Source organism: Mobula hypostoma, chromosome 10 (genome assembly GCF_963921235.1).
Source record: "Mobula hypostoma chromosome 10, sMobHyp1.1, whole genome shotgun sequence".
NCBI lineage: Eukaryota > Metazoa > Chordata > Chondrichthyes > Myliobatiformes > Myliobatidae > Mobula > Mobula hypostoma.
The window spans coordinates 9,883,416-9,937,524 of NC_086106.1; the positions used below are offsets into that span (position 1 = coordinate 9,883,416).

Here is a 54,109-nt window from a genome sequence, read left to right on the forward strand (position 1 = left end):
AGCTGTATCGCCACCCACAGCCCATTCTGCCAATTAAATTTGCTGACGACACTACATTGATCGGCCTTATCTCAAACAATAACGAGGTGGCCTACAGGTAAGAAGTCATCTCTCTGACACAGTGGTGTCAAGAGCTCCTTTGTTTTTGCGATATTGAGGGAGAGGTTGTTTTCTTGACACCACTGTGTCAGAGAGATGACTTCTTACCTGTAGACCACCTCGTTGAGAACTTCCCATGATTCAGGACATTTACAAGGACAGGTGTGTAAAAAGGGCCCGTAGGATCACTGGGGACCCGAGCCACCCCAACCACAATCTATTCCAGCTGCTACCATCCGGGAAGCGGTACCGCAGCATAAAATCCAGGACCAACAGACTCCGGGACAGCTTCTTCCACCAGGCCATCAGACTGATGAACTCACGTTGATTTGAGTGTACTCTATATTACATTGACTGTTGTATTTATTATACAGTATAAATTACTACGATTGCACATTCAGATGGAGACGTAACGTAAAGATGTATGAGAAGGATGTAAGAAATAAAGTCAATTCAATTCAAGAGAGCCTTTTTCGTTCCCCACGCGAAATCGGTGACAGACTGTTAGTCTGTTTAATAAAAGAGAGTTTGCGCTGTCAGACTCTCGGAATCGCAGGTTCCTACCCAGAAGTCCTTGCGCGTCGGCGGTGACGGGCCGGTCAAGTACGCATGTGCAGAGAGCCGGAGCCGCTGGCCGAACGGCGCGCATGCGTCCGGCGGATGAGAGGCTGCGGAAGGTCGGCGGCAGGTAGGAGCGGGGCTTTGGGTCGCGGTTTCATCAGCACCGGGCTCGCCTCTCGATCGGGGGAACCATTGCTACGAGCTCCGGCACGTCGTAGCCCAGTCCGCTGGGACGGTGCCCTCCGTCCCCTCTCCGTTGGTCCACGGTACATATCCGGGCCCCGGGAAGTTTTCCGTTGGTGGGCGAAGGCGCTGTCGCTGCCTTTGATAGACAGGTTTCTGAAACCTGTTGCCTTCTGGGTATCGAAGCAACCATGGTTGACCCTCCAGTGCTTTTCCACCCCGTCCGCAGAAAGTGCTCGGAATTGCAGTACGAGGGAATTGGAGCGGCTAGATCAACAGTTTTCCTGGAGACTGGCAAGCTCTAGCAATCACGTTTCTGCTGTGTACATAGATCTATTGATGCTTCTGGACAAATCTTCAGTGATGTTCCTGGAATCATCGGGTGTTTCGGGTCTTTCAACATCATACAACCTCCTCCAGGTGACCCAGCCGGGGCTGATCAGACCCCAGCTTGTGTCCAGATGGCTAGCTCACACCCCGTGCTTTTCCACCCCGACCGCAGAAAGTGCTCGGAATTGCAGTACGAGGGAATTGGAGCGGCTAGATCGCCGGATCTCCTAGAGACTGGCAAGCTCTAGCAATCGCGTTTAAAGGATTTGAAAAATGTAATGTGGATCTCGGATGAAGACATTTGAAGGCAGCTTTCAGGGAAATGAATTATGGATATTGTTCCCAGTTAAAACCCAAGGCCTAAAAGAAGCACCAGGCTCTTTGAACAAAAGGGGATAACTACACTCACTTGTCCATATATTGCGATTTTCCACAACCAATTATCTCACTTTAAGGACTTTTTATCTGTTATCTCAGTGTTGTTGTTATTTGTGGAGCAGTCTCAAATGGCCTGACTCTGCTGGTATATATTATTTATTTATATTTGCATTTGCAGAGTTTGTTGTCTTCTGTGCTCTGGTTGATCTTTCATTGATCCTGTTACAGTTACTATTCTATAGATTTGCTGAGTATGCCCACAGGAAAATGAATTTCAGGGTTGTATATGGTGACATATATGTACTTTGAAAATAAATTCACTTTGAATTTTGGAAAAGAAGGCACTGGGTCTACCTTCCAGTCAATTAAAATGTCAATTAGTGCTACATAGAAAATAAATCCTTGTTTCAGCTTTAGTATTTGTCTAGAAAATCACCTTTAGAACATAGAATAGTACAGCACATTACAGGCCCTTTGGCCCACAATGTCGTGCCGACCCTCAAACCCTGCCTCCCATATAACCCCCTTAAATTCCTCCATATACCTATCTTCAAGGTCTTCTGACATGTGAGAATGTTTTGCCCCATTAATTCCGTGTACAAAATGATATCAAACACATTATCCTGGGTAACAAGTGACCTATAGCTTTCACATCACAGAAGTGCCACAAGTTAACGATCTCCATCGAGAACACCTAATCACTTCTTCTAGGTGCTAACTGGCATCGGGCTCGGTGAGTTCACCCGGTGGTGGAGCGGGGGCGCCAGGGTCAGAGTCAGCCGTAAGTCTCCAGGAGCAGCCATGTAACATTATGTGCTCGTTGTAGCGCTGGGGGACATGTTGCAGGACTTGAAATCATCCTAATGGAGAGAGACAGACTGAGCGAAGTCATAGGTTAGGCCATTTCTGCCCATCATCAGTTTGATACAGACAGAAAGACAGCCAGAGAAGTTGGTGGTCAGTTGAGATGCCTCCACTGTGCCCAGTTAGAAGGTGAGGAGAGTTTCACCAACTAAAATTATCTTATCTAGAAGCCCTGTCGTTCACCCATTGATGTCTTTTATATTTTTTCTTTTACAGATTAGAAACGGCAATGGATTTTTGTGCAGGGATCTTGGACGCAACGGTGCGTCTCCAGAACTTGAATACCACGGACCTTTGAATGTGGAGGAGGAGATGCTTGAGAAGGAAGCATGCCATTCGCAGCATGGAGAGCCCCCAACGTGTACTGAGTGTAGGGGTGAGATTTGCATGAACCGACCTGAAGATTTACTGAAGGAGTGATCAGATATTTCCTATCTCCGTGACGCTTTGGACAGCAAACCTTGCGGTTTCTTTAACATTTTTACGAGGCCAACGCTCATCCCAGTACGGATAGAAAACCAGCAAGGAGCCGGCTGGATTCGAACCCAGGACCGCGTCCCTCGAAGTCCGGTGTGCATGCCTCTACACCACCAGCCAGCCTTTGTAACACCAGTATATCTGTTGTGGGTCATTGGAGATCTCATCCCAACTAACAAAACACCCCGTGTCTGAAATGAAGTGTTCCGTTTTAATTCAGTGAGACCCACTGGAACTGGGGTGCTGAGAACATTTGTCCGCCAGAGGTCGGGTTTTCAACGACACGTTGACTGTTCAAGAGATTCACGACGTCTAACTTCGAATCGTCAGAGAAGGGATAGCTGGGAGAAGTAATTCGCCTCCTCTCAGTGCGGGAGGGGATTCACTCACTCAGCTGACCCACAGATATACCGGTGAGTTCGCACTGCGGAGAGGCCCCTCACCTGCTGTCTGCGTGGGAGGGGGGGGCCCTTGATCGTTCCAGCTACTGACATAGAGGTGAGTTGACGCGGGAGAGAGCCCGGTCGACTGCTCCGTGTGCGGGAAGGGAGTCACTAATTCATCCCACTTGGCGGGACATCAGCGAAGGCTACTCACCTGCTGACACCGTGGGCGGGATTTATTGAATTACCTCACCCGCAGGCACAGCACGGAGGTTGCACAGGAGAGGGACGATTCACCTGTTCCGTGTGCCGGAAGGAATTCACTCTTATCACACGTGATGAGTCACCAGGCAGGTCACACTGTGGAGAGGCTGTTCACCTGCTCAGACTGCGGGAAGGCGTTTACTGATTCGTCCCACCTAAAGACACACCGGCGGCTTCACAGTGGGGAGAGGCCCTTTGTCTGCCCCATCTGCGGCAAGGGATTCGCTCAGTCATCTGGGCTGCTGACCCACGAGCGGATTCACACGGGGGAGAGACCGTTCGCCTGCCCCGTGTGCGGGAAGGGATTCGCTCACTCCTCCAACCTGATGATGCACCAGCGGGTTCACACCGGGGAGCGGCCGTTCACCTGCTCGGACTGCGGGATGGCGTTTGCACAGTCGACCCACCTGCAGAAGCACCAGCGAGTTCACACCGGGGAGAAGCCGTTTTTCTGCCCCGTGTGCGGGAAGAGGTTCACCCTCTCGAGCGGCCTGGTGAAACACCAGCACGTTCACACCGGGGAGAAGCCGTTCACCTGCTCTGAGTGTGGGAAGGGATTCATTGAGCTGTCCAAGCTGATGAGTCACCAGCGAGTTCACACCGGGGAGAGGCCGTTCACCTGCTCGGACTGTGGGAAGAAATTCAGTACCTCATCTACTGTACTGAGGCACCAGCGAGTTCACTCCGGGGAGAGGCCGTTCAACTGCTCTGACTGTGAGAAGCGGTTCACTGTGGCGTCCCACCTGCAGGAACACCAGCGAGTTCACAGTGGGGAGAGGCCGTTTATCTGCCCCGTCTGCGGGAAGGGATTCACCCAGTCGTCTGTTCTGCAGAGGCACCGGCGGGTTCACACCGGGGAGCGGCCGTTCACCTGCTCTGACTGCGGGAAGGGGTTCACCCAGTTATCTCACCTACGGACCCACCTGCGAGTGCACACCGGGGAGAGGCCGTTCACCTGCTCCAAATGCGGGAAGGGATTCACTCAGTCATCCAACCTTGTGAAACACCAGCAGGTTCACACGGGGGAAAAAGTTTAAATAAGCTGCATGCTGGATACTTAACCATCGCAGTTGCTGAATCCAGAGCCAATTTCGAAGTGACTGTTGGCGTCAGACTCTTATTGTCTGGTGTCAGACAATTATTGTTGCTACTCGTCATGCCCTGTTCCCCACCCTGGTCACTGGGCAAGGGGAGAGTTTCATCTACTGATCGTCACCTGTAACGGGACTGGATTTTAATTCTCAGCATCTGTGACCAATAAATAAATTCTATTTTAAACTCGCTCTCAAGTACAGGTGCACATTCCTTTATACGAAATTCTGAAATCCAAAACGCTCCGAAAACCAAAGATTTTTTTCCGCCGACAGCTGACATCACTCAGGTGTGACGTGGCAGTGCTAGCAGAGGCCGCCAGACGTCAGTTGTGGCTCAGCGCTCGTACTGGTTACACGTGCATTTGCTGTCTGCTGGTATTTTGTGTTCACTGTTGACTTTGTGTTTAATTTCGCTGTGCAAATGTCAAAAAGAGCTGCAGATACCCCTATGGGTAACAATGAGAAAAAGAGAAGGAAGCAGCTATCATTATCAATAACACAGAAAGTGGAGTTACTGCAGAAACTTGATCGTGGTGTGTCTGTGTGGCGTCTTACTGAAGAAAATAGTGTCGGAACGACCACTGTATATGATTTAAATAAACAGAAGGACAAGTTACTGAAGTTTTATAGTGACAGTGACGGTGACGTTCTACATTTATTCCAATAAGTCATTTACCATGTGTTTGATTTGGTTCGTTTGAAGCTGTAAATTATTCCCTAAACAATACAGTATAACAACTATTTACATAGCAGTTACATTGTATTAGGTATTATAAGTAATCTAGAGATGATTTAAAGTATACAGGAGGATGAGCGTAGGTTTGGTGCGCCGCCCGGTCCTAAAGTCCACCGCACTAAGACAGGTTAAATAAGGGACTGGAGCATATGTGTTTTTTGTATTGGCGGGGGGGGGGGGGAGGTGGTCTGAAATCCGAAAAATTCTGAATTCCGAAATGCAACTGTCCCCAAGGATTTCGGGTAAGGGATTGTGGACCTGTACTCAGTGAATCTACAAAGCACCCAGTGTACAGCAGGGAGTTGACCCAGCCCAGCTGGTTTCTGTGTCACGATAGCCCTTTTAAATCCATCCTCACTGTCCGCCTCTCACTCTCCCTGTGGCGATGGGTTCCAAATGGTCACCACTCTGCGGGTGAAGAGGTTTCCCTTGAATTTCCTGCAGACTGAGGAAGGTGAGTTCACTGCAGTTACAAACACAGCAACACGCAAAATGCTGGAGGAACTCAGCAGGTCAGGCAGCATCTATGGGGATGAATAAGCAGTCGACGTTTTGGGCTGAGACCCTTTATCAGGACATGTCTGACGAGTTCTTCGTCCCTCAGATCTCGAGCTGAGGAAGAATGACGTTGGTTACAACCCCCTTATTCCCTGCTCTTTTAAACATGTATAGTTAACTGTCACTGCTTTTAAAGGGCTGTGCTTCACACCGCGGAGTTGTTACAATACAACTCTAAAGTCTAAAAGGAAAGTTGGGGATGTTTAGTGGAACAAGGTCAGAAATTGGAGACGGGGCAGTACAGGATGGGATTTGCGGCTCTGGACAGTAATACAGCTAAAAGTGTATGATGCAGAGCAGGGGAGTGTGGGAATGAATTAAACAAAAGCAGCATTTAGAGATGATTGACAGAGAAAAAAACAACTTTTATTTTTGCAACTGCAAGTATGTTGACTTTGACTTTTTAACACCTGCAATGTCTGTTTATATTGAGTACATTGCTTGTGGAGCTCAAAGTAAATTTTATTCTCAAAGTACGTATATGTTACTACATACAGCCCTGAGGTTCATTTTCTTGCGAGCATAGCTGGCAAATCTGAAGAATAGTAAGTATGACAGGATTAATGAAAGATCAACCAGAGTGCAGAAGACAACAAATTGTGCAATTGTAGGTAAGTAGCAGTAAATAATGAGGAAATGAGATAAAGAGTCCTTAACATTAGTTGTGGGAACATTTCGATGGTGGGGGCAAGTGTCCCCTTTTGTTCAAGAGCCTGATGGTTGAGGGGTAGTAACTGCTCCTGAATCTGAGGTTCCTGCACCATCTACCTGAAGGCAGCAGCAAGGAAAGAGCACTGCCTGGGTGGCGGGGATTTCAGATGGCGGACGCTGCTTTCCTACGACAGCGTTTCATGTAGATGTGCTGAATGGTTGGGAGGGCTTTACCCGTGACGGACTGGGCCGAGTCCATTTTTCATGGGTGTTTCCAGACCAGGCCGTGATGCAGCCAGTCTATACACTCTCCACTACACATCGATAGAAGTTTGTCAGTGTCTTTGATGACATGCCGAATCTATGCAGACCCCTAAGGAAGCAGAGGCGCTGCTGTGCCTTCTTCACAGTTGCGTTTATGGGATGGGTCCAGGACAGGCCCTCTGAGATAATAACACCCGGGAATTTAAAGTTGCTGACCCTATCTACCTCTGATCCTCCCATGAGTACTGGCTCGTGGACCTCTGGTTTCCCTCTCCTGAAGTCAACAATCAGTTCCTTGGTCTTGCTGATACTGAGTGAGAGCTGGTTGTTATGACACCACTCAGCCAAGTTTTCAATCTCCCTCCTGTTACATAACAGGCCCCCACAGGTTTCTCCGTGAACAGGATCAGTTTCCTTTGGAGGAGGGAATGAGCACCTTCAGGTGTCTGCCCGAAATGTCGACCGTTTACTCCCATTCATGAATGCTGCCTGACCTGCTGAGCTCCTCCAGCACATTGTGTGGATTACTCTGGGTTTCCAGCATCTGCAATACCTCTTGTGTCCCCAGTAATAAACTTGCCAACCACTGAATTCGGGCTGACTGGCATATAAATTCCTGCCATTTGCCTTTCTCTCTTAAAGAATGCAGTGTCAAATGCAACTTCCCAGATCTCTGGAGCCATTTCAAAATCTCATGATTCATGAAAGATCACTTCATTTTTTAAAAATTTATTTTTTTTAAAATTGAATTTCATCATTAAACAAACATTCTTTGGAGCATAGAAGGTTGAGGGGAGACTTGATAGAGGTGTTTAAAATTATGAGGGGGATTGATAGAGTTGACGTGGTTAGACTTTTTTCCATTGAGAGTGGGGACGATTCAAACAAGAGGACATGAGTTGAGAGTTAAAGGGAAAAAGTTTAGGGGTAACATGAGGGGGAACTTCTTTACTCAGAGAGTGGTAGCTGTGTGGAGCGAGCTTCCAGCAGAAGTGGTTGAGGCAGGTTCGATGTTGTCGTTTAAAGTTAAATTGGATAGATATATGGACAGGAAAGGAATGGAGGGTTATGGGCTGAGTGCAGGTTGGTGGGAATACGATAGGGTAAGAGTTCGGCACGGACTAGAAGGGACGAGATGGCCTGTTTCCGTGCTGTAATTGTTATATGGTTATATCCATAAGATGTATCTGATCATATTTGTCGCAAATCTCCACATAATATTTATCTGAGGTATACACTTATAGAAAGGAGAGGAAAGAAAGAACGATCGAAAGAAGAAAAATATGTACAGAGTAGGGAGTGTTTTTTTTACAACATATTGAAAGATCACTTCTAATGTCTCCACAATGTAGGCAGCTACCGGTTTCTGAATGCAGGGGTGTAACCCATGTTGTCGAGGAGACTTCTGTGCCTTCAACCCTTTCAGCTTTCCAAGCACCTTCTCCTTAGTAATAGTGACTACTGTACACTCACTTCTGCCCCAACACTCTTGAATTTCTGATATGCTGCTGATGTCTTCCAGATGATGGCTGATGTAAATTGGTTCCTTCTGTTCATCTACCATTGCTGCTTTTCCAGGGTCGTTTTCCTGCATACCAATGTTCATTCTTGCCTATCTTTTACTCTTTACACCAGAAAAAACTTTGGATGCCCTCCTTTATATTATTGGTTAGCTTACCTTCAAATGTCACCTTATTTCTCCTTATTCCCTTCTTAGTTGTAATCTGTTGGTTTTGAAACGGTTCCCAAACCTCTTGGTTCCCACTGTTTCTGCTCTATTCTGCCTGCCCTCTTCTTTTACGCTGTCTAACTTCAATCGTCATCAATGGTTGTCTCAACTTCCCTTTAGAGTGCTTCATTGTCTTCGGGATGAACCGATCCCGGGTCTTCTCAATGATGCCCAGACACCCCACCCATTGCTGCTGTACCATCATCCCTGCTAGTGTCCCCTTCCAATCAATTTTGGTCAGCTTCTCTCTCATGCCCCCGTGGGCACCTTCACTCCACTGTAATATTAACGCATCTGATTTTGGCTTCTCACTTTCAAGCTGAAGGGTGAATAAGATCCTCACCATCAATCTCCAAGAACTTCTCAACACGCCTCCCCCATCATCCTATCCTTCACTTAACAGGGAGGTGTAGAAGGGAGCCTGACCCTGTCCCGGGGGGTTGGGGGGGGGGAGATTAAATATTTTCCATCTGGTTACAGGCAATGCCACTCCTGAAGCCTCCACCTCTGGATAGTCCACTGGAGGTCTCTCCCAGCTTAGAAAGGGTATGGGAGTGTGAGGTTTCTCCCAGCGTACAAGAGGTGTGGGACTGTGAGGTTCCTCCCAGCTTAGAAAGGGTGTGGGACTGTGAGGTTTCTCTCAGGGAGAAGGGGTGTGGGACTGTGAGGTTCCTCCCAGCTTAGAAAGGGTGTGGGACTGTGAGGTTTCTCTCAGGGAGAAGGGGTGTGGGACTGTGAGGTTCCTGCCAGGGAGAAGGGGTGTGGGACTGTGAGGTTTCTCTCAGGGAGAAGGGGTGTGGGACTGTGAGGTTCCTGCCAGGGAGAAGGGGTGTGGGACTGTGAGGTTCCTGCCAGGGAGAAGGGGTGTGGGACTGTGAAGTTTCTCTCAGGGAGAAGGGGTGTGGGACTGTGAAGTTTCTCTCAGGGAGAAGGGGTGTGGGACTGTGAAGTTTCTCTCAGGGAGAAGGGGTGTGGGACTGTGAGGTTCCTGCCAGGGAGAAGGGGTGTGGGACTGTGAGGTTTCTCTCAGGGAGAAGGGGTGTGGGACTGTGAGGTTTCTCTCAGGGAGAAGGGGTGTGGGACTGTGAGGTTTCTCCCAGGGAGAAGGGGTGTGGGACTGTGAGGTTCCTGCCAGGGAGAAGGGGTGTGGGACTGTGAGGTTTCTCTCAGGGAGAAGGGGTGTGGGACTGTGAGGTTTCTCTCAGGGAGAAGGGATGTGGGAGTGTGAGGTTTCTCCTAGAGTACAAGGGGTGTGGGACTGTGAGGTTTCTCCCAGGGAGAAGGGGTGTGGGAGTGTGAGGTTTCTCCTAGAGTACAAGGGGTGTGGGAGTGTGAGGTCTCTCCCAGCGTAGAAGGGGTGTGGGAGTGTGAGGTTTCTCCTAGAGTACAAGGGGTGTGGGAGTGTGAGGTTTCTCCTAGAGTACAAGGGGTGTGGGACTGTGAAGTTTCTCTCAGGGAGAAGGGGTGTGGGACTGTGAGGTTCCTGCCAGGGAGAAGGGGTGTGGGACTGTGAAGTTTCTCTCAGGGAGAAGGGGTGTGGGACTGTGAGGTTCCTGCCAGGGAGAAGGGGTGTGGGACTGTGAAGTTTCTCTCAGGGAGAAGGGGTGTGGGACTGTGAGGTTCCTGCCAGGGAGAAGGGGTGTGGGACTGTGAGGTTTCTCTCAGGGAGAAGGGGTGTGGGACTGTGAGGTTCCTGCCAGGGAGAAGGGGTGTGGGACTGTGAGGTTTCTCTCAGGGAGAAGGGGTGTGGGACTGTGAGGTTTCTCTCAGGAAGAAGGGATGTGGGAGTGTGAGGTTTCTCCTAGAGTACAAGGGGTGTGGGAGTGTGAGGTTTCTCCCAGAGTACAAGGGGTGTGGGAGTGTGAGGTCTCTCCCAGCGTAGAAGGGGTGTGGGAGTGTGAGGTTTCTCCTAGAGTACAAGGGGTGTGGGACTGAGGTTTCTCCCAGGGAGAAGGGGTGTGGGAGTGTGAGGTTTCTCCTAGAGTACAAGGGGTGTGGGAGTGTGAGGTTTCTGCTGCTTTTTCCACAAAGACATCCGGTGGTGGGGAGCATCATCCCTTCCCCTCCTCTCCTTCTGGGACTGGCTGATGGAGTCATTGTTTATGTAACTGTGCCATCTGCATTCTTCACCTCCTGTCCGACCTGCCTGCTAACTTTTCTGTTTCTGATTCTGACACTGGAACAACCAATCCATCCAAACCTCTGCTTTGCAGTTTGCCTCCAGTTAGATAGTCATCTGCTTTTTCTGTTTCAATATTTTTATTAGTTTCCACATAGAAGAATACAGAGTACATGAAGATATACACTATGAATCAAAAAAAATAGAATAGTACTGAATACATTATATTTAAGTCACACTGACAATTGCAGTACCCCATATTCATAATCAAACACGTAAATTGTAATATTGAAATGTGATTTTTTTATTATAGAGAAAATCTAAACCCCCTACCAAGATCGAAGCTGTTTGGTGAAGAAAGAAAGACGGAAAAAATCCTTTTCATATAGTGATTTATATTATTAGCCATCATCTGTACTTTAACACCAATCAAAGATTTTGAAAATAGTTCAGAAATGGTCCCCACAATATTTGAAAGTCTTGGTTAGAATCAGAAATTGAACAACGGATCTTCTCTAAATTTAAGCATGACATAACGTCGTGTAACCATTGAGCGCGAGTAGGCAGAGCAACATCCTTCCATTTAAGCAACACCGCCCTCCGAGCTATAAGAGAAATAAAAGCCAATATATGCAAATCACATGTCTCCAAAGTTATGCCTTTTTCTCCAACAATACCAAATAAGGCAGTCAAAGGGTTAGGCTTAAAATTTACTTTAAAAAGTACAGAAAAAGTTTGGAATACTTCCTTCCAGTATTTTTCAAGACTCGGACATGCCCAAAACATATGAATTAGTGAAGCCTCTCCATTGTTACATCTATCACAATAGGGAGATATGTCTGGATAAAAATGAGATAGCTTATCTTTGGACATGTGGGCCTTATGGACCACACTAAATTGTAGGAGGGAGTGGCGAGCACATAATGATGAAGTGTTAACCAAGTTAAAAATTTCATTCCAAGTCTCCTCAGAAATTGAAGTCTGTAAATCTTGTTCCCAGGCATTTTTAATTTTGTCTAAAGGAGCCTCTCTCATTCCCAACAACATGCCATAAATATTGGATATTGAACCATCATGAAAAGGTTTCAAATTAGAAATTACATCTATTAAGTTCTTATCAGGACTCATAGGAAGTGCATGTTATTGAGATCGCAGAAAATCTCTGATCTGTAGATATCGAAAAAAGTGGGTTTTTGGTAAGCTATATTTAGCTGATAATTGCTCAAATGAAGAGACTTCCTCCAACAAACAGATCCTGGAAGCATTTAATACCTAATCTATCCCATTCTCAAATCCGCTTTTTAAACTTCTCGCTGAATTGCTTGACACCACGTGTGTCCCAGGCTGCACTCCATTTGACAGCCTTTTGCCCAGTCACGCAACCGACCTGCATCTTGTGGAAGCACAAAGCCATCGTCAAATTCCTTTCCACTGTCATTAGCATACTTGGACATCTCACATCTCGATCCCTCCTCCGGGTCATTAAACATGAACAAGTCTGGCTGAGAACCAGTCCCTAGGCTACTCCAAAAGTTTATTTATTTAATAAGATACAGTGCAGAATAGGCCCTTCGAGCTGTGTCGCCCAGCAATCCCCAGATTTATTCCTAGCCTATTCACGGGACAACTTACAGTGACAAATTAACCTACCGACCGGTACGCCTGTGGAATGTGGGAGGAAACCAGAGGAAACCCACATGGTCATGGGGAGAACGTACAAACTCCTTACGGGTAGGGGCAGGAATTGAACCCAGGTCAACGGTACTCTAAAGCTTTGCGCTAACCACTACCCTACCGTTACCTCCTTCCGGCCACACGCTGAACCCTAGAGGAACTCAGCGCAGGTCAGGCAGCGCCTACGGAGAGAACTAGACAACTGAGGTTTCAGGTTGAAACCCCCCCCCCCATCTGAAGTGTCGGCCGTCCATTTCCCTCCATGGAGGCTGCCTGCCCTGCCGAGTTCCTCCAATATTTTGCACGTTGCTTCAGATTCCAGAACCTGTGCACTCCATGAATTCCCTCTGTTTTCGTGAAGCACCTGCTATTCAGACAATTCTGACAGACCCTCGCCAACATTGCGGGCTCCAGTTTCGAACCCTGTCAAAAGCCCTTTGAAAATCTAAGTAGCCATCGGCACAGTTTCACCTCGATCAGCCTTTCCTGTCGCATCGTCTTCATTCAGTTCCTTTAATATACAAAACCCAGTGGCCGAGCAACCTTCTCCCCCTCCTAAACTGAGATGAGGCACTAGATATTCACCTCCCTCTAGTGGGGAAAGAATTTCTTACCAGCTCCGCCCTGGCCGACCGACCTCTTACATTGAACAAAGCCGTCCCCTCATCAAAGGGAGCCATTTCACTCACTGAACACACGTCCCCCGTTTTCCGTCTAGCCTGTCGAACCCTGGGAAGTTTCTTGATAAAATCCATCTCTCCTAAACGCCAGAGAACTACAGACCAATCTGCTTAATTGCTGCTCACGGGGCAACTCAACCACCCTCCCAAGTTCCAGGAGCCAACCCGGTGAACATTCGCTGCGCTCCCGCTGTCACGTGTCTCCCAGTCCTTAGGACGGTCTGAACGGGACCTTGTGCAGTTGGAGCGAGGCGTCTTTTACAACCCCTTTCCTGTTCTAGTTTTCCACTTTAACTCCCTGCACATGGCTGTACAAAGTGTTGGGGCAAAAAGACACTGTGGGCAGGAAGAGTGCCCCTCCCCTCCCTCACTGAGAGTCTGGGCAGAGACCGACTCAGTCGGGAATACAGAAGAGTGCAGCCCAGAAATAGGCCGTTCGGCCCACCAAGCTGTGCCTAAACAGTAAATCAGAAACACCCAAACACTAAACCCTCCTACCCACACCGTGTCCATATCCCTGCATCTTCCTTACATCCGTGTGCCCATCCAAACGCCTCTCAAAGCCTCTCACACAAAATGCTGGTGGAACGCAGCAGACCAGGCAGCATCAATAGGAAGATGTACAGTCGACGCCTCGGGTCGAGACCCTTCGTCAGGACTTAAAGCCTCTAATATGTTTGCCCCTACCACCATTAAAAAAAACACATTCCAGGTATCCACGACTCTGAGTAAAAAATAACTTACCCGTCACATCCCCTTTGAACCTACCCCCTCTCACCTTCAATGCATGACCCCTGGTATTAGACACGTCAACCCTGGCAAACAGATACCACCCCCCCCCCCCCGCCGTCCACTCTATCTGTGCCTCTCATAATCTTGTAAACCTCTATCGGGTCTCCCCCCAGCTCCAGAGAAAACAACCCAAGTTTATCCAGCCTCTCGTTATAGCACATATAACCGTATAACAATTACAGCACGGAAACAGGCCATCTCGGCCCTTCTACTCCGCATCCTTTCCAAAGCCTCGACGTCCTCCGGTTAGTGGCACGACCGGAATTGTACACGGTAGACGGTGGGTTGTATCGGTCCGCTCCCCTCCTGTAAAGTCTCTCTGGCTGGAACCTCTCCTTCACCTGATCCAACCACGCGGTGGAGGGCGAGAGGTGCGGCGGGAGTAGACTGGACAGAACCAACTTACTCCATACTGATTCTCCCGCTCCCGTAAACTTTCCATCTGTAGTTAGTGAAGTTGTCTCTCTAACCTTATTATTTGACGCGTTGGTAGTAGACGCCATTGCCGGGCGAGTCCCGAGTGAAAGACGGTGCACCGGTTGCTGTGTACGGAGGCTATGCCTCTGCCTGCCGGCGGCATCCCAGCGCTCGCTTCCAGGGGCAAGTGTGCAGCCCATCGTGCGAGGGGGTATTACTCCTGAGCGAGTTTACTGCGTCCGTTGCGCCAGGTACCCGAAAACACTCCGCTGGGCGTTTGGATACGTTCCTGCGGTCAGCACAACGCTGTAAACACGGGTTCATTTCCTGCCGCTGCCTCTGTTCGTTTCCCTCCGACAGTCCAAAGACGAACTGCTTGGAAGGTTAATAAGTCGTTGTAAATTGTCCTGCGATTAGGCTAGGATTTAATCGGGATGGATGCGCGGCGTGAAGGTCGAGAACGGGCCTGTTCCGTGCTGTATCTCAATCAATAACCACCCCTGTTTGCACCCCGTTCCGTGTAAAAGTCGGGTATCCGCCCGGTGCTCTCTCCCTGGCTGTATTTTCCGTCTCCCGTTTTTCACGGAGGGCGATTCACCCGCGCAGGTCTTTGGGCGGCGGGAGGAAAGAGGAGCACCCGAGGGATCACAGGGAGAACGTGCAAACGCCACACACGCACACACAGAGCAGTGGAGGTCGGGATCGAACCCCGGTCGCTGGGGGCCGTGAGGCGGAGGCTCCGACCGCTGATTCACGGCGTCGCCGGTCAGACTCGGCGGACACCAGGGAGTCACGTGACCGCCGCTCGCCTTACCGGCTGGGGTTGCAATCGACCCGTAACGGAACGTTAAACATTTTGAACGGATGTTACTAAAGGTGTGGCAATGCTCCATCTGGCCTCCGGAGACCGAAAGAAACACAGATGGGCAGGGAGAGACAGACACACACACATTCACAAACACACGTCGAAATGGAGAGAAAGACAGACAAAGAGGGACACACACACACAGAAACAAACACAAGCAGGTACGGTGATTTAGACTGGAAAAACAGAAAGATGATAATCTACACCCTAGGAAGATGCTGGAAATCGGAGCAACACACACATAATGCAGGAGGGACTCAGCAGGTCAGGCAGCATCTATGGAAATGCCGGACGATGCTGAGGATGTTCTATGAGTCTGTGGTGGCCAGTGCGATCATGTTTGCTGTTGTGTGCTGGGGCAGCAGGCTGAGGGTAGCAGACACCAACAGAATCAACAAACTCATTCGTAAGGCCAGTGATGTTGTGGGGATGGAACTGGACTCTCTGACGGTGGTGTCTGAAAAGAGGATGCTGTCCAAGTTGCGTGCCATCTTGGACAATGTCTCCCATCCACTACATAATGTACTGGGTGGGCACAGGAGTACATTCAGCCAGAGACTCATTCCACCGAGATGCAGCACAGAGCGTCATAGGAAGTCATTCCTGCCTGTGGCCATCAAACTTTACAACTCCTCCCTTGGAGGGTCAGACACCCTGAGCCAACAGGCTGGTCATTTCCTGACATAATTTACAGATTACTATTTAATTATTTATGGTTTTATTACTATTTAATTATTTATGGTGCAACTGTAATGAAAACCAATTTCCCCCAGGATCAATAAAGTATGACTATGACTATGACTGGAAGAGTAAACAGGTTTAATCATCACCTGGCCTGCTGAGTTCCTCCAGCATTTTGTGTGTGTTACACACACACACACACACACACACACACACACACCAGAAAGGAGAGTCCTTGACTGATTTACAGACGTGCAAGTGTGTTTACTAGGAGAGAAACATTCACTAAGAGGCAAAGGAAAAGAGAGTAACACACACAAAGTGCTGGAGGAACTCAGCAGACTGGGCACCATCTATGGAAAACGAGCAAACAGTCGATGTTTCGGGGCGAGACCTGATGAAGGGTTTTGCATTTTGAGTGCATTGCTTTGATTTCCAGCATCTGCAGATTTCCTCTTGCTTGGGACAGGAACAGGGAGGTTCTGTTCAAGATCACAGACGTGCGCGTAGACATATTGACATTGTGAGAGAGTCACACATACAGGACGTCCCCAGGCACCCAACTTACCAAAGAGTTCCCATTAAATTCAAAAGTCTGACATGCATACATAGTCATAGTCATACTTTATTGATCCCGGGGGAAATTGGTTTTCATTACAGTTGCACCATACAGTAATGAAAAGCAATTTCCCCCGGATCAGTAAAGTACGACTATGACTATGTATGCATGTCAGACATACATAGGTAATTCCTGAATATGACAAATATTTTTGCCCCTCACTCTCACCACTTTTAGTAACTGTTCTTTCTTCTCGGTCTCCTGTGCTTTTCATGTCAGCCCTTCTAACACTGTGGCGGGAAAGCCACTGGATATATTGAAAATGGAGTTTGATTGGTCCTTGATTAGTCAGGTGTCAAAGGTTACAGAAAGAAGATAGTAGAATGGGGTTGAGAGGGAAAATACAGCAGCCGTGATTGATTGGTGGAGCAGACTTGATGGGCTGAATGGCCTAAAATATGCAAAAGGATATTTTATACTTTATTGTCACCAAACAATTGATACTAGAACGTACAATCATCACAGCGATATTTGATTCTGTGTTTCCTGCTCCCTGGATTACAAATCGATAGTAAATATTAAAAATTTAAATTATAAATCATAAATAGAAAATAGAAAAATGGGAAGTAAGGTAGTGCAAAAAAAAAACCGAGAGGCAGGTCCAGGTATTTGGAGGGTACGGCCCAGATCCGGGTCAGGATCCGTTCAGCAGTCTTATCACAGTTGGAAAGAAGCTGTTCCCAAATCTGGCCGTACAAGTCTTCAAGTTCCTGAGCCTTCTCCCGGAGGGAAGAGGGACGAAATTTGTGTTGGCTGGGTGGGTTGTGTCCTTGATTATCCTGGCAGCACTGCTCCGACAGCGTGCGGTGTAAAGTGAGTCCAAGGACGGAAGATTGGTTTGTGTGATGTGCTGCGCCGTGTTCACGATCTTCTGCAGCTTCTTCCGGTCTTGGACAGGACAACTTCCATACCAGGTTGTGATGCACCCTGGAAGAATGCTTTCTACGGTGCATCTATAAAAATTAGTGAGAGTTTTAGGGGACAGGCCAAATTTCTTTAGTTTTCTCAGGAAGTAAAGGCGCTGGTGGGCCTTCTTGGCAGTGAACTCTGCTTGGTTGGTCCAAGTCAGGTCATTTGTGATATTGACCCCGAGGAACTTAAAGCTTTTGACCTGTTCCACTTGCTCACCACCGATGTAAATGGGGTTGTGCGGTCCGCTACTCCTTCTGAAGTCAACAACCAATTCCTTCATCTTGCTGACGTTGAGGGATAGGTTATTGTCTTCGCACCATGCCACCAGGTTCTTAATTTCCTCTCTGTACTCAAACACATGATTACCCGAGATACGGCCTACAATTGTGTCATCGGCAAACTTATATATTGAGTTTGATGGAAACTTGGCTACACAATCATGGGTGTACAGTGAGTACAGCAGGGGGCTGAGTACACAGCCTTGTGGGGCACCGGTGCTCAGAGTGATTGTAGAGGAGAGCTTGTCCCCTATTTTTACAGCCTGGGTCCTGTCTGTGAGGAAGTTGAAGATCCAGTTGCAGATCTGAATGCTAAGGCCCAGGTTCCGGAGCTTAGAAATCAGTTTATCTGGCATAATGATGTTAAAGGCAGAGCTGTAGTCAATGAAAAGGAGCCTTATGTATGTGTCTTTATTCTCCAGGTGTTCTAAGGAGGAATGTAGGGCCAGAGAGATGGCATCTGCCGTTGACCTGTTGCTCCGGTAGGCAAACTGCAAAGCATCGAGGTTGACCGGTAGGCTGTGGTTGATGTGTGCCATAACTGATCGCTCGAAGCACCGATGATCTGGAGGATGCAAAACAGAGGAAGAGACATGCTGCATATTCACCGTCGGAGAATCACACGCGTTCACACGGACACACAACAGACAGCACACACACACACACACACACACACACACACACACACACGTGTACACTGTGCAAATAAAATGTGACACAGTGGTGAGAACTCCTGCCTCAGTGCTCCGGGGTGCGGTGAAATTCCCCGAAATGACCCTGTGATCTCGGTCTCGGAGGCTCGTGACGGAACATCTCTCAGGCAGGTGAGCCCTCGCAAGGCGGCAATGACAAACCTGATTCCGATTTTCATGCTGTTTATACCCCGGGTGCATTTGTTCTTTTGCGCGTGGCAGAAAACTCGAACTTTTAGAATTTCTTTAGCCAGAGGGTGATGTATCAACAAAATTCTTTGCCACAGGGAGCTGTGGCAGCCAAGTCGTTGGGTATATTTAAGGCAGAGGTTGATAGATTCTTGAACGAATATGGGGAGAAGGCGGGAGATTGAGGCTGAGGGAGATGGATCAGCCACGATGAAATGGCAGAGAGACACGATGGGCCACATGGCCTAATTCTGCTCCTATATCGCATGGTCTTATAACCCTCCTTTGCACTTCATTTCTTTTGTAAACTGTAGTCATTTTTAAGTCTTTGCACTGCGCACCTGCCTCGAAAGAACAAATCTCAAGCCACATGAGAAAGTGATATTACTTTGAACCGTACTCTGAGGTGAAGCAGTTATTTTGTGGTTATCGAATGACAGGGTGAAAATTAAGTAATACTAGAACTTTAAGAATGATCTGATATCCGCATTTTCTGAGATTACACTTAAAAAGAGACTGAAATTTAAAAGTACTGAACCTACCTCATAGCGAAATCAAATGTCGCTTTGCGCGGTGTGCAGAAAGAAACAAAAACATTTCATCACCTTCCCTCCTTTAGCAAAATCACCTTCATTCAATGTCTCTAGGAAGAGGTACAGTCAACGTTTCGGGCCGAGACCCTTCGTCAGGACTAACTGAAAGAAGAGCTAGTAAGACATTACTCTTACTCTCTCTTACTAGCTCTTCTTTCAGTTAGTCCTGACGAAGGGTCTCGGCCTGAAATGTCGACTGCACCTCTTCCCAGAGATGCTGCCTGGCCTGCTGCGTTCACCAGCAACTTTGATGTGTGTTGCTTGAAATTCCAGCATCTGCAGATTTCCTCGTGTTTGCATTTTCATTCAATGTCCTCTGGTTCTGACCTTCTGCCATTGTGACCAGGCTTTCCTTCGACTCTCTCTCTCTACATCACAACGTACTGGGTGACAAGAGACCAGTGGCATTCACACAGCTAAAGTCACACAGGGTGACAATCTGCTATGAGAAAGCCCCAGTCGCCTGCTCTTGAGGTTCAATGGCATTGCTGACACTGTGATTACCACTGTGAAATGGCAGGAGGGTCACAACAATCAGGAGGTTGTTCAAAGCAACCCTGTGAATGCCTTAGGCTTTTAGTACTGCAGATTGGTGGGACATGCCCAGAATTTGTGGCTATATTAATGGAGAGGGACAAAGTGAGCCAAATCACAGGGTGGTGAAGGAGAGAAATGACCCGTTCTGATCTAGACAGGAAGATAGAAACTTGATGTTGTGTGCGAATGTCTGAACTGTGCCCAGTTAGAAGACGATTGTGTTGAGCCTGATTGCCGCAGAGCAATAGCACGGGTTACGATGGAGACTCACATTTTCTCGGCTGGAATGTTGTCCTTCGCCCGCTGATGTCCTTTGTAAACATTTCACAGGGTAGAAAAGGCAAAGGATTTGTGTGTGGGAACCTCAAGCACAACAGCACGTCAGTTCTGCCGTGTCTATCGGTTCATGAGCACATGAATGTCACCATTTCTCGAATATGCAGGTGGAGAACTCACCACACCAAGGAATACCCGGAACCTGTGTTCGTTCTAGGTGTGAGATTTCGATGAAGCGGCCTGGAGACAGAAGTTGTAAATTGCCCTTAATTCATTGAGAGAGTTAGCAATTAGCTTGGTGTTAACGACACATTTGTTGACAATCCTTGGAACGGAAGTCAAATCTCTTCACAGATGGAAACGTGCACCAGGTTTGTGTCCGTAATGATGTTTCTGTTTTAACTTCTTATCGAAATCCAGTTGGACCAGGCCCCTGAGAAGATGCCGGCATACCGTCACTAGAGACCAGGCGCTCAACAGCTTTAAGTGTGGGTGGGGTTCTCTACGTCCGTGATATGGCCTGATGAATGGCCAGGGAGTTGATAGTATGGAGATGCCATTCACTGGGTCTCACTTTAGAAGGGATTCACTAGGTCATCTAAACCTTGAAAGGCATTTCACCTACTCTCTGTTTGGTAAAGGATGTACTGAGTTACGTAACTTGAAAATGCACTGCACAGAACCCATTCACTTATGCTGACAGTGATAAGGGATTCATTCAGTTGTCCCACCTGAGGACGCATCAGAAAATTTACACTGGAGAGTGGCTATTCACCTGTCCTGACTGTGGGAAGGACTTACCCAGTCACCCCAACTGTATTCACATCAGTGGGTTCACAATGGGAGATGCAATACAGCTGCTCGGTGTGGGAAGCGGTTCATTCAGGCAGTCCAGCTATGGAAACACCAGAGAACTCCCAATGGAGAGAGGGCCATTTATTTATTCCGAGTGTGGGAAGGTACTGAAATATCAGCGAGTTCCCACAGGGGAGTCACTCTATACTTGTTCTGAGCATGGGAAAGCATTCAGTTAACCCACCTTAATATGCTCCAGTGAGTTCACAATAAGTAGAAGCTTTACTTTTGTCCTGAGTGAGCAAAGAAATTTACATTAATCATCCCACTTGCTGAAACACCAGCTACTTCACATTAAGGAGGAAGTTCAAATATGCTGTATGTTAAATTTTTAACCATCCAGTTGCAAGTTGCAAGTCAAAACTTTCAGATTTTTATATATTTAAGTCTGTAATGTGACAAAATGGAACCTGTATAATCCCAGAGTGTTTTGCTATATGCTCAGTGTGTACATGACAGGAGGCATGTAATATTCTGGTCGTTGTTTCATGTGGAACTAAGGGAAGGTCGGTTCAGTGCATGGTCTTGAATACTGCAGCTCCTAAGTGGAAGAGATGACTCCTGGAACAGATAACAGTTGGAGAATAGTCTGAAAACTTTTATAAAAAATGAACTTTATAAGCTGTAAAGCAGAAGCTTCCTGATATCCATTGACGAGTGGAGGTGCTTCTCCTTGCACGTAATAAACATGTTCCTGAACAGATCCATTCTGTGGATGTTTACCTAGCAAAAGGTATGCGACAAAGTTCACAGGAAGGACATTGACTGTTCATTCCTTTTTATAGATGCTGTCTTATCTGATGTGTTCCTTCAGGATTTTGCAGAAATAAAATGTCATTTTCCAGTCAATCGGTTTCCAAATGTTGTTGATCTTTCATTTCTAGTCACATCCTCCTGGTCTGATTCCCTCTTCCCACTTTCTGGAGCCCTAAATCCTGCCTAGTGCTAGCCCCTCAGTGGTTTCTGGCCCTGCTCCATTGTGTGTGTGTGTGTGTGTGTGTGTTTCTCCTCCTCATTTCCAGCATCTGCAGAATGCCTTATGTTTTTGTTTTTATCTGCATTTATAAGCTGGTTGGACTTTGACTTTTGACATATGGAATGCCTGTTTGGATTGAGTACATTGTGTGTGGGAGCTTGATGCATTAAAGGAACTGTTGAGTTCTCCACATAAAAAATACTGACTGGTTTTGAGGCATGTTGGGCTTCTTCACACAGAGAGTGATGGGAGTGTGGAATGAGCTGCCAGATGAAGTGGTAAATGTGGGCTCACTTTTAACATTTAAGAAAAACTTGGACAGGTACATGGATGAGAGGTGTATGGAGGGATATGGTCCAGGTGCAGGTCAGTGGGACTCGGCAGCAAAATGGTTCGGCACAGCCAAGAAGGGCCAAAAGGCCTGTTTCTGTGCTGTAATGTTCTATGGTTCTATGTGGCAGAGGCTTCCACAAACTCTCAAACAAGATAAAAATCTGCAGATGCTGGAAATCCGAGCAACACGCACAAAATGCTGGAGGAACTCAGCAGGCCAGGCAGCATCTATGGAAAAAAAAGTACAGTCGATATAATCAGGCCGAAACCCTTTGGCAGAACTGGAGGGTAAAAAAAGCTGAGGAGTAGATTTAAAAGTCGGGGGGGGGGGAAGAAGAAATAAACACCCATTTTAATTCCACTTCCCATTCCCATTCCGAGAAGTCCATCCATGTCCTTCTCCACTGTCGTGACGAGGCCAGACATAGGTTGGAGAAGCACCACCTTATATTCCGTTTGGGTAGCTTCCAACCTGATAGCATGAGCATCGATTTCTGAAACTTCCGCTAATGCCTCCTACCCCCTCCCCACCTTCACTATTTCCCATCTCCTTGCCCGCCCGTCGCCTCCCTCTGGTGCTCCTCCCCCCCCCCCCCCCTTTCTCTTCCTTCCAAGGCCTTCTGTCTCTCACCAATCAACTTCCCATCTCTCCCCCACCAGGTTTCACCTATCACTTGGTGTTTCTCCAGTCCTGCCGAAGGGTTTTGGCCCGAAACGTGGACCGTACTCTTTTTTTGACGCTGCCTGGCCGGCTGAGTTCCTCCAGCATTTTGCGTGTGTCTGCCAGACACGCCGAATGGCAGCTTGCTTACCCAGAACTCCTCGGGTGTCAGAAATGCCCCCACCGATCAAATGCGCAGGCGTAAGGGTTGCGGCTGGTTCCGTATACGGCGCATGCGCCCAATGGACAAAAGACTCCGCAGTGTTGGCAGCAGGTAGGACCGGGAGTGGAGAGGGGGGCGGGTAAGGTGTCGGTCAGTTGAATTGATCGGCTCTCGCTTTGTCTTTTTTCGGATGACCTGGACTCCCGAGTGGGTCCCGGAGCCGTACACATGGCCGGGATCCGGCGGCGTTGGTCGGAGAATTAGGATTGGAACAAAGCCCGGGGTTGGGAATGGTTCTCACGCCGGAAGGCGGGACGGAGATGGCAGGAAGTGACGAAGGAGACGGAAGTGGCGAATTGGGTGCCAGGACTTGTATGGAGGAAGGGCGAATGGTAGGTTTCTGAGGAAAGGGAAAATAAGCGGCTAATTGAGGATTATAGTGGCTTATCATCCAGTGATGAAGGCAGGAGACAGGACTTAAATAAAAGAAGGAAGGAAGAGTTTAAGCAATGCATACAATGTGCTGGAGGAGCTCAGCAGGTCAGGCAGCATCTATGGGTGGTATAGAGGGGAGGAATGAGGTAGGTGAAACGGGGAGGGGTGAAGTAAAGAGTTGGGACGTTGATTGGTGGAAGAGATAAAGGGCTGGAGAAGGGGGAGTTTATAGGAGAGGACAGAAGACAAGATTTTTAGCTTCTCTTGAGTCTTTGAAAGAAGTGTTAGGAGCTATGGTGGGCTCAAAATCTGTAATAGATGGGCCACCCTGAGTGTCTTGTAAAGATAGTAAACGTTGTGAGAAAGCTTTGGGGTTAGATCTGTGGGAAGGAAGGGAAGTACCGCCAAGGAATTATATTGAATGACGGTGGCTTTGGGGAGTAATTGCTGGAGTAAAATAATAGTCCATTGCTAGATGGACCGAGTTAAAAATAATTTAATTGGGGGAAATGATGTGGATGCTAAACGTTGGAAAGGGCTTTGTGGTGGAGGAAGAACTGATAGCCTATTGGTATTAATTAAATTTAATGGGTAAGAAAGTTGCTGGGTAGAGCTAATTGTACAAGCTATACAGTTTGAGTCTATGTGCCCCTCCCACACAGATGTTTTTATTTACTAGTTTATTTATTTATTGTCATAACAATGTGTCCTGGCCCTTTGAGCCGAGCCACGCCACCCAGCAGCACCCAATTAACTCTAGCCTAATCACGGGACAATTTACAAAGACCAATTAACGTACTAACTGGTAGCTCTTTTGGACTGTGGGAGGAAACCGGAGTACCCGGAGGAAACCCACGCGGTCACGGGGAGAACGTACAAAGTCCTTACTGGCAGCGGCGGGAATTGAACCCAGGTCACCTGAACTGTAAAGCGTTTTCAGTGTCTGAAGTTTGGTCACGTAGCAACCATGTGTTCAGGTAAAATGTGCTGTGGTGGAGAACATGAGTAGGTAATTGTGGAGAAGGTGTTAGACTAAAATGTAGCAACTGCGAGGAGGAACATAGTTCTGCTTATGCAGGGAGCCCTGATTATAAGAAAGCTTTTCGGATGCCTCTTGGGTGCCTGAGACTTCTGCACAGTACTGTAGTGATTTTATGTACTGCACTGTACCACTGCCATAAAAAAAAACAAATTTCATGACATATGTGAGTGATGATAAACCTGATTCTGTTCTGGGTCTCTATTGTGGATTGTGGACTGAGAGTGGGAAGGGGGCCAGGGAGAGGGGAATCATGGTTGGGAAAAGGGGAAGGGAGAGGGAAGCATCAGAGGACATTCTGTAATGATCCGTAAACCAATTGTCTGGCATCAGGTGACATTGCCTGGTATCTCAGGGTTGGAGTGTGTCTGTACCCACACCAGGCACACAAAGATATCGTTAATTTTTTTTGTAAACTAAAGTGTGTCACTTTCATGACAAATGTGGTAGATTGTACAGCACAAAGTAAATGTAGGACAGATAAAATTATAACTATTTAAACTGCAAAAAAGTCTACAGATAAAAGACTTAACTTTAGAAGTTATAAATGATGCTTTACAGGGAGGAGTAAATAGTAGTCAGACTTCAGAGAGGGTTGTTAATCTTAGAATGGAATGATAGAAGTTTCCTATGGTGGGACTGTCTAAGACCAGAGGAGGCAGCCTCAAAATAGAGGGCATCCTTTAGGAACGGAGATGAGGAATTTCCTTAGCTAGAGAGTGGTGAATCTGGAATCTGTTGCCATAGGTGGTTCTGGAGGCCAAGTCATTGGGTGTATTTCAGACCGTAAGGTATGGGAGCAGAATTAGGCCATTTGGCCCATCGAGTCTGCTCCGCCATTTCATCATGGCCGATCCAATTTTCCTCTGAGCCCCAATCTCCTGCCTTCTCCCCGTATCCCTTCATGCCCTGATCAATCAAAGATCTATCAACCTCTACCTTAAATCTACATAAAGACTTGGCCTCCACAGCTGCCTGTAGCAAAGAATTCCACAGATTCACTACTCTCTGGCTAAGGAAATTTCTCCTCATCTCTTTTCTAGAGGACGCCCCTCTAGTCTGAGGCTGTCCCCTCTGGTCTTAGACTTCCCCCACCATGGGAAACATCCTCTCCACATCCAGTCTATCAAGGCCTTTCACCATTCGGTAGGGTTCAATGAGGTCACCCCTCATTCTTCTGAATTCCAGCGAATACATGCCCAGAGCCATCAAATGCTCTTCATATGACAAGCCATTCAATCCTGGAATCATTTTTGTGAACCTCCTTTAAACCCTGTCCAGTTTCAGCACATCCTTTCTAAGATAAGGGGCCCAAACCTGCTCACAATACTCACTAGTGCTTTATAAAGTCCCACCATTGCATCCTTGCTTTTATATTCTAGTCCTCTTGAAATAATGCTAACATCAAATATGCCTTTCTCACCACAGACTTAACCTGCAAGTTAACCTTCAAGGAATCCTGCATAAGGACTCCCAAGTACCTTTGCACCACAGTTTTTGTATTTTCTCTCCAGTTTGAAAATAGTCAACCTGTTCATTTCTTTCGCCAAAGTGCATGAGCATATGCCTCCTGGCACTCTATTCCATTTGCCATTTCTTTGCCCATTCTCCTAATCTGTCTAAGTCCTTCTCTAGCCTCTCTACTTTCTCAAAACTACTTGCTCCTCCACCTATCTTCACATCACCTGCAAACTTTGCAATGAAGCCATCAATTCCATCATCAAAATCATTGACATATAATGTAAAAAGAATCTGTCCCAACACATAGTCCTGTGGAACACTACTAGCCACCGGCAGCCAGTCAGAAAGGGTTCCCTTTATTCCCACTCTTTGCCTCCTGCCAATCAACCACTGCTTTATCCATGCTAGGGCTAGAATCTTTCCTATAATACCACGGGCTCGTAGCTTGTTAAGCAGCCTCATGTGTGGCACTTTGTCAAAGGCCTTCTGAAAATCCAAGTACACAACATCAACCTGCTTGTTATTTCTTCAAAGAATTCCCTTGAGGAAACTACGCTGACTATGACCTATTTTATCATGTGCCTCCAAGTACCCTGAGACCTCATCCTTAATAATCGACTCCAACATCTTCCCAACCACTGAGATCAGACCAACTGGCCTATAGTTTCCTTTCTTCTACCTCTCTCCCTTCTTGAAGAGTGGAGTGACATTTGCAATTTTCTAGTCTTCCGGAACCATTCCAGAATCTAGTGATTCTAGAAAGATCATTCCTAGTGCCTCCACAATCTCTTCAGCCACGTCTGTCTGAACTCTGGGCTGCACAATGCCTGGTCCAGGTGACTTCAGAGCTTTCAGTTTCCCAAGAACCTTCTCTCTGGTAATGGTAACTTCACACACATCATGACCTCCGACACCAGGAACTTCCACCATACTGCTAGTGTCTTCCACAGTGAAGACAAATGCAAAATACTTATTCAGTTTGTCCGCCATTCTGTTGCCCCTTCCCCACGTTACTATCTCTCCAGCATCGTTTTCCAATATCCACTCTCACCTCTCTTTTACACTTTATCTATCTGATGAAACTTTTGGTATTGTTTTTAATATTATTGGATAGTTTACTTTCATATACCATCTTTACCTTGTTAGTGACTTTTTTAGTGCCTTCTGTTGGTATTTGAAATCTTCCCAATCCTCTAACTTTCCAATAATTTCTGCTCTATTATCTGCCCTCTCTTTGGCTTTTATGATGCTTTGACTTCTCTTATTAGCCACAATTGTGTCATCTTTCCTTTAGGATACTTCCTCCTGTTTGGGATGTATATATCCTGTGCCTTCCGAGTTGCTTCCAGAAATTCCAGCCATTGCAGCTCTGCCATCATCCCTGCCAGTGTTCTTTTCCAATCAATTCTGGCCAACACCTGTCTCGTGCCTCTGTAATTCGCTTTACTCTACTGTAACACCGATTAATCTGACTTCAGCTTCTCCTCCTCAAATTTCAGGGTGAATTCAATCATGTAATGATCTCTTACCCCAACGGTTCTTTTACCTTAACCTCTCTAATTAATTCTGGTTCATTGAACAACACCCAATCCAGAATAGCTGATCCTTTAGTGGGCTTAACCACGAGCTGCTCTAAAAAGCCATCTCATAGGCACTCTAGAAATTCCCCTCCTGTAATCCAGCACCAACCTGATTTTTCCAATCTACCTGCGTATCGAAATCCTCAATGACTATTGTAACATTGTCCTTTCGGCATGCATTTTCTATCTCCTGTTGTAATTTGTAGACCACATCCTTGCTACAGTTTGGGGTCTGTATATAATTCCCATCCTTTTTATCCTTGCAGTTCCTTAGCTCGATCCACAATGATTCGACAGTATGTCACCTCTTTATAATGATTTGGTTTAATTTTTTACCAGCAGAGCCATGCCACCCGCTTGCTGTCTGTTCTTTTCGATACAATGTGTATCCTTGGACATTAAGCTCCCAGCTCTAATCTTCTTTCAGCCCTGAATCAGTGATGCCGACAATATCACACCTACCAATCTACCACTGTGCTGCAAGTTCACCTACCCTATCCCGTATACTGTGCGCATTCAAACAAAACACCTTCAATCCTGTGTTCACCCTTTTCCGATTTTGTCTCAATGGACTAAGTGGCCCAATTCTACTCCTAACTTACGGTCTTACAGTCTTAAGTTTGTTAGCTAATGGTCAAGAATATAAGAAATTGACTGAAGATTTACCACGGTTACATTGACATATGACATGATTGGAAAATGGGTGATGGTGGCTACCTTTGTCAAAAATGGGAAAGCACACATTGGTATGGAAATTGGGGTTTTTTATGGTTGAAATTTGGGGAAAGAATAGTAGAGATTGTGATTTTATTTCTTTTCAAATCTTTTTATTATTATTATCCAAAATTAGCAAGAATACATCCAAGTAGGCAACACTTACAGTGTCTCAAGAGAAAAAAAACATTGTTTTAAAGATTGAAAAAATTTTGGTGACAAAAAAAGAGAAAAAAAAAACCCTACTAAAGCAAAGAAAAGTGAGAAAAAATAACCATTAGGTGCTCAACCGTGAGTCTTATAAAAAACTTCTAAGGTAAACATCAAACTGCCAGCGAGATTGTGATCTCTTTTTTTAATTACCTTTGTGAAAAATTAATGCCTGTTATAGATGTTAAGGGAGTCCTCATGTTGGATTCCCTGAAGGTTAATTTGCAGGTTGATCAGTGGGGAGGAAGCCAAATGCAATGTTAACATTCATTTCCAGAGGACTAGAATATAAAAGCAAGGATGTAATGCTGAGGCTTTATAAGGCACTGGTGAGACCTCACTTGGTGTATTGTGAGTAGTTATTTATGAAAGGATGCGCTGACTTTGGAGGGAGTTTACAGGAAGTTCTCGAGAATGATTCCGGAAATGAAAGGGTGTCATATTAGGAGTGATCGACAGCTCTGGGCCTGTACACTCTTGAGAAGAATGGATGTGGAGGGAATGTTTCTTATTGTGGGGGAGTTTAGGACCAGAGATCACAGCCTCAGGACATAGAGATGTCCATTTAGAACAGGGATGAGGACGAATTTCTTTAGCCAGAGTGTGGTGAATCTGTGGAATTAATTGCCACAGACGGCCGTCAAGGCCAAGTCTTTGGGTATATTTAAGCAGAGGTTGATTCTTGATTTGGCCAGGCATTAAAGGTTATGGGGAGAAGGCAGGAGAATGGGGTTGAGAGGGATAGTAAATCAGCCACGTTGGACTGGCAGAGCAGACTTGATGGGCTGAGTGGCCTAATTCTGCTGCTGTATCTATGGGTAAAGAAGCCCAGAACAAGAGGAGGTAGAACAAAGGTGATTGTTCTAAAGAACTAACGTGAATGCAAGCATTTTGTGTTTTGTTTTAATACGGCACTAACTGACATTTTTATTGACTGAAATAGACTCTTCATCCAAGGTTAACTTGGAACTGTGATTTGGGCTGTGGTACTGTAGCCATTAGCGTAATGCCATTACAGCACAGGTCATACCCAGGTCTTTAAAGAGTCTTCATGTGTCCTCCACTGGGAATGTGTGGGTTTTCTCAGAGTCCTCTGGTCTCCTCTCACAGTCCAAAGACGTACTGGTCAGTAGGTTAATTCAACTTTGAAAATTGTCCCGTGATTAGGTTAGGGTTACCTCGGGGTTGGGCACATGGCCAAGCGATTAAGGCGTTTGGTGATCTGAAGGTCGCTAGTTCGAGCCTCAGCTGTGGCAGCATGCTTGTGTCCTTGAGCAAGGCACTTAATCACACAGTGCTCTAGTGTCTGTGTGAGGAGTAGCGCCCCACACAGACTTCCAATCTGCGCCTTGTAAGGCTAGAAAATGCCCGACTCAGGCCTCTCATGGTCTGAGTCGACGTTCCCTTCCCTCCCTCCCTACCTCGGAGTTGCCAGGGGTTGCTGGGCAGTGCAGCTCAAAGGACCAGAAGGGCCTGTATCTCTAAATAATTTTTTTTTTTCTGAGTTCCTTATCCTTGTCTTTAGATAACTGGAGCTCGGCAGTATCTGAGAGATCCATCCCCTCCCGTTTCCTGCACGTGCGCTCCCAAAAACGCGCCCTACGGACTGGTGGGGAAAGGGCTGCAATTGTCGCCCATGGCTGTCCCTGTATCTGATTGTTCTGAGCTCCTGTGAGCACAGGCCGAGAGCCATCAAACGCTGCTCGTGCCTTAGCAAGTTCATTGCTGAAATAACCTCATTAACCTCCTCTGGATCCTCTCCAATGCCAGTACATGTTAGACAATGTGCCCAAAATTGCTCACAATATTCCAAATGCAGTCTGATTGATGTCGTAGAGAGCCTCAGCATGACATCCTTGCTTTTGTATTCTAGTCCTACCAAAATAAATTCTGACATTGCATTTGTCTTCCTCACCACAGACTCAACTAGCAAGTTAATCTTCAGGGAATCTTTCAGGACTCCCAGGTCCCTTGGCACCTCTGATTTTTGGATTTTCTCCCAGTTTAGAAAATATTCCTCTATTCCTTCTACCAAAACACATGACAGCACACTTCCCTACAATATATTCCATCTGCCATTCCTTTGCCCATTCTCCCAATCTGTCAAGTCCTTCTGCAGACTACCTGCCCCTCCACCTATCTGTATCACCCAGAAATGTGGCCACAAAGCCATCGATTCTTTCATCCAAATTATTGACAAAAAGCTCGAAAGTAAACTGTCTCAACACTGACCCCCCCCCCCCACCCGGCAGAATACCACTAGTCATCAGCAGCCAACTGGTCAGGACCCTCTTTATTCCCACTCTTGCTTCCTGACTGGATACATAATGATATCAAACACCTTTGTCCTGGGTAACTAGTGACCTGTAGCTTTCACATCACAAAAGGGCCACGTATCAACAATGTCCAATGAGATAGACTAATGCCTCTCTCTCTCCCTCCTCCCCAATAGATGGAATGCCATTGGTGAATTCATCACCATCAAATTCCTTGGAGGGGGTGGTGCGGGAGAGGTCGGTCCCACTAGAAAGTCTCCAGGATCAGCTGTGAGACATGTGCTCCTTGTGCTGTGGGACAAGAACAGAACTTCAAAAACAAAATACTATTGGAGAGAGACAAACTGAGTGGGCAGTCACAGATTGATGATGGGCAGAAATGGCCTGATTTGATACAGACAGGAAAGCAGAGAATTTGATGCACATTCCAGGTGTCTGATCTGTGCCCAGTCAGAAGATGAGTTGACCCTCCAGTTTGGATTGAGCCTTGCTTTAACAGTGTCAGAGGCTCGAATGATCTCATCTGAAACTCTGATCTTCACCCTTTTAATGTTTTGTGTAAATCTATTTACAGGTTAGGAACGGCGAAGAACTTGTGTAAAGGAATCTCAAGTCCATCAACGCATCAGTTCTGTTGTGTCGGTCCAGATATTTGAGGAACGACCAGCTATTTCCTTTATATCACCGATATTTCTGTTGACGATCTTTGGAGATGGAGAAGTATCTCATCCCAGTTGGAAATGAGCTTTGCCTCTGAAACAAAAGTCTTCTGTTTTAACTCAGCTAAAATCCACTGGAACCGGGGTGCTGAGAACGCACCAGCAGTCGTTCACTGGAGATCAGTTCTTTAACCGCGTTAATTGTGCAAGGGATTCAGTACGCCTTGACATCTGACTTGATGAATCGTCAGACAGGGAGAGATCATTCAGCTGCTCACAGCGTGGGAAGGGAATCACTCACTCAGCCTTACTTTGCACTGGGGAGAGGCCTTTCATCTGGGTGTGTGGGAGGGGATATACTCAGTCACCCAGCCTGGAGATACACCAGCAAGCCCGCACCACAGTGAGAGGGTTCGCTGTTTCTGTGTGTGGGAAGAGATTCACTCACTCAGCACCCCCCTTGAGACACACCACTGAGTCCACGAGGGAGAGAGCCCGTTTAGCTCTTCCGCGTGTGGGAAGAGATTCACTAAGCCATCCCTCGTGATGAGACACCAGCAAGTCCACCCCGAGGAGAGGCCGTTTACCTGCTCAGTCTGCGGGAAGGAATGTATTTGGCCATCCGAACTGTGGAGAAACCCGCAGGTTGACGCTGGGGAGAGCCCGTTTATCTGTTTTGAATGTGGGAACGGATTCATCCAGTCGTCCTACCTACACGCACACCAGTCAGTTCACACTGCTGAGAGGGTGTACATTTGTTCTGATTGTGGGAAGGGATTCACTCGGTCATCTAATCTGCTGACACACCAGCGGATTCACACTGGGGAGAGGCCGTACATCTGCTCTGAGTGTGGGAAGGGATTCACTCATTCATCTGATCTGCTGACACACCAGCGAGTGCACACTGGGGAGAGGCCCTTCACCTGCTCGGACTGTGGGAAGAGATTTACTCAGTCATCTCAGCTGAAGGTACATCAGCGAGTTCACACTGGAGAGAGGCCGTTCACCTGTTACGAATGTGGGAAGACATTCACTCGATCAGCCCACCTACAGAGGCACCAGTCAGTTCACACCGGGGAGAGGCCGTTCATCTGCTCTGAGTGTGGGAAAGGATTCACTCGGTCATCCCACCTACAGGCACACCAGTCAGTTCACACTGGGGAGAGGCCGTTCACCTGCTTGGACTGTGGGAAGGGATTTACGCAGTCATCTGACCTACTGGCACACCGGTCATTTCACACTGGGGAGATGCCGTTCACCTGCTCAGACTGTGGGAAGGGATTCACTCAGTCATCCCAGCTGAAGGTACATCAGCGAGTTCACACTGGGGAGAGGCCGTTCATCTGCTCCGAATGTGGGAAGGGATTTATTCGGTCGTCCAACCTACAGACACACCAGCGAATTCACACTGGGGAGAGGCCGTTCACCTGCTCAGACTGTGGGAAGGGATTCACTCGGTCATCTGACCTACTGGCTCACCATTCAATTCACACTGGGGAGAAACCGTACTCCTGCTCAGACTGTGGGAAGAGATTTATTCAGTCATCTCAACTGAAGGTACATCAGCGAGTTCACACTGGGGAGAGGCCGTTCACCTGCTCTGTATGTGGGAGAAAATTCAGTCGGTTATCCCACCTGCAGACACACCAGGCAGTTCACACTGGGGCGAGACCGTTTACCTGTTCGGAATGTGGGAAGGCATTCACTCGTTCATCCCACCTTCAAACACACCAGGCAATTCACACTGGTGTGAGACCATTCACCTGCTCGGAATGTGGGAAGGGATTCACTCGGTCGTCCGACCTACTAGTACACAGGTCCGTTCACACCGGGGAGAAGCCATTCGTCTGCTCAGATTGCGGGAAGGGATTCACTCAGTCATCTCAACTGAAGGTTCATCGGCGAATTCACACTGGGGAGAGGCCGTACGTCTGCCTTGAATGTGGGAAGGCATTCACTCGGTCATCCCACCTACAGACGCACCAATCAGTTCACGCTGGGGAAAAGCCGTTCAGCTGCTCAGACTGTGGGAAGAGATTTTCTCAGTCATCTGACCTAGAGGCACACCAGTCAGTTCACGCTGGGGAGAGACCATTCACCTGCTCAGACTGTGGGAAGGGTGTCTCCTGGTCGCCTGACATAATGGCTCACCAGTCAGATCACCCCGGGGAGAACTTATTCATCTGCTCTGAATGTGGGAAGGGATTCACTCCTTCCTGACTCCGTCCTGACGAAAGGTCTCGGCCCGAAACGTCGACTGTACCTCTTCCGATAGATGCTGCCTGGCCTGCTGCGTTCACCAGCATTCTTTGTGTGTGTGTGTTGCTTGAATTTCCAGCATCTGCAGATTTCCTCGTGTGTGTGTGTGTGTGTGAGGGATTCACTCAGTTATCCCATCTTGTGAAGCACCAGTGAGCCCACGCTGGGGAGAAAGTTTAAATAAGCTTCATGTCGGATATTTCACTGTCACAGCTGCTGAGTCCAGAGGCAAGTTTAAGAGTTGAACTCTGCAATTATTGCTGCTGCTCATCACACCCTGGTCACTGGGAATGGGAGGAATTTCCTTTGCTGATGTTCACCTTAAGTGGGACTGGAGTTTAGTATTCTGCATCTGTGACTAATAAATCAGTTCTATTTTAAACTCCTTCTCAGGTGCTCAGTGAATCTACAACACACCCAGTGTGTTAACATTCCTTATTCCCTGCTCTTTCCTCGGGATTTATGAGTCGGACCATAATTGTCGTTCTGAGTTTATCTGGCACGCAGGGTATCTTTCAGACAAGTAGATCAACGATTTTCTATCGTGGAATATTAAGATCAGGTCCAAAATCCATAACCAGATGACATCCATACCATGGGAGTAATCGACACCGAGGCCTCAAAAGAAAATACTGGGTCCAATTTCTGGTGAATTAAAATGCCGATAGAGCAGATGGGGAAAAAACAGACCGTGCTTCACTTTTGTTTCTTTAGCAAATCGCCTTTGTAGAACGCCATCTGGTCCTTGGACGCTTCTGCCAAGCGAGACCATTGTTCCTTCTGTCCCGTCTGGGTGCATAGTGCAGAGGTGTTGGGTACAAATTGACCTGTGGCATTCATAATATAGAAGTTCCACACGTTAACCGTTTCCAGCGAGAATGTCTCATCGCCCTCCCATGGCGTTCATTAGCATTGCCGTTTCCGACTTCACCGCCGTCGATCTCCTCAGGGCCGCAGTGATCAGAAAGCCTCCACGAGCAGCTGCGTAGATACTGTGCGCTCCCAGTCGGGCAGTGGGACATGCCCAGAATTGTTAAATTATGGAAACAGACAGAGCCCATTGAGCCAAGTCACAGATGGGTGAACGGCAGGGTTCTCCCATTGTGATAAGAACGGGTGGACAGGGAATTTGATGCTGAGTCCAGATAGCTGGACAATGACCAGATGGAGGATGGGGATTTGTTCTCTCCAGTTGTGTGGAGCCTCACCCTAACAGCATGGTGTCAGAACTCACCTTGGCGACTAGAACTGCCTCATCTGAAATGCCCACCTTTGCCCTTCAATGCCTTTATAAACTTCTTGCAGGGTAGAAGGCAAATGAGAGGTGTAAAGCAGTCTCAAACACAAGGACATACCAGTTCTGCTGTGAACGTCAGTTCACCATGGATCTTTGAATGTGGCAGTGGAGATGCTAGATTGGTACCACACCAGTCGTAGCAAGGAGAGCCTGGACATGTGTTCAGTGTAAGGGTGAGATTATAATGAAGCAACCTTGTAAATTGCCGTCAAGTTACTGAAGAAGTGAACAGGCATTTCCTTTGTAACACCGGTATATCGGTTGTCAATCCTGGGAAAAGGAGGCGTATCTCATCCCAGCTGGAAGCACACTTTGTATCAGAACTGATGTTCCCTGTTTTAATTCAATGGCATCCACTGAAACGGGGAGCTGAGAACAGCTTTTGTTCGCTAGAGTTCACGTACCTTCACTGGAGACCAGAAGCTCAGCTGCTTGAAGAATCACTACATTATTTGCCTGATGATGCACTAGAGAGCAAATCAAGGAAAAATATGTCTGACTGTGGGAAGAGATTCAGTCGTTCATCCAGACTGCAGACACACAAGCGAGTTCACAGTGGAAAATTGTTATTCGCCTGCTCTGTGTGTGGGAATGGATTTTTTTTCCCAGTCTTCCAACTTGCATAAACGCAGCATGTTGATACTGGTGTTGGAATTGGTCGTTCTTTATGTTTATAATAAGGTATTAATTGAATTATTGAGATTTTAGCAAGACTGAATTTGTAGTTCCACTAACATATAACTTGTATTTTCACAATATGTGGTGTTAGATTCACCTGCTGATGGCAAAATGATATAAATTATATAATGGTTAATCACCTTCTGATTTTCATTGGCTAAGTATTAAACATGTTATGTTTGTGTGTCTTCCAATAGACCCTCCCTTATCTCAGGAATTTGCCTTAACTCGCTATAAAAATGACTGTTTCTGCAAAAATCACGAACCTTGGTTCTTTGTTCTTTAGTTTCTGCTCACCTCCTGGTAGTAAAACTATTGTCATATGCTCTGTGTCTGTTTCTTTGTTTTTAACTTTCAATAAACGATCATGAAGGAACAAGTTTTCAGCTCGTTCTTGGACTCCTAAAAGAACTGCGGATTGGGGGAAAAAAACCCAACAATTTTGGCGCCACGAGCAGTACTGACGATAAACAGAGTTTGAAAATTCCCTGGACAAAGAAGGAATGTTTAGTGTGTAAAGCTCTGTTTTCCTTTGTTATTTGTGACAGATCCATGCTAAATATTCAGGATTTTGAGCACAACTCTACTAAAGTACTTCAGGTTGTGACTATTGATAACTTTGGGGCACAACTCTACTAAAATACTTAATGTGTGTGACTCTACTGATGCTGTGGGTCAACTCTATTGCTATCTCAGACACAGTTCCGGTAAAATTTTTGGATTGTGACTCTATTGGTGTTTTAGGTTATAACACTAGTATTATACGTTTCGTCGTAACTCTAGTTATACATTTTGGGTTGCGATTCTGAGAAATGTGATTGACGTCCAAGTGAAGAGTAGCCTTTGAGATCGAAATAAAACATTGACCAAATTTCAGAAACAAACTGCAGAATCTCCAGCTGTGAAAGAATACATAACAGAGGGGTTAAGTGCTTGCTTATCCAGAAGAAGTGTGCTATTGATGTCAAGTCTAATCAAAATTGGCTTATGGGTGATGTTGACAAGATATGGAATAAGATTCAGAAAAGGTCAGGAAATAAAACAGCGGACTGGATGCCAGCAGTATTATGAGAAACCCCAAAAAATGACAACTGGTCCAAAGAAATCACACATCCTAAAAAAGGAAGCTTAAAAACTTGGACTGAACTTCAACAAATTAAGAACATATAGAAATTGCATCCAAATTTTGGCTACCAAACTGTCTTCTCCACAAATAAGACAGTTGGCACGTCGAGTTGAGGATGGTATAGGAGAAGATAAAACAGAATTTACCAGGTGCAACACAGACAAAATGCTGGAGGAACTCAGCAGGTCAGGCAGCATCTGTGGAAATGAAAAAGACAGTTGATGTTTTGGGCCGAGACTCTCCTTCAGGACCGAGAAGGAAAAGGGGAGATGCCTGAATAAAAAGGTAGGGGAGGGAGAGGAGGAGGGAAAGTGACTAGCTGGAAGGCGATAGGTGAAGCCGGTGGGTGGGAAAGATCAAGAGCAGGAGAAGAAAGAATCTGATAGGAGAGGATAGTGGACCACAGGAGAAAGGGAAGGAGGGGCCACAGAGGGAGGTAATGGGCAGGTAAAAAGAAGTGAAAAGTCAGAGTGGGGGAATGGATTGTTCATTGGAAGGAGAAATCAATATTCATACCATCAGGTTTGAGGCTACCCAGACAGAATACAAGGTGTTGCTCCTCCACCCTGAGGGTGGCCTCATCTTGGCACAAGAGGAGGTCGTGGATCGACATGTTGGAATGGTAATCGGAATTAAAATGTTTAGCAACCGGGGAGTCCTGCTTGTAACAGATGATGTGGAGGTGTTCAGTGAGGTGGTCTCCAAACTTCCAATGGAGGGAGCTGCATCAGGAGCACTGGACACCCCAGCAGATTCGCAGGTGAAGTGTTGTTTCACCTGGGAGGACTGCTTCCGGCGCTAAACGGAGATGAGGAAGGAGCTGTATGGGCAGGTGTAGCACTTGGGCCACTTGCAGGGATAAGTGCTGGGAGGGAAATTAGTGGGGAGGAACGAATGGATAAGGGAATCACGAGGGAAAATCTAGCACGTGGACGGGTGGGCGGAGGTAAAGATATGTTTAGTGGTGGGATCCCTTTGGCAATGGAGGAAGCTGCAGAGGGAAATGTGTTGGATGCAGAGACTGATGAGGTGGTAGGGTAGGACAAGAGGAACTATGATTTGATGGGAAAATGGGGTGAGTGTGGGTGTATGGAAAATGGAAGAGGTATGGGTGAAGGCAGCATCAATAGTGGAGGGGAGGAAACCTCTTTGTTTAAAGAAAGAGGACAGCTCCGATATCCTGGAATGGAAAACTGCTTCCTGGGAACAGATGAGGAGAGGAAATTGAGGAAAGGGAAAAGGGAATAGCATTTTTACAGGGGATAGTATGTGCAGAGGTATGGTCGAGATAACCATGGGAGTTGGTAGATTTATTAAAATGTCAGTTGATATTTTGCTTCCAGAGATGGAGATAGTGAGGTCAAGAAAGGGGAGGGAGGTGCCAGAGATGGACCAAGTGAATTTAAGGGCAGGGTGGAAGTTAGAGGCAGAATTGATAAAATTGACGAGCTCAGCATGGGTGCGTGAAGCAGCACCAATGCAGTTGTCAGTGTAGCGGAGGAAGAGTTGGGAGTATAACTGGGGAAGGCTTCAAACATAGACTGTTTTACATAGCGGACAAAGAGGTAGGCATAGCTTGGCCCCATGCAGGTGCCCATGGCTACTCCTTGGGTTTGGAGAAAGTAGGAGGTCGTTGGGATGCAATTAAGAAAAGTTTGGAAGAATAAGCCTAACACAGATTGATTGAGGAAGGTGGTTGATTGCAAACCAAAGGCTTCAGAGAATGTTTCTGAATATGAAGACCACTACAGGCCAGGTTGGATCAGCTACTCAGGAGTTCAAGGAATAACTGAAGATAATATAGAAGAATCCACATATGGATGGCATGAAACCACATGTTGCCAAAATAGTGAATGGATTCATTCAGTTGATGTGAAGTCACATCAGAAAATTCACACCGGGGGAGAGTCTGTTCACTTGCACCATGTTTGGGGTAAGATTAATTCAGCCATCTGAGCTACTGACAAAGAGTTCATGCTGGGGAAGAGGCCATTCATTTGCTCTGAATGTGTATAGAAATTTCCTCGGCCATACACCAGTGAGTTCACAAGGGGTGGGGAGACATTGTTCCCTCTAACCTGTGCGCATGCACAGCCATGTAGTAACTGAAATGCTCCCGTGCACAAATCCTTTGTTGCTGCACAGCTGGAAAATTCTTTTATATATTTAACATAATTTTGAAATCTATGTTAATATAATTGTGAGATACCCTATAATTATTTATGTGTTAATAAATATAATCCATACATTTTCCAGATAATAAACGTACCCCAAACTTTACTTTGAAATGTTTTCGGGCTTCAACGTACTTACACTGTCAGTGTTTCAAGTTACAACAATGTTACAAATTGTAACAATATATTCAGAATGGAAGTTGGTAGCTCCTTAATAAACCATCAGCCTGCTGAACTTCAATGCCGACTAGTCAAAACATTTTATTTTTGCCAGTTGTTCTGACTGCCTGATATTGTTTACGTGTGTTGTGAGTTGTGGTTTGTGTTTGTTGGATATGCATATTACAAGAAAGAAAAATTGTGCCACACAGTTCTCAGACTGTGTAAAAATTTTCCGCTCAGAGCAGCTGTAAAAACGAAGGGAACGTTATTGGGAAGAAACTGTGCTCTGACAGTGGGAAAAGATGCCCTCAATCCTCTCATATGCTAATACTCCCACGAGTTCAAACCAGGGAGAGGATGTACATTTGCTTGATGTGTGGGAAGGGATTTTCTCCTTTATTTTACCCGATGATACAGTAGCGAGTTCACGCTCGGAAGAGGTCATTCAGCTACTCAGACTGTGTGAAGGGAATCACTCAGTTATCCCACCTTGTGAGGCAATAGTGAGTTCACGCTGAGAGGCTGCACACCTCTCCTGTAAGCAAAGAGGTTTACGCCATCACCCCACCCGCTGAAACACCAGCAAGTTCACACAGTGGAGGCAGTTTAAATAAATCTATTTTGATTTTTAACTATTACATTTAGTGAATGCAGTTTCAAGTTCAAGACTGAAGGTTGGTATCAGATTCTGCAGTTATTGCTGCTACTCATCACACCTGGAACTGAACCCTGGTCTGACTGGCAACGGGAGAGGTTTGTTCTATTGACATTACCCTTTAATCAGACTGCAGTGTAGCATTATGGATCTGTCATAAATAATTAATTTCTATTTTAAAATCTTGTGTCTCATGCTCCTTGCTGACTCAATATACAGTGCAAAGGTCATTCTGCCGGACTGGTTTTGCCATATTCCTGTTCTGTCTCCTCCCATCACCCTGTAGCACTTTTCTTTTTTTCTATCTCCTTTCACTCGGTTTCCCCTTAAATCCATCCCTACTGCTCACCATGGCTAAGTGGTTAAGGCATTGGACTAGCGACCTGAAGGTCATGAGTTCGAGCCCCAGCCGAGGCAGCGTGTTGTGTCCTTGAGCAAGGCACTTAACCACACATTGCTCTGCGACGACACCGGTGCCAAGCTGTATGGGTCCTAATGCCCTTCCCTTGGACAACATCGGTGTCATGGAGAGGGGAGACTTGCAGCATGGGCAACTGCTGGTCTTCCATACAACCTTGCCCAGGCCTGCGCCCTGGAGAGTGAAGACTTTCCAGGCGCAGATCCATGGTCTCGCAAGACTAACTGCTCACCTCAAGCTGCCTCTTTTAATATCAGAGAATGTATACACTATACAACTCGAAATTCTTACTCTTCACAAAAATCCACGGAAACGGAAAAGAACCACGGAGAATGAATGACAGTAAAACATTAGAAAGCCGAAGCACCCTCTCCCCCCTCCCACACACAAGCGGCAGCAAAGCGTCAACCCTCCCCTCCCTCTCCCCCACTTATTTCCCCAGGAAGCACCAGCGCCCACCACCCCCCAAGAGCAAGCATAGCAAAGCCCCCCCCCCACCCCAAGAGTGACCGTGATCTGCAGTCCAACAAAAACAAAGTGTTCAACTGACAATTCGACATGCCACGGGCTCTCTCTGTCTCTCTCCCTAACAAGGGGCAGAGCTGGTGAGATGTCTCGTTTGAAATCCGTACGGTGCGTGGGAGGAGATTCAAACGAGCCATCTCACCAGCTTAGACACAAGCGAGTTCACACCGGAGAGAGGACCGTGCTCCCCAGCTCTCAGTGTGGGAAGAGTTTCGATCAGCCGCGCCTCCTGAAGAGGCACCAAAAGCGATTTCACCCGCGAAGAATGTGAACTGAGATTTACTCAGTTATCTGAGCTGCACGCACAGCAACGAGTTCGCACGGGGGAGAGACTGTTCACATGTTTTGGAAGTGTTTTAGTCAGTCATCCTACCTGTTGGGACATTGTAAACAAGTTCATGCTAGGGAAAAAGAGTAAATAAGCAGCATGCTGGATATTTCACCGTCAGCGCTGCTGAGTCCAGAGGCAAGTTCACAAGTGAGTGTCAGTGTCGAACTCGGCAATTATCGCTGCTGCTCATCACACCCAGTACCCCACCCTGGTCACTGGGAATGGGAGGAGTTCCCTCTGCTGATGTTCGCCTGTAATGGAGTTTAATATTCTGGATCTCTGACAAATAGATCAGTTCTACTTTAAATGTTGTCTCTTCGTCAATCTGCAACAAATGTACAGTAGGAAGTCAACTCAGCCTGGTTGGTCCCCGCCCATGTTTCTGTTCCACAACACTCACACCTGCTGTTCACCCCGGCTCCCCCTGTGGTGATGCATTCTGAGTGGTCACTCTTCAGTGGGTGAAGAGGTTTCCCTTGAATTTCCTGCACGTCTTTCTTCAGACTGAAGAGGAGGAGTTCATTGTTATTAGATACGGCGTGGAACAGGGCCTTCCAGCCTAATGGGGTGCCCCGCTCATCACCCCACCCTAGCCTAATCACAGGGCAATTTACAATGACCAATTAACCTACTAACTGGGAGGAAACCACGCGGTCATGGGGAGAGCGTACAAAGTCCTTACGGCGGCGCCAGAATTGAAGGCCGACCTCCAGAACAGCCCGAGCTGTAGTAACATTGCGCCAACTGCGGCGGCGCTGTGGTGCCCATGTCTGACATATTGTTCGCTCCTCAGATCTCCTCAAAGAATGACATCGCTTGGTAACCTCCTCTTTTCGGAGTTATAGGTCATTTCGGGGTCTTTGGCACGCCTCCCTGACTCCCTCCTAAACGTGTCTGGGATAAACCCCTTCCCTGCGTCTCTGGGACACTCTTCAACTCTACCCCTGGGAAGTTCCCCCACCCCCACCCTCCGCCCACGCTCATCTCTGAAACGTCCCCTTTCCCAAATCCAGCCTGCATCTGCGTTGCCCCATTCCACGACCTCTCCTCCCTCCTCCCGGATGTTTTACGATCTTATGGTTGTCCGATCGAGTGATTTTTTAAAATGTATTTTCCAACCTGGTCAATCTCATTGAAAACAAAACCTATTCTTTAGTAAGGGATGGTCTGATTTTGGGAGGGGGGGGCTTGATGATCGGGAGGCGTCCTTTTTTTGTACGGTGGGGCGGAGGATGGGTTTGATGTCTCCCTTAGAATGACTTTCGTGTTCTTTCTTTGTTTCGTGGCTATCTGGAGAAGGCACATTTCAGAGTTGTACATGGATACATGCTTTGATAATAAACGAACCTTTGAACCTTTGAAATATGCAAAAGCAGAGGAAAGGAATTACATTCAGGGTAGGAAAAACACACACACACACACACACACATATACACACACACACACACACACACACACATACACACACACACACACACACATACAAACACACACACACACATACGCACACATACATACACACACACACATACACACACACACACACATACACACACACACTCACACACACACACACACACACGCACACATACATACACACACACACACACATACACACACACACACACACACACACACACACACACACACACTCTCTCTCTCTCTCACACACTTAAACATATTGTCGTGTGTCCTGTGGGCCACTGCAGCCTGCTGCAGAACGTTGAGCCTCTACGTTTCTCGAGCGCATATAATTACTAACTATTATCTTAATGAGAGGCGTTAAACCCTTATGCTTGCAGTTTAACTTGTAAATTGTGTTTCCCATATTATATGTTAGCTCTCTAGGGAGTCCGACTGTGTTCTGGAGAATGATGTGTCTCGTGGTGCTGCTCAGTCGTCCCCCCGAGGCTCTGTTGGTATTCCTGTGTCTGTCTCTTTGTTGGGATTATGCCGTCCCTCCGCTCCTGGGTCGAGTCGGGAGCCTGCCGTCCGCCGCACCCGGGTTGAGCCGGAGCCGGCGCCAGCGCCCACCCTTTGACAGAGAGAGTCCGCCGTTCCTCCGCAGGTGGGTCCAGTCCTGCGAGCGCGCACCTGGACACGTATGCAAAGGGAAATGGGACACAGGGGTGAGGACCATTCCCTCACCGCTCCAGGCTGCAATGAGATTCCTTCAAATGACCCCGTGATCTCGGTCTCGGAGGGTGAGGACGGAACATTTCTCAGGCAGGTGAGCCCTCGCAAGGCGGCGATAGTAAACCTGATTCTGATTTTCATGCCGTTTACACCCCGGGTGTGTTTGCGTGTTTGCACGTGGCAGAAAACCTGAACTTGCACTTGTTTCAAGCTACAGTTATAGTCATGTATGCAGTCTTAATCACCCTGTTCCGGGACGGATACTGTGTGTATAACCTGGAAAGTGTGCATACAGGAGTGTGTGTGCAGTCTTAATCACCCTGTTCCGGGACGGATACTGTGTGTATAAACTGGAAAGTGTGCATACAAGTGTCTCATTGCAGCCTGGAGCGGTGAGGGATTGGTCCTCACCCCTGTGTCCCATTTCCCTTTGCATACGTGTCAAGGTTACTGCCGGAACTAGAGAATCTGAGTTATAGGCGAGGTTGGCAAGTCAAAGTAATAAAGTTTAATGACATCTTCCCTGTGAGCTGAACTCCAAGTGCGGCCTCACCAGCAAGTGGCCGGAACCTGCCGTGACGCCACGACTTTTACTCTCAGGGTGCCTTGAAGATCACCGCGCCAAAGGAACTTCTCCGTCACATCCCGGACACGGCTGGGTGCCAGCTATCCATGGACAGGGATTTGGCACTCTGTTCAGAAATACAGCTCTGCGTAGATAAACACCCCAGGTACATTGTTAACCCCCTCCCCATCTGGCACCATGCCCTCTTCTTGTTAACACCCCCCCCCCATCTAGTACGTGCTCTCTCCTAACGACACCCCCCCCCCCATCTGATACATGCTCCTCGGGGAGGAGGTACAGGAGCGTGGAGACCCACACTCGACAATTCAGGAACAATTTCTTTCCCCCCACCCCCACCCCTCGCCGTCAGAAATTCGAACTGTCTGTGAACATCACTCCATTACCCCTTTTCCACTGTTGATTTCTGTTGTACATTGTGGTCATTTTTATGTTTTTTTTTTTGCAGCCGCCTCAAAGCGACAAACCTCAGGGCTTATGAGAAAGGGAATATTAAACCGGATTTTTGACCATCGAATCGCAGGGTGAATATTGAGTTATTGTGTGACCTTGAGAATGATTTGATGTCCAAATCCAGATGGATTAAAGACATAATTAAAGACCTATTTTCAGAAGGCCTTTGACAAGGTGCCGCACACGAGGCTGCTTAGCAAATTCAGAGCCCACGGAATTACAGGGGAGTTACTAGCAAGGGTGGAGCATTGGCTGATCGGCAGAAAACAGAGTGGGAATAAAGGGATCCTATTCTGGCTGGCTGCCGGTTACCAGTGGAGTTTCACAGGGTTCGGTGTTGGGACCGCTGCTTTTTACGTTGTATATCAATGATTTGGATTACAGTGTTAATGGATTTGTGGCTAAATTTGCCGATGATACAAAGATAGGTGGAGGATCAGCTAGTGTTGAGGAAACAGAGAGCCTGCAGATAGACTTAGATAGTTTAGGGGAATGGGCAAAGAAGTGGCAAATGAAATTCAATGTTGGAAAGTGTATGGTCATGCACTTTGGCGGAAGAAATAAATGAGCAGACTATTATTTAGATGGGGAGAGAATTTAAAATACAGAGATGCAAAGGGACTTGGGAGTCCTTGTTCAAGATACCCTAAAGGTTAACCTCCAGGTTGACTCGGTGGTGAAGAAGGCGAATGCAATGTTGACATTCATTTCTAGGGGTATAGAATATAAGAGCAGGGATGTGATGTTGAGGCTCTATAAGGCACTGGTGAGACCTCACTTGGAGTATTGTGTGCAGTTTTGGGCACCTTATTTTAGAAAGGATATACCGACATTGGAGAGGGTTCAGAGAATATTCACGTGAATGATTCCAGGAATGAGAGGGTTACCATATGAAGAACGTCTGGCAGCTCTTGGGCTGTATTTCCTGGAGTTCAGGGGAATGAGGGGGGAATCTCTTAGAAAGATGTTAAAAGGCCTGAGCATCTGATCTGCAGAAACACCGATGAATTCACTCTGGGGAGAGGCTGATAACTTGCTCCGTGCGTGGGAAAGAGTGAAGCGGCCGCAGCGAGTTCAGACCGCACAGAAACCGTTCAACTGTTCTGTCTGTGGCAAGCGATTTAGTCAGACCCAACGTGAGAAGACATCGGAAGATTCACACTGGAGAGCGGCCGTTCGCCTGTCCTGACTACGGCAGGGGATTGTCAGTCATCCCAACTGCATTCACCTCAGTGAGCTCTCACACTGGGGGGAGGCCGTTCAACTGCTCGCTGTGTGCGAAGGGATTAATTCGGTGATTAGAGCTGCTGAAACAAGAGTTCACACTGGAGAGAGGCCATTCATCCGTCCCACCTGCTGGAACACCAGCCACTTCACGGCGGGGGAGGAGCTTCAAATAAACTCTGCGTGAAATTCTTAATCATCGCAGTGGCTGACTCCAGTTGCAAGTTCCCGACCGATCCCGCAGTTATTGAAGCTGCTCGTCGCGCCCTGGACTGAATCCCGGTCTCTGAGCACCGGAGGGGTTTGTTCTGCCGACGTTCGCCTTTAATTGGATTCGGCTTGAAGACTCAACTGCTTATTCCTCTGTATAGACGCTGCCTGGCCTGCCGAGTTCCTCCAGTATTCTGCGAGCGTTGCTGACTATTTCCAGCATTTGAAGAATCTCTTGTGTTTTATTTCTGCAATTTTTCAGTGGATTGGACTTCGAGACAGGTGCCGAGCAGATTATTTAGGGGAGCTTGCTCCGTTAAGGTAGCTGCTGGGCCCTACATATAAAGACTGAATTTGAGGGGACCGGTACAGTACTTGCCGACAGTTTTCTCGGCATTCTGCTTAGCCAGAAACCGCCGCGCTTCACAATTCCCACTCGGCGACTCAGGGATCAAATGCGCAGGCGCCGAGGACGCAGCGAGTCCCCGATACCGCGCATGCGCCCAGTGGACGAAAGCCTCTGGCGCGTCGGCGGCGGGTAGGAGCGGGGGGCTTCATCAGGGGCGGGCTCCGCACCCCAACTGAGGGACGGTGCCTGCGAGCTCAGGACACACCGTGGCTCCGCACCACGGCACAGTCCCGATTCCTTCCCTCTTTCTCCGCCCCATGATCCGGATCCGGACCCGGACCCGGGAGCTTTCTGCTGGTAAGTGACGGTACTGCCGTCATTTCTGCGACGCATGCGTATTGCTGGGACCGTGATGAGTAGGTGGGTATCTGGTTCGTGGGGATTTCTGGGTAGAATGGCAGCCATGGGTGACAATGCCCAGCGCTCTGGCCGCCTGTCCGTAGGGTGTTTGAAAGTGGAGGGGCGGATGCATCTCCCCGCTGCCGAGCTTCTGCTGTCTAAATCCAAGGATTGGGAGCTCGGAACAGAAACATAATTCTGAGATCGCAAACACCAGGAATTCTGCAGATGCTGGAAATTCAAGCAACACACATCAAAGTTGCTGGTGAACGCAGCAGGCCAGGCAGCATCTCTAGGAAGAGGTACAGTCGACGAGGGTCTCGGCCCGAAACGTCGACTGTACCTCTTCCCAGAGATGCTGCCTGGTCTGCTGCTTTCACCAGCAACTTTGATGTGTGTTGTTCATAGTTCTGAGATAATCACCTTGCAGACAGAGTGCTCAGAGTAATTAGAAAGCCTCCAGGATCAACCGTATTATATCACGTGTTTTTAGAAGCGCTGTGGGTCTTGACCAGAACTTGAAATAATACTAATCGAGAGAGACAAACTGAGTCACGTCACAGATGGATGACAGTTTGAAAAGACCCATTCTGATACAGACAGAAAAACAGTCAGAAAATTTGATTGTCCTTCCAGGTACCTGATCCGTGTCCAGTTAAAAGTCGCGTTGTTTCTCCAACTTGCGTTAAACTTCACTGCAACAGCGTGATGTCAGATCTCGGACTAAAAATAATTCATCTGAAATGTGTATGGAGGTCTACAGTCCAGGTACAGACAGATGGGACTAGGCAGAATAATGGTTCGGCATGGACTATATGACAGAATATAGTATCAATGGTAAGACTCTTGGCAGTGTGGAGGATCAGAGGGATCTTGGGGTCCGAGTCCATAGGACACTCAAAGGCTGCTGTGCAGGTTGACTCTGGTTAAGAAAGCATATTGTGCATTGGCCTTCATCAATCATGGGATTGAATTTAGGAACTGAGAGGTAATGTTGCAGCTACGTCGGACCCTGGTCAGATCCCACTTGGAGTACTGTGCTCAGTTCTGGTCGCCTCACTATAGGAAGGACGTGGAAACCATAGAAAGGGTGCAGAGGAGATTTACAACAGTCCTGACGAAGGGTCTCGGCCTGAAACGTCAACTGCACCTCTTCCTAGAGATGCTGCCTGGCCTGCTGCGTTCACCAGCAACTTTTATGTGTGTTGCTTGAATTTCCAGCATCTGCAGAATTCCTGTTGTTTGTGTTGTCCTTCACCCATTGATGTCTTTTGTAAATCTTTTTATAGGTTAGAAATGGCAAGTCACTTCTGTACGGGAATGTCAAACACAACAACACAACAGTTCTCCCGTGTCTGTCCGGATATTTAAGGAGTGGCCAGATAGTTCGTTTGTAACACCAATATTCCTGTTGTCAATCCTTGAAGATGAAGATGAATCTCATCCCAACTGGAAACGTGCTTCATATCTGAAATGAAGTGAAGTTTTCCGTTTTAGCTCCACTGAAACTGGGGTGCTGAGAACACACCAGCATTTGTTCAGCAGAGATCAGTTCTTCAACTGAGGAGTTCACCATCTGACATCTGACTTGAGGAATCATCTGAGAACTGATAGCAAGAAGATATCATTCCCCCGCTTTCAGTGTGGGAAGGGATTCAATCGCTCAACGATCTGCAGATTCACCAGTGAATTCACAAGGGAGAGAGACGGTTCAACTCTTCTGTGTATGGGATTAGTTCCACTCAGTCATCTGATCTTCTGACACACAAGGGAGAGGCTGTATATCTGCTCTGAATGTGGGAAGGGGTTCACGCGGTCATCCCACCTACAAACACACCAGTCATTTCACATTGGGGAGAGGCCAATCACCTGCTCCGTGAGCGGGAGGGGATGTAGTCAGTCATCCAGGCTGAAGATACCTCAGCAAGTTCACACCACAGACTGCGGGAAGCAATTCACTCTGTCGGTCAAGCTGAGGAGATGTGAGAGAATTCACACCAGTGAGCGGCTGTCCACCTGCTCCTGTGGAATGAGATTCACTCACTCACCTCTCCGCAGACAAGCAGTGAATTCACAAATGAGAGAGACTTCAACTTTCCTCAGTCATTTGATGTGCTGACACATGAGAGAGACTGCGTATCTGCTCAGATTGTTGGCAGGGATTTACTCAGTCATTTTAACTGAAGGTATATCAGCGGGTTTGCATGGGGGAGAGGCTGTTCACCTCCTCCTCAGGCAGCAAGTGATCTTCTCAGTCATTCCACCCGCAGTCACACCAGGGAGAGGCCACTCACCTGCTGAGTCGCTGAGAAGGGATTTACCCTGACATACCACGTACACATACCTGTCAGATCACCCTGGGGAAATGCCGTTCACCTGCTCAGACTGTGGGAAGAGTTTTCCTCACCTCTCTTACCTGCAAAGGCACCAACGTGTTCACACGGGCGAGAGGCCGTACATCTGCTCTGAATGTGGGAAGGCATTCACTCAGTCGTCCAACCTACAGAAACATCAGTCACGTCACACTGGGGAGAGGCCGTTCACCTGCTCAGTCTGTGGGAAGGGATTCACTGAATCATCTCAACTGAAGGTACACCAGCGAGTTCACACTGGGGAGAGGCCGTTCACCTGCTCTGAATGCGGGAAGGGGTTCACCACATCATCCAACCTACAGACCCATCAGCGAGTTCACACTGGCGAGAGGGCGTATACGTGCTCAGAGTGTGGGAAGGGATTTACTAGGTCAAATGACCTGCTGGCACACCAGTCAGTTCACACTGGGGAGATGCCATTCATCTGCTCAGACTGTGGGAAGGGATTTCCTCGGTCGTCTCACCTGAAGGTACATCAGCAAGTTCACAGTGGGGAGAGGCCGTTCACCTGCTCTGAATGTGGGAAGGGATTCTCTCAGTTGTCCAATCTACAGACGCATCAGCGAGTTCACATGGGTGAGAGGCCATTCACCTGCTCAGACTGTGGGAAGGGATTCATTCGGTTATCTGACCTGCAGAAACACCAGTCAGTTCACACTGGGGAGAGACCCTTCACCTGCTCAGTGTGTGGGAAGGGATTCATCACATCATCCAACCTACAGACACATCAGCGAGCTCATACGGGGGAGAGACCGTTCACCTGCTCAGACTGTGGGAAGGGCTTCACTCGGTCATCTGACCTACTGGCACACCAGTTAGTGCACACTGGGGAGAGACCGTTCACCTGCTCAGACTGTGGGAAGGGATTTACTCACTCATTTCAGCTGAAGGTACATCAGCGAGTTCACACCGGGGAGAGGCCGTACATCTGCCCTGAATGTGGGAAGGGATTCACTCTGTCATCCAACCTGATGAGACACCAGAGAGTTCACAGGGTTGAGGGGCCGTTTGACTCTTCTATGTCTGGGAAATGATTCACTCGGTCACCCAACCTTGCCATGCACAACCGAGTTCACTCTGGGGGAAGAAAGTTTCAATAAGTTGCATGCGGAATATTTCACCGTGACAGTTGCTGAGTCCAGGGGCAAGTTCAGAAGTGAGTGTGGTGTTGACTTCAGCAATTATCGCTGCTGCTCATCACACCCAGTGCCGCACCCTGGTCACTGGGCTTGGGAGGAGTTTCCTCTGCTGATGTTCACCTGTAATGGGACTGGAGTTTCATATTCTGCATCTGTGACTAATAATTAAATTGTACTTTAAACCCTGTCTCAGGTGCTCAGTGAACCTACAGAATACACAGTGTACAGTGGGGAGTCAATTCAGCCCAGCTGATCTGACAACGTTTCTGTTCCACGACAGCCCTTTAACTCCATCCCTGCTGTTCACCTCTCACTCTCCCTGTGGTCATGGGTTCCAAATGGTCTCTGCACTGTGTGTGAGGAGGTTTCCCTGGAATTCCCTGCATGATTTTCTGCAGGCTGAAGAAGAACGAGCTCACTGCAGTTATGTCTCCCGTGTTCTTTGTCCCTTCAATCTCTGCACTGAGGGAGAATGCTGTCGGTTGTTAACCTCCGTATTCCAGGCTCATTTCAATGTCGTGGGTCATTCTCACTGCTTCTGAAGGGCTGTTAGAATGCACCACCGTCCTCTGAACTCAGAGAGGAGGGTGGGGAACCATTAGCTGGGTGTTCAGTGGAGCTGGATGAGAAACCAGGGATGGGTCGGCAGGGGTCAGGGTTTGGGGCTGTGGGCAGTGGTGGGGGTCGGAGCAAATGATGAGGAACAGGGGTGTGGCAATGAATGACAGAGTGGCAACATTTGGAGACTGAAGGACAGGGAAACAAACTCGGTAAACTTCGACTGCACAAATACAACACGCTTTCCCTATCCCGTGTTTTGGCTGCACACAGCACCAGGCTGGATTTGTCCAGGCTCTGGTTGCAGACACGTGTTTGTTTTGTGGAAGATCCCAGAAGTCCGGTTATCGAGTACAGGCACTATTAAAATTCAGACCGGACGTACTTGTTCTGATTGGCCGGTCACAAACAGGGGAAAATCTGCAGATGCTGGGAATCCAAGGCAACACACACAAAATGTTGGGACGCATGTGGCACTTGTTCCGTTTGCAAGGATAAGTGTCAGGAGAGAGGTCAGTGGGGAGGGATGAGTGGACAAGGGAGTCACGCAGGGAACGAACCCGCGGAAAGTTGGCAGGAAAGGGAAAGATGCGCTTGGTGGGTATCCGTTGGAGATGACAGAAGTTCTGGAGAATCGTGCTGGATGTGGAGACTGGAGCGGTGGTAGGTGAGGACAAGAAGAACCCTGGTGTGGTGATGGGAGGAAGGGTTGAGGACAGATGTGTGTGAAATGGAAGAGATGTGGGTGAGGGCAGTTTTGATGGTGGAGGAAAGGAAGACCCTTTCTTTGAACAAGGAAGACATCTCCTTCATTCTGGGATTGAAAGCCTCATCCTGAGAGCAGATGCGGCAGAGACGGAGGAACTGAGAGAAGGGGATGGCATTTTTACTTGTGGCAGGACGATAGGAAGTATAGTGCAGAATCCTTTGTCATTTCATCCCTTCCACTGATCTCCCTCCTGGCATTTATCCTTGCAAGCGGAACAAGTGCTACACCTGCCCCTACACCTCCTGCCTCACTCCCATTCAAGGCCACAAACAGTCCTTCCAGGTGAGGTGTCAGTTCAACTGTGAGTCTATTGGGGTCATACACTGTGTCTGGTGCTCCCGGTGTGGCCTCCTGCATATTGCTGATGCCTGGTGTCGATTAGGAAATCGTTTTGCTGAGTATCTACACTCCACCAGAAAATGCAGGATCTCCCAGAGGCTTCCCATTTCAATTCTGCCTCCCATTCCCATTCCAACATGTCAGTCCACGGCCTCTTCTACTGCTGCGATGAGGCCACACTCAGATTGGTGGAGCAACACCTTATATTCCATCTGGGTAGCCTCCAACCTGATGGCATGAACATCAATTTCTCCAGCTTCTGGTTATCCCCTTCACCATTCCCCATTCCTGTTTCCCTCTCTCACCTTATCTCCTTCCCTGCCCATCACTTCCCTCTGGTGCTCCTCCCCCTTCCCTTTCTTCCATGACCATCTATCCTCTCCAATCAGAATCTCCTTCCTCCGGTCCTGTATCTCTTTGACCAATCAACTTCTCGGGTCTTTACTTCACTCCCACCCCTTCTGCTGGTTTCACCAATCACCTACCACCTTGTACTTCTCGCTCCTCGCCCCACACCATCTCACTCTTGACTTCTCTTCCTTTTCAGTCCTGATGAAGGGTCTCGGTCTGAAACGTCGACTGTTTACTTTTTTTCCATAGATGCTGCCTGGCCTCCGATTGGTCAGTGTTGGTTGAAAAACACCTCTGACCGGCTGGCGGACTTTGTCCACTTTTCTCCAATCAGAACGCTCGGCTGCTCACGGCCTGGGCACTGATTGGAGGAGGGGCTAAAAGGAAAAACTAGAGTGAAAGACGGAGTGCCAGTGAGAGACAGGAGTCAGTGACCGTGGGAAGGGAGACCAAGGGAGCAGTGGGTGGGAGTCAGTGTGGGGACAGGGGAAATAGTGAGGAGCGGGTGGGAAACTGAGAGGCAGACAGCAAGGGGTGAGAGAGGGATAGTGAGAACAGATAAAGGGGGTCAGTGAAAGATATGTGCATGTGGACAATGACAGTGAGAGGGATGGTGTGGGAGAGAGGCGCATTTCATCTTACCCCCTCCAATCAGTGCACAGGACGCGAGCAACCAACGTTCTGAAGGAGGGAGGGGATAATAAGGGAGAGATATTGAGCGAGAGATACAATAGACAATAGGTGCAGGAGTAGGCCATTCAGCCCTTCAAACCAGCACCGGCATTCACTGTGATCATGGCTGATCATCCACAATCAGTACCCCGTTCCTTCCTTCTCCCCATATTCCTTCACTCTGCTATCTTTAAGAGCTCTATCTAATTCTTTTTTTGAAAGAATCCAGAGAATTGGCCTCCACTGCCTTCTGAGGCAGAGCATTCCACAGAACCACAACCCTCTGTGTGAAAAAGTTTTTCCTCAACTCCGTTCTAAATGGTCTACCCCTTATTCTTAAACTGTGACCTCTGGTTCTGGACTCCCCCAACATCGGGAACATGTTTCCTGCCTCTAGCGTGTCCAATCTCTTAATAATCTTATATGTTTCAATCAGATCCCCTCTCACCCTCCTAAATTCCAGTGTATACAAGGTGGGAGAGAAGGACAATGAACAGAAACATAGTGAGTGAAGCACACAAAATATTGGAGGAACTCAGCAGGCCAGGCAGTATTTATGGAAAAGAGTAAACAGCCAACGTTTCAGGCCAGGACTCTTCATCAGAACTCCTGAAAGACTGGTGGGGTAGGAGGAGTGAGGGCAGAAGGGCAACTTAAAGGCAAGGGGAGGATAGAAGGGAGAACCAGAGACGGGCGAGAGCCACAGATGAGGGTAAGAGAGTGACCCAGAGGCAAGGCAAAGAGGGGTGACCCACAGATAGGGAAAGGGGGATTTGGAGACCCGGAGATGGAAGGGCAGCTGGGAAGGTTTGACCCAGAGTCATGAGGGAGAGCAAAAGGCCCAACAGCGGGAAGAGGGAAGGGGAGAGGATGGACCACGGCGATCCAAGGAGGGTGCATTGGGTGACTAGAGGCGACAGGGGTGGGAGGAACAGGGTGACCAGGGCGACCCCCGAGACAGGGTGGAGGTGGGGTTAAGGGAAGCAGGGTGTAAGCGGGCGACCTAGAATGGTGGGGTAGGGAAGTGGGAGACCCACAGATGGGTGGCGGTGAGGGGGAAAGGGGTGACCCAGAAAAAGCGTGAAGAATGACACAACCAAGGGTGGGGGTAAGGGAAAGAGGGGAGACGAGGGCAACATGGAGAGGGGGTGACGTGGTAAAGAGGGGTTTTGGATGGGACACCCAGAGAACCAGAAATGGGTGTTGAGGTGGAAAGGGGGAATGACCCCGAGGGGCTGACGGTGACAGAGTAAGGAAGTGGGGGAGGGGAGGAGGAAGTACAAGGTGGTCGGTGAGTTACGAACTGTAACATTTTAGAAACAAACCAGCAGCAATAGAGTTCACACTGGAGTCTGGTTTTGATGTTAAAACCATTACCTATACTAGTATCTACTTATAATATAGTAACTTAACCAAGATAAACAGAAGTTATCAATGTTATGTGTATATATGTGTAAATATAACTCCCAAACTATTGAGCCTGGGGGAACAAGATTTAGAGTCTTGAGATCTCAGTAATCTCAAGACTCTAAATCTTGAGTAGGAAATCTCAGTGATCCACGGAATAAATGATGGGAGAGAGATATTTGTAATCCAGGGTAAATGCACAGAAAAGGCCGTTACGTCGAAGTTCGTATCCGTTAAATCCGTCCACAGACCAGTTATGAGCGAAA

General features: G+C 47.7%; 2 protein-coding genes across 4 annotated transcripts; both read left to right on the forward strand.

Annotated features, from left to right (window-relative positions):
* The first annotated feature begins 731 nt into the window (after positions 1-731).
* LOC134353200 (zinc finger protein 585A-like) lies at positions 732-35,860 on the forward strand. The gene is made up of 5 exons (XM_063061218.1): positions 732-787; positions 2,632-4,564; positions 14,333-14,547; positions 14,860-15,089; positions 31,736-35,860. The coding sequence occupies exons 2-5, from the start codon at positions 3,614-3,616 to the stop codon at positions 33,475-33,477; spliced, it is 3,138 nt and encodes a 1,045-aa protein (XP_062917288.1). The 5' UTR covers positions 732-787; positions 2,632-3,613; the 3' UTR covers positions 33,478-35,860.
* A 7,196-nt stretch (positions 35,861-43,056) lies between these two features.
* Positions 43,057-51,262, forward strand: LOC134352642 (zinc finger protein 239-like). Of its 3 annotated transcripts, none has more exons than XM_063059972.1 (2): positions 43,057-43,112; positions 47,526-51,262. In XM_063059972.1, exon 2 carries the CDS (start codon positions 48,602-48,604, stop codon positions 49,640-49,642), a length of 1,041 nt encoding a protein of 346 aa, XP_062916042.1. In that variant the 5' UTR covers positions 43,057-43,112; positions 47,526-48,601; the 3' UTR covers positions 49,643-51,262. The 3 variants fall into 3 exon arrangements, with proteins under 3 accessions (XP_062916042.1, XP_062916041.1, XP_062916040.1); XM_063059971.1 differs by lacking the exon at positions 43,057-43,112 and adding an exon at positions 45,202-45,809; XM_063059970.1 differs by lacking the exon at positions 43,057-43,112 and adding an exon at positions 45,822-46,194.
* The last annotated feature ends 2,847 nt before the right edge of the window (positions 51,263-54,109 follow it).

What these genes read in the sequence shown, in the direction of transcription:
- LOC134353200 (XM_063061218.1), top strand. Translation starts at nt 3,614, where the DNA reads ATGAGTCACCAGGCAGGTCACACTGTGGAGAGGCTGTTCACCTGCTCA. An exon ending in ACCAGCAGGTTCACACGGGG is followed by an intron (nt 4,565 to 14,332) that starts GAAAAAGTTTAA and finishes CGTTGGTAGTAG; the next exon opens with ACGCCATTGCCGGGCGAGTC. An exon ending in CGTTTGGATACGTTCCTGCG is followed by an intron (nt 14,548 to 14,859) that starts GTCAGCACAACG and finishes TCACCCGCGCAG; the next exon opens with GTCTTTGGGCGGCGGGAGGA.
- LOC134352642 (XM_063059972.1), top strand. Translation starts at nt 48,602, where the DNA reads ATGCCGTTCACCTGCTCAGACTGTGGGAAGAGTTTTCCTCACCTCTCT.